General features: G+C 41.2%; 1 protein-coding gene across 1 annotated transcript; it reads left to right on the plus strand.

Annotated features, from left to right (window-relative positions):
* The first annotated feature begins 1,584 nt into the window (after window positions 1-1,584).
* Window positions 1,585-60,402, plus strand: OTOL1 (otolin 1). Its single transcript, XM_066603188.1, has 9 exons — window positions 1,585-1,639; window positions 4,162-4,740; window positions 6,448-7,336; window positions 19,011-19,109; window positions 22,432-22,631; window positions 38,407-38,772; window positions 45,920-46,009; window positions 54,237-54,308; window positions 59,501-60,402. The coding sequence occupies exons 1-9, from the start codon at window positions 1,588-1,590 to the stop codon at window positions 60,400-60,402; spliced, it is 3,249 nt and encodes a 1,082-aa protein (XP_066459285.1). The 5' UTR covers window positions 1,585-1,587.
* Window positions 60,403-72,089: the final 11,687 nt, after the last annotated feature.

Here is a 72,089-nt window from a genome sequence, read left to right on the forward strand (position 1 = left end):
ACATACTATAGGTTTTAAAAGACACAGGTCTATCAGGTTCAACCATTCTCAATTACATTATTAAAACAGTTAGTGCCATAAGACACAACTTGTTTCAGAATGTGCCTCACGCGTTGAAGAGCTAATCAGCCAGCAAGATCCTGCTCCCGAGCTTGACAATTTCCTGCAGCATGTATTGCAGGGGAACGGTACTACTATAGGTTGGTTGCTCAGATGAATAGCTGTCCTGTAATACATGGGTGCCAGAAAGTCTGCCAGAATGTCATCCACTCCTATGCCACCTGTACACGGCCGGATCATATTCTGCATGCCGGATCCCGCAGTAGAATCCGACCCTGTGCCCAGCTGGCGACTCCGCGTACCTATCCACAGTCTTCATATTCTGTGCTGCAGATGCGCAGTACAGATTATGCTGCGCCATTGCTAGGCGATGATGCAGCTCCCGCAACCTTTCTGCAATGATGATTGTGGAAGGATTGCGGAGTGGACTGCTTCCATTGGCTTCAATGGAAACCATCTGCACAGAAGGCACACAGAAACGCAGCATGCTATGATTTCTCCTCAGTGAGTGGAAAATTGCAATCGATTTCCACTTGTATCGCGTTTTGTCATAGCCTCCGGATTCTGAAATGCAAATCCGCCCGTGTGCAGGCGGCCTTACAAAGCAGCTCTCCGAGGCAGTCATAGATGGGTCCCAAGCAGGAGATTCTGATCTATGCTGTTCATATGCTTTAATAGCATGTGTGAATGGGATTTCCTTCTAGAAATAGCCCTTTTAATTGCTAGATTAATTTTAACTCTAAATGCCATTTGTTAATTGATAAGCATCTAGTATCTACCTGATTAAAAAACTCAGATTTCAACACCTTTCTAATATATATTCATTCCATTTTTGCTACTTCACTTATTTTAATACTTAAGAAGTTGCTAGTTAGAAGCCCTCACCAAGAATCCCTGCTGCTGGTTGGATGTCTGAGGTCCCTTATCATACGGCACATACTTGTTGCAGCTTTTTGGTGTGGATTTCACATCCCTGAAGTATCTCTTCATAAGTAGTGTCAGACATAGTCACCATTTTCAAACCTTACTACCTATTTATTTATTACATCTACACAAATAACAAATACAGACCTATATTATGGTAACATTTGAAAACACTATTTAAGTAGATGGACAAATAAATCCTTTTAGTTGCAAAAAAATAAATAAATTCTGCATTAGGACTAAAGAAACAATGTTCAGCATGCAAAGTTTCAGCAAAGTATATAGTCATTTAATACGGTTCTATAATTGATAGCTTGCAGATTACTTGTACAAGTTCCTGGAAAATTATATGCTTTCCTTTCAGTGTAACAGAGAGCATTTTCTCTACTAATGGAAGAGTATTAATAGTTCTGTAATATCAATTGTAATTACAGATCAAGGAATAGTAGCTGGGTTACATTAGGGCCTATAGGGATCCTTACATCAGAAGCCCTGTTAAGTATTATGATTATACTTATAATGTAGCAGGTAAAGGAGCAGCAATTTCACTGCTGACTACAAATGGCCTTTGTTCATCATCCTTATTTAATACCACTCAATCCTATGTGCACTTCCACTAAGGAGAGAGGAGCTTCAGAAGGTCAAACATTTACAGGTAAGGTAAATGATATTTGTGTAGAGGCTCAAAATATTTGCAGAAATGCAATGTAAAACAATAAAGAACATCAGCCGATATAATCAAAGAAATACAAGTGTATGTTGTATACTATGAATTTACCTATCTTGATTATTCTGTTGCTTATTAAACTGATTTCTGTACTGACTTCCCGGTATTTCATATGCTTATCATCATCACTCCTTTGACTACTCATCTCGGTATTATAGAGCAGCGTTGCTGATCACATCAGACTCTTGGCTCAGCTTGTTCTGCTGTGGTCAGTTCATTCTGTTTCTTGTCCAGAATGACTTTAACCAGCTGGAGCCGCGATGTCTGCTGCTCAAAATGACATAAAATGATAAAAATCTATGGTCCCACAGCTTTATGATAAATCAGTCAATCTTCAAGTGCTGTCAAGCTGGGTGAAACAAAAGTTTATTGTATTGATTTTCTCTTGCATTTATTTTGCATTCATTTCGAATTGTACCTTAATTGTTTCTCTTTAACTTTGTCCGGACTTTTCACCGGTATACCGTGTCGTGTTACTAGTATTTACAGTGCATGCTTTTTAAATTAAACACATATTACAGTATAATAGATACAGCCAGCTGCAGGCAATCCGATGCCAAACATCAAATGCTTGTTTGTCGAGTGATCACATCTTTTATATGGCAGCAAAAATCAGCAGCGGTAGGCTACTTATTAGACTCTGTGAAGCATCATTAGGGCACATACAGTAGTACTAATTGCTACATGTTAATGAAGGGAGCAAGCCCAGAGTGACTCGCTAAAACATCGATTTAGGCTCATTTCAGGTAGAAAATTCGGCAGTGTACAAGTGCCATAACACAACCTATCCCATTGAAATGGTTTAATATTATTGCACACAGTGATACATAGTGTGATTAGATGGCAATATGTACTAATAGCTGCTACTAATGTAGGTACAGTATTATAGTAATAGTGCAGCTTAATCTGAGTTCACACAGCATTTCTACCTGTACGGAGCCATTAGTAAAACGGAGACTAAAGGTTGAAGATTTGGCCCAGGTTTCCATTCCTTTCTAACATTTTTGCTTGCCAGCATAGGATAGTCGACTACACTATTGTGTCTGGCAAAAATTCTGCAAAGGAACAGAAACCTGGTCAAGTGGAGACCACAATGGTTTCTATCTCACTAATGTTGGTCTATGGGTCTATGCAAGGTTCTGTCAAACAGCCATTTTTGGCAATTCAGATTGAACCTTGGATCAGAAAGGCTGAGTGCACACAAATGCTGTGTGAAGCCGTCCTTAGGAATATTTTAATAGCAGATAGTTATTTTCAAATATACTGCCTATCTACATGGTTATTAAATAGCGCCTAGAGATCCAGTAGGTTTAGTAAGGTATTAGGCCATCTGAGTTGGACTTCGATAGGAGGTTTCATCACAGATCCAGCTGAAAATACCAGAAATAAAAGCACTGTATGTAGTGATTTTTCTTCCATCCAAAAGCTAAGCAGCTCAGCAGAAGGCAGAAGCACCCTATTATAGTCAATCTGGTCCGCCCGGCACTATTCAATTTTGTCCAGAGAGAGACGTTCAGCCGCAGGGATTCCCCTCTCCTGCTCCCCAAACTGTGCAAGAAAGCAAAATCCCCAATGCAGGGGTGAAACCACCCTTAAAGCAGTCAAAATTCCAACCATTTCACTTGATTTATCATAATGCACCCATAAACTGGACAATATATTACACCTGGTTGAATTGCTTTCATTGGATATAATAGGAATATTTCATCATAATATGGTTATATGTTTCCTACACTTGTAAACCCATCTGAAAATACGCAAAGAGGTAAACTTGTTACTAAGAAGAGAAATAAGATGCATTCCTCTACTTTAAGAAATATTTTAATTCACTCTTTGTACTTTTAAGACAAAGCATTTCACTAGTAAATTATTTCCTATGAAATGTATATTTGTCAGTCGAAAAATGGGTATAGAAGTGAACTTTTTGTGATTTAGAGGAGCTCCTCTTCTCCTGCCAGACACACATGATGGTACCACTAAAAGACCTGGACGTGTGTTCCTAGAAAATACTAAGTAAGGGACTCCAAAGCCCTGAATGCATCTATTCTTGCTGGTTTAATGAAGTGGGGAAGTTTATCTTACTATCTTGATGGTTTTTGTCTCTTTATCATAAAAATGTTGCACCTACACCCATTTTTTTCTACTGCCATATATAGCTCACTTTCATCTATCTTTGGGATGAGACGATCATAGGGTTGGCTGTGCCTGTTAAGAGGGAAGAGAAAAGACATGTGTATGTAGCTGCATGTATATATGTATACACATATGTTTGCATCTACATGTACATAAATGAGTTTTTACCCCAACTTATTAACCTGCTTGCCTCCTCTCAGAAGTTGCTCTTCTCTTCCTATGAAATGTGTCTTTAGTATTTTGCATCTATTAAACCTGCAATCATATGAATATAAATAGAAATGTGTTGTCCTTACTCTTATTTAACTCTTCCTTAGGTATGCTGTTGTTTGTAGCAATACAAGTATTAATATGGACTACTCGAACCTTTGCCATATTGAGCCTTACAGCTCGCCCAAGCTTTACAATGGAGTTACTGAATGGTACTGAAACCGAAGAGCCCAAACAAGCATTTACTGTTCCTCTTGACTTAGACCTTGAAACCGTTGAAACTGATCTAGTCACAGATGGTGGAACTCAAGTAAATTCCCAGAGTGCTATAATATCAACAGTGACCCCTGTTTTAAGCAATGTGACAGATGGAGGGGAGAACAATATTAAACTGCAGGAACTATCTGCAACGACTATTGATCCCAAGCAACCAATTACTTTGGATGTATTCAGCACGACCAGCACTGAAGATCCTGTTCTTGCAGTAGGTATTGCTTCTAAAGAGACTGGAGACAATAGCACCGTAATCCCATTACTAGACACTAACAAAGCCTATCCATTTCATGAACAGTTAGAATCTTCCTTGGAAATACCGATGGAAAATAGTACCGAAGGAAAACAGTGCTTTTGTAATATTCCTGGACCTGCAGGAGAAAAGGGAGATAAAGGGGACAGAGGGGATTCAGGTAATTTTACCTGTTAATGGAATCATGTGTCATGCTTCATTGGTCTATGAGAGATAAGTCATTTAACTCCTTAAGGACATGGCCTGTTTTGGCCAAGAGAACGCAACGTTTTGGGGGATTTTTATCCCCACATTTCAAAACCCATAACTTTTTTATTTTTGCCCTGACATGGCCATATCCAGACTTGTTGTTTGCATGTCAAACTGTAGTTTTTATTGGTAAATGTTTGGGGTTCATATAATGTATTGTAAAACTTTTATTCATTTGTTTGTAGGGCAAGAAGAAAAAACACATCAATTCTGCCATTGTTTTTTGGGCTTTTTTCCAGCGCTAATCATACAGCATAAATGACATGATAATTTTTTTTCTGTGGGTTGCTGCGATTACGACAATACTAAAATTATATTTAATATAATTAAATTATATATTTTTTAGGTTTTTCCACTTTGCACAATAGAAACCCTTTTTAAAAAGAAAATTTTTTTTTGCATTGCTGCAACCAAAGTTCAATAACTTTTTTTGATTTTTATATCAGTGGAGCTCTATGAGGGCTTGTTTTTTGTGTGACGAGCTATAGTTTTTATTGGTACCCTATTGGCATATATATGGCTTTTCTGATCACTTTTATTTGCATATATGAACAAAATAAGTATTGTGGCTTGTTTTTTTTTAATGCACAGTTTCTGCCATAGAGGATGCTCAATTTATTGTACATGTCATTACGCATATGATCATAACAAATATTTTTTTTATACAAAGAGGGGGAAGTAAACAGAAATGGAATTTTTCTTCTTACTATTTTTTTTACATGTGTTTTTTAAAAACTTTTATCATTTTTTTTCAACTTTTTATGTCTCTGTAGGGGACTTGAACCACAAAAGCTGTGATCACTATGACAGATAGCTCTTACAGTAGAGATCACAGGCCATGGCATGGACGGAAGCCATTGTCTGAAATCTGGTTACCATGGCATCCCATCAGTCCTTCATCATTACATATCGGAGGTCCGATGATCCGCTCCGTCTGTGAACTCTTTACATGCTGCGATCTACATTGATCATGGAATATAAGGGGTTAACAGTGGGTTTAGTATTCTCAACGAACACCTTTTTGCACCTGGAGGCCGACTGTCAGTCATAGCTGGCTCCTGCTGTGGGATGGCGCAAGCTCATTTTTGAGCCCATGCCATGCACAGGACGCAAGTTTACATCCTGATGAATTAGGTACCATGCGTCCAGGATATAAATTTATGTCCTGTGGCATAAAGGAGTTAATAACATTAGAATCTACCCTGTCAGTGGGACATTTTTGCTATACAATGGTTAAGTAGGTGTACGTTCATGTACTGTATTACAGACATTAAAATAAGCTTATTTGAACTGAGCTGTATGGCTTTTTTTAAATAATGCAGATGTAAAAGGGTTGGGTTTCACAAATGTCCTATAGAACTACATTGATTGTCATTTGGTGCAACTATGCAGGAAGTCTTCATTCTGTGGCTCTCCAGCTGTTGCAAAGCTACAACTCTCCATATGTCCCAAGAACTACAGCCTATAGCTTTCATGCGATACTGGGTCTTGCAGTTCTGCAACAGCTGGGGGTCTACTGTTTGGAGATCACTGTACCATACTCTATTGTATTGACTTGGTCATTTTATTGAATTACATGCTTATGAACCTGTTAATGACAAATTTCTACATCTTGCAGGTGAACCTGGGAAAGTTGGTAAAAGAGGACCTCAAGGACTTGAGGGTGTTAAGGGGAAAAAGGGGCCACCAGGTTTTAAAGGCGAAACTGGCATTAAAGGTGATAAAGGAAACACTGGGCCAAAAGGTGATCCAGGAAACAATTGTACTCTTTGTGAAAAAGGCGAAAGAGGAGAACAGGGAGCTCCAGGTAATGATGGCGTTGAAGGATTGAAAGGTACGAAAGGTGAACCAGGTTATGAAGGCATTAAAGGTGACAGTGGACCTAAAGGAGATCTTGGAGAAAAGGGAGTACAAGGTATAGATGGCATACCGGGAGTTCCTGGGGAAATTGGGCCAGAAGGTGCTATAGGACCTAGAGGCCCTGCTGGACTAAAAGGTGATCGAGGAATGCTGGGACCTATGGGACCAATAGGCTACCGTGGACTTGCAGGAAGCCCGGGGAGGAAGGGAGATAAAGGACAGAAAGGATCTCAGTCTGACCGCGAAAACATTGCATTTTCTGTGAGTTTCCGAGGACAAAGGAATGTTTTCTTACCAGGACAACCAATAAAATTTGAAAAGGTTTTCATTAATGAAAATCAACCCTATAGTGTAAACTCAGGTATATTTGTAGCCAACATTGAAGGTGTCTACTTTTTCACATATCATATAAGTTTATCGCATTCATCTTTTATGATTGGCCTGGCTCAAAACGGTAAGATTATTATACAGACACAAGCCAGGCAGTGTGAGCGTAATATTTGTCAAGCTTCTGGATCGGTTCTGCTTCATCTCAGAGAAGATGATGAGATTTGGCTTCAGGTTTTAACTAGTACCCAAAGTGAATTGATTTTTGATGAATCCGATTCACTCTTCACAGGATTTATGCTGTATTCTCTTGAAGAAGAGCTATAATTTTAGAGATTGAATGCTGTGCTTCAGCATTTTACATTTGAATGATTAAATAATGGAATACATTTCATCACTTTTGAACAGTACAGAAAGTAAAAACATTGTCAAGCCCATCATTTTATAAATCTTCAATGAGTTGCATATGGGACATCTTGACCCTCTCATCATCACATAAGTCACGGTTAGTTTTTTCAGATACTTAGCATGAAATCACCCAAAACGGTCCCAGTTCATCCATTCAATTATGCAATTTTCAGTGTAATTATGTTAAATATTGATATTCAAAATGCCAAAATGCTATAATTATATGATTAAAGTTTATAAATATAGGCATACTGTAATATAAACCTGTGACTAGGCAATTAAAACTGGTAATACTATTAAAGCTGTGAATTTCTATGTAATAAAACCTTTCTAGTATTTTTGAGTAGTACTCTGTCCACATAGTTGTGGAAACACAAACATGCCTTAAAGGTGTAGCATCCTAATCTTCAGCAAATATGATTTTTTGGTACACCAAAGTTGTTCTTTTTAACGTAACTACTCCTGAATTCCCTGGCTGGGAGAATATTGATTCTGTAAAGGAATTGTGCCAGCATTAAAGGTTATCCACTAGATAGGGGTAACATTAAAGGGGTTGTCCCGCGCCGAAACGGGTTTTTTTTTTTTTTAACCCCCCCCCCCGTTCGGCGCGAGACAACCCCGATGCAGGGGTTAAAAAAACAACCCGCACAGCGCTTACTTGAATCCCGGTGGTCCGGCGTCTTCATACTTACCTGCTGAAGATGGCCGCCGGGATCCTCTGTCTCCGTGGACCGCAGGGCTTCTGTGCGGTCCATTGCCGATTCCAGCCTCCTGATTGGCTGGAATCGGCACGTGACGGGGCGGAGCTACACGGAGCCGGCATTCTACACGAGCGGCCCCATAGAAGACTGCAGAAGACCCGGACTGCGCAAGCGCGGCTAATTTGGCCATCGGAGGGCGAAAATTAGTCGGCTCCATGGGAACGAGGATGCCAGCAACGGAGCAGGTAAGTATAAAACTTTTTATAACTTCTGTATGGCTCATAATTAATGCACAATGTACATTACAAAGTGCATTATTATGGCCATACAGAAGTGTATAGACCCACTTGCTGCCGCGGGACAACCCCTTTAAGATCAGTGAGGGTCCAATGATTGGGACCCCCAGCAATCCCAAGAATGGGGGTCACAAAAGTTTTTACATGAATTAAGTGGAAGAACCAGCACCTAAACTTGGTTATCTCTGGCAGTACCACTGAAATGAATGAAGTGGCAAAGCACATGCTCCACCACCGCTCCATTTATGTGGACCCCTATTCGATCAGTGGAGGTTCAAGCAATCAGACCCCAAATGATCTACAAGTTATCCCTTACACTACGACTAGGGGATAACTTTTAATCCTGGCGTAACCCTTTTGAGCCTACAATTTGAACATTGCTGATTTTTAAAGCAGATTCTGCACTGTAAATCTGCAAATTAATGTGTAATACATGTTAATGGGCTTTTCAAATGTAGTGGGGAAGAATGTGTGGAATTCAAGCTGTGGTATAGATTTACAATTTTCATTATATTGTGGAATACAAAGGGTGAATTCCCTGCAACATTTGCAGCATAACTCTTGACTATAGACTATATAGAGTCAATACTTTGGTTGTTAGGGATAAAAAATCCCAAATGACTACAGTTAAATCATCTCTTTGTTGCAAACAACTCCCCATATTTCAAGGTACCCCTCTACAGTAATGTCCCATTTAGACAGGACAAGAGTCGTCTAAATGGCTGCACAAGCACTGATGTCACCGCTAACGTCATTAGCGCTCGTGCAGAAAACATCGTTGGATCATGGTCTTCTCACTCAGCACTTCGCCTTCTACGTGAAGCGCTGAGCGGGGAGCATTTAGACTGAGCGAGAAGCCGCGATCCAGCGAATGTTTTTATCCTGAAAGTCAGCGATAATGAGAAGTGAATGAATAGTAAACATTTTTTCTTTTTTGCATTTACTACATTATCGCTTAATTTTGCTCATTTGAACAAATTTTAAGTGATAATCGTCCTGTGTAAATGGCCCTTAAGTCCTGAAGACAATGGGGGACTGGGTTATCCACAATCACCATTAATTTAAAATGATTGACTGGTGTTATGTAAATAACGTGTAATCATTCTATAAAGGAGAGTTCAGCAACCTTCTAATATACTTAATGTTTTAATTACTACTCATTTTCCAGACCTCTGTTCTCTCTTAGCTAATGGAAACATTTTTGTTTACATACAGAAGCTAAAAGCCCTTCTTGTTCTGTTCTTGTTCATGGCACTAATGGGCTTGTCCTAATTTATCAGACTAGGACAGGTTTTGCTTTAAGTGTTCCTTAATATTACATGATTTAAAGTATCAGTACTTACCTGAGTTATTTCCTCGATGCTATGTTCTCAAATGTTAACCTATAGAAGGTACTTGATGAGTACATCTGCCTGTACTAGGCAATCCTCTATGAGCCCAATGCAGTAGCAAATATTTCTCACGTTACTGACATTAGGCTTAGTGCATCTTAGTTACTGACTAGTGCATCAACTGTGAGGTCTATATGGTCTGTAGTCTCTAAATGTAATAAATAATGTTTCCATTTACTGAGACCATGCAGATATCTTGAATATGGAAAGGAATTGAAGCAGTACATAAAAAGCTGGAAGACTTTTTTTGCAACATTGAAGGGTTAATCCACCTTTAAAAGAGATGGCAGAATGCTAGGAAATGCCATCACAATATAATCATTAGATGTCTGACATATATGTCCACCACTATTCCTGAGAATTAAGGGTCCACAGCCCTGCGGCGCTGGAAAACTAAACCAGTACTGCAAGCCCTTCATACACTGGATTGGTGGGGAGTCCTAAAGACTGGAACCCACCTATCAAAATGTGGTGGCATGTCTTAGAGATATGCCCTCACTTTATGAGCTAGGAATAAATATTCACTCATTATTTACATGAGCCTGAACAGTCCATGAAAACTGATATATACTCATTATAACGCGTTACATATTGTTATTCTACAAGGTATAATATGGGTCAGTTTACACTGCTAGTTATTGCTAGGCATTATATTGCATGTTTCAAAAGGCAAAAAACAAATACAACATTTGAGAAATACAATTCTGCATGAACTGAGAAAATTCTGATGTATATAGTGATTATTGGGCAACGTGAATAAACTTCTCTCCAGAGTTAAGCACATATCATCTTCAGTATTGGATAGACAACCAATAAATAACATTTTCGTCTTATTGTAATGTTATTTTTTTATGCAGAGGTCACTCTCTGTTTATCTTGTATGTTCTTCTAAACAATTCTACTTGTGACCTCTATACACATGTTTTACTTTCTCTGAAACATTCAACGTCTTATTTACACAATAAAATGTAATAATGTTTCCTGTATTTATAAACCATAGAAAACACCAACAGATAATGTTCTTAAAGGCCATGGAAACCTTTGTGCATGAAAAATCATACATATCTTACAAAGTCCCTGCAGAAAAAAAGATGCCCTTTTCTGTTTTTTTGCATTAAGTTTTCCTTCTCATACATTTAGAAAGCTTCTTACTTGCTCTTTAGACCCTCCTAATTTCAAGTTTCTGGCTTGGGGGTGTTCCCATCAATAATCAGCTGGTCTCTCTCATAAGCATGCACAAGCTAAGCTCCCATTCCCCTCTCCTCTTTCAGAGACTGTGCAGCATAATTATGCCCACTCAATACTACACAGCTATCTCTCCATTATCTCATCCTCTGGCTGCCTTCACACAGGCATATTTAGACTGCGGGATCCAAAGTGGTGATCCCGCTGCAAATACTGCCCATAGCATGCTATGTAAAACCGTTTTCCCTGCCCACGAGCGGAAATCAACTGCAATTTTCCGCTCATGGAGGAAAAATCGCAGCATGTTCTATTTTGGTGCGGGCCATGCAAGGACAGCTTCCAATGATGTCAATGGAAGCCGTTTGTCCTGCAGCCCTTCTGCAGTGAGCAGTGCAGATAGGCTGTGGGCGCGTCACACTCTGTAATGCTCATGGGCACCAGCCCACACATCTGCAGTACAGAAGCAGCCTGCACACAAAGCCATCAGACAGGTATGCAGGGGTCACTGCCAGGGCACAGGGTTGGATTCCACTGCGAGATCTCACAGCCAGAATCCGACCCATTCGTGTGCAGGTAGCCTCTCCCTAAATAGCTGCTGGTCCCATTCACTCTCACTGCTGATAAGAGCAGAAAATCCATCTAGAGTGAAATAGAGCCCTCTGTAATAGTAACTTTCTCAGCTCTGTTCTCCGGATCTCCTCCACCATCCCCCAGCACAGTCATACTGCTCTCTATAATAGCTCAGTGGAAAGGCGGTGAGTGCATGTTCACAATGGAGCAACAGACTAGGGGAGGGACTGTCAGTTTACATGCGAATATGATCACTCAAAATTCATTCAAAAGATAGCTTGAATGACAGTTTGAGCGATCATTTTGCATAAACTACTAATAGGCCCATTATTAGCTTCTTAGCTTCATTTGTGTGCAAACGAACCTCTCTTATCTGTATGCAGATAACAGTGCGGGGGGGGGGGGGGGCTGTTATCTGCATACAGCTCCATTGTTCTCCCACAGGACAGCAGCTGAAAACAAGGTTATCAGCGCTCCTGTGGAGAATCACATGGTGTGGTCCGTGCTATCAGCTGGCTGGCTGAACAATGGTTTTTATACTGAACTAAAAATCATTGTTCGGCAGAAAAGCAAAAGGTGGTAACATACACACACAACAATTATTGCTCAAAAGACATCATTTGAACGAATTTTGAGCCATAATCGTTGCCTGTAAATGTAAAAAGTTTTCAGTCCTCCATTCTGCAGTGCCTTAGAAAACAATACAAGCATAGACTTCAAACAATCAAAAAGTTTCAGTGAAAAACGATTTCTAAAAGTTTTCATTTCCAGGAACATATGCATTAATAGGAAAAAAAAAAGAACGAGTTAAAAGGGAAAAAAGAGTGCAAAGGTGTACAGAGCCTTTAAATAAACCAGGCAACAAACATTTTCTGTTACTGTTTTGGTAACTTTTGCTGCTGGCTTTTAATATTTGGCATTAGTAATTCTGGATTTAGCAAATAAACACAGCAGATGGTAAGAAGGATGTAAAAAATATTTAGTTTTTTCTTTAATAAAGCAATTGAATGGACCTGGGCTGCTCTCAGATCCAAAATAGTTGGGCGTGGGATGTGATAAAAAACAGAAATTGGCCATTACTGTTAATTAGACAGCTTATGCATCATTGTGGCACAGTTCAAATCTTAATGAAGCACAGCAGAAAAAAAATGCGTGTTATGCCTCATACCCCTTAGGTGGCGGTGTATGACTCAGGGATGCAAGAAACACAGAGAATCACTCCCTAAGGCCCTGCAATCAACTATAACATGGTGTGTCAGTTATGCCCTTTTAAACCACAGTAGTAAATATCAATAGCATTTCTATAGTAAAATATATGTGTAATGTCATAGCCCAAAAATGGGATGGAAGTATACAAATTATTATATAGTATCATTTAGGTCTGTGAATTACCGTATGTTTACATCACTATAGAGGTGTATATGGACTACATGTGTTCAGACACACTCCCCTCCCCCCCCCCCCCCTTCCCCATATTTATAGCTCTAAGATCAACCTTCAGGGACTAATTTTAGGAAATGGATATAATAAAACATATAGTAGTCATACATTTGTTCTGTTATACGAATTTTCTTTACAGGAATACGGAACACACCCTTTAAATTAGGGAGCACTGGATAGGTGACAGAATGAATGAGATGACATTTTGCAATCTTTTCTAGTCATAAGGAGTTTTATGATATGAAATCTGTTAAAAACCACAGTTTTATAGTACTGAGCATACAGAGCTGCTCTTTTACGGTACACGATAATACATCATTTCCAAGGTTTTAGCTTGTCTCCAGCTGTGATATGGGGCAAGGGGATATTATACACATTTCTTCTCACAATTTGAATGCGGATAATATGTTGACACTTGGAGTGCAGAAGAATGATAAAGGTTACATGACCAAATAACTCAAATTTGGAACACACAAAACCTCCCAAATCATGAAATCGTTTGGCAGAAGCTTATTGCTGGCTAATCCAGTTCATGCCAAAGAACTTTAATATTGCCCTACTGTGCATGACTCACAATCATAAAATAGGCTGCTCTGAAATTATAGCTCACTTCTTCATCATAATCAAGAATCCCCTGAATAACTATGAAACATGCTGTTTTGTAAATGTCTTTGCTTATTATTTCACAATAGGTAAATAGTGACTACATTCTAGTGGTTACATTGCTCGGCTTCCTGAGGTTGTTATCTTTGTACAAAGCTAAAATTGCACGGTAAAGATCTTTATTTTTTAATGTCAGCAATTCATAATATAAAAATAGGAAAATTCTACATTTGTACTTGTGCGGATGAAGCAACTCTAACTCTGTACTCCCAAAAAAAGATAACCTTTTCCCAGGGATCACCAGTCTGAATGGATTAACGAATTCATGTACATAAATTGTCTTTACTGTGATATCATTTCAGGAGGCACCATAAACTTGCTTCTTGGCTCTTCGCTTCTGCAAATAATGGTTAAACTTGCATGTCACTAGAGAATGCGCCGCTCATCACGTCAGATCAAACACATTGCAGAGAACTTTTATGGAAATCTATAGTTAATAGGTTGTGTCTTGCTTCAGGACAAGTTAAAACTGGCATTCTGCTGACATGTCCGTGAAAGAATGAAGGAACAGTTGCAAAAAATGCTTTATATGTTTTATGCATAAAGTTCTGTTTTGTATAATTTAAGTAATAAAATGTAACCATCATCCTAGTTATTTATTTATAATCTGCTGTTACTGAATCTGTAGTAATATTGCACAATCCTAGCCTAAAAAGTATTGCATGGTAGCAAATTATACTTAGAAAACAACTTCTTAATTGATTTTCTGTGTTAAGGGAAGCAGGGAAACTTGGAGAATAGCAACGGAGTATATTTGTGCTTGAACAAGGTTTTGAGATGGCAATAATTAGGCTGGGGGCTCCTGCCGGTGAGCGTAATGTTTTAATGGTCCTGAGAGCGTGACGCAATTGTACTCTGAATGGAGCGCTATCGCTTCTCACGAGCAGACCAATCTTCTTACTGTACTTTTTTCCGCTGCCAGGCCAGTTCACGCTGGTGCGTGACTCACCCGTGCCATGGTTGAACAGGCAGGGCAGCCTAATTACTAGGCAGGGCAGCGTATTTAGAAATCCGAGCCAGCCTACTTAGTCTGATGTGTAATCGATCTTCTCTGCGAAATTATATGGTTCAGTGCATGATTTCATGTAGACGATTTTCTTCCAAATGGGGATATAAACATTAAATACACCATTGATACTGTAGCTTTCGGTTGAACAAGCTTGATTGACCTCAGCTATCTCTCCGAACTCCAGGGGCATGACTAAGCTACTCTGCGTTGGCCTGGATATTTAGGGCAGTGAAGTGTTTGCCCTGAGTGTATGAAGGCCTAGCTACAAATCTGTCTTACTCCCCCATGAACATGCATATTCTCCTGGGAGAGCAAATGAACAATAATATTCAACATTTGCGATCTTCGTTTCCTCCAATAGCAATCATGAGAAATTTGTCAAGCTGCCCTCATACACTTTAGATCATTGGGCTATCACACAAAAAATTGGTGGGATTGGTTGACTTTAAAGAGATATTCCCATATGGGTACAAGAGTATCAAACGACCTCCTGACAGCCAAATCGAAGGGCGATTACTCCCTTCTGATCCTCCTCGACCTCTCCACAGCATTCGACACTGTTGACCACAAACTCCTCCTCAGTATGCTTTGCTTCATCGGCCTAAAGGACACTGCTCTCTCCTGGTTTCCCTCCTACCTCTCTGACCACTCACTCAGCATCTCCTTTTGCTGGCTCCACCTCCCCTCCTCTTCCCCTTGCTCTTGGGATCCCCCAGGGTCCCCTCCTTTTCTCCATTTACACAGCCCCTATTGGAGAGACCATCAGGAGTTTTGGCCTCCAATACCACCTCTACGCTGATGACACCCAGCTATATACCTCTTCCCGTGACATCTCTACACCTTTCCTCCAAAACATCAACGACTGTCTGTCCGCTGTCTGTAACACTATGCTCTCTCTCTACCTAAAACGAAACCTCTCTAAAACTGACCTACTGGCATTTCCACCCTCCACTAACTGACCTCATCCTGACATCTCCATCTCAGTGTGTGGCGCCACCATAACTCTCAGACAGCATGCCCGCTGCCTTGGGGTCATATTCGACTCCAATCTCTCATTTACCCCCTACATCCAATCTCTTGCCTGAACATGTCAGCTGCACCTCAAGAATATCGCAAGAATCCGCTCTTTTCTCACTATGGACACGCTAAAAACGCTTATTATTGCCCTCATTCACTCTCGGCTCGATTATTGCAACTAATTGCTGATCGACCTCCCCGCGCCAGACTCTACCCTCTCCAATCCATCCTGAATGCGGCAGCCAGGCTCATCTTCCTGTCCAGCCGCTACTTAGACGCCTCTGTCCTGTGCCAGTCACTGCACTGGCTGCCCGTTAAATACAGAATTCAATTTAAACTCACTACCTTCATCCACAAAGCCCTCCACAGTGCAGCATGACCCTACATTGCCTCCCTCATCTCAATCCATTACCCAGCCCGGGCTCTCCGCTCTGCTAATGAAACTAGACTGCGCGCCCCTCTAATTCAAACTTCTCATTCCCGCCTCCAAGACTTCTCCAGAGCAGCACCAGTCCTCTGGAACTCACTACCAAAGGATATCTGGGCAATCCATGACTCACAGAACTTCAGGCATGCTCTAAAACGCACCTCCTCAGGGAGGCATACCGCATTCCCTAAACAAACCCCTCTGTACGCCGCCTGATAACATGCTCTGTGACCTACTGACTGCAATCCCTGCTAGCCACAATCAACTGCCCTTGTAGTCATACCAATTCTGCCATCACATGGCTAAATGTCTGACTATTGTCTATGTGTATAACATCCCTCACACTCCACCTCGCCATACCGTGCACATCTCCAGCCCCTTTACCTTTACTTGTTGTATGTAAGCTCATTGGAGCAGGACCCTCACCCCTATTGTTTCCATCAACTGATTACTATGTAACCGTGGTTCTGTAATTTTTGTATTTTCTGTCTTTCTGTATCCCCCCTGTCTATGTAAGCGCTGCAGAATATGTTGGCGCTATACAAATGAAGATTATTATTAAAGATTATTATTATATGGACCTCCAAGGCTGTAATGCCTCACGCCTTCACTGAACGTGGCATGTAAGCAGTTGAAGGTGGATTAGTTTTACTTGCTATTTCAGCAAGTTATTTCTGCAACTCGTTATCTGCTTTACACAAATCCCTTGTATTTCTATTGGAGCTAGGGAAGTAGTGTCCCTCTAATCTAAAGTGCATGACTAACTTACTTAAAGGGGTTGTCGGGTCTGAACTATTGATAACTTATCCCCAAGATAGTAAAAAACACATGCTTCAGCACTCATACACACCTAAGGCTGGGTTCACACAGGGCGGATTTGCTGCGGTTCTGCAGCGGTTTGCCATTGCATATCCGCACTGCGGCAAAACCGCTGCGTTTGCAGTGTAATGCAGTGCAAATGTGTTTGGGCAAAAAGCTGTTCTCACAGGACGGATTTTTTCAACACTGCCGCAGTACAGAAATGCAGCTGCGGTGCGGTTTTTCAAGACGCAGCATGTCAATTATTTTGACTTTTCCGCAGCGCTTTTTGGTCCATAGACCTCTATGGACGCAGCAAAATCCGCACCAAAATACGCTGCAAAAAGTAAAAAAGCGGTTTTGACGCTGAAGCAGTTCTTCTGCGGCAAAACCGTAATGGAAAAACCGCAGCAAAACCGCAACAAATCTGCCCTGTGTGAACCCAGCCTTATATCTGCAAAAAAGCGCTCAACTGTTGTTCATACTAATTGCATAAAAAATGCAAGGTTTTTATCGCAGAACTTGATCAAATTAGCGTATGCCCAATGCCCATCCACTACGTCAAGTTGAACTTTAATTAAAGATCTGTAGACACCTCTCTTTGGGCTAAAAAGCCTCCACATGAATGGTAAAGCATGATACCAAGCTATATACTAAACTTAACCACTTGGGACAGATGGGAGAATGGAGTGTGTAACACAAAAAACAAGAGTCTGCACATCCAAGAGATAAATAAAGTGTGAAGGTGCACAGTAAGCTATGGCTGCAACACATATAGTAACAAATATATGCTTCAGCACTTGTATACATGTAATTTCTGCATAAAAATGCACAGCTATTGATTATACTAGCCACATAAAAAATGCAAGGTTCTTGGAGTACTATTTGAACAAATTAGTGTGTGCCCATCTGCCGCATAAGGCAATACCAACCCAGACCACTGCCATGTGTATGGAGCTGTCAGCTTCTAGCTCCATATACACTGATAGCTGTCCAGATAACAACAGGTTCCCCGGGGTCCTTAGTATCAGGCTATTGCCAATCAACTATTGATGATCCATGATGAGGAAAGATCATCAATAGTTCAGACCCAGCCAACCTCTTTAACCTCCTTCCTCAGTTTTTAGTCAATAGAAAGGCTTAGGCTGGGCTCACATGAACGGATTGGATTCCGTGAGTGTATATCCGCAGCAGAAGACCTGCCGAAGTGAATTGGGTATGGTCATGTATGCATACCCGGATGTACATCATATGACAGTGTATCATCCGCTCAGAAGGACGAACATAAGCAGGGAATGACATGAGAAAGTTACCCAATCCCTTGGAAACACCTTGCTATTGCTTAGGCCACTGCCCAGGCATCATTCTCTTGTGCTGTCGTGGTGAGAGCTGTTATGAGAGCCTTAAGAACGGGATACTGCTTTCCAGGCTTGGCTGGTTTATACTACTTATTTTAGAAGTAGTATAAATCATTTAAAAAAACCTTATTCTTCTGTGGGAAGAGCCTGGAAGAACAAGCGGAAGTTGCAGACAGCAGGCTGGATGGTGTGCTGCTCCCCAGAATCTGTCCTGCATTGTCTGCCGACAAATTCTTGCTTTCTTTATAGCATTTGTATCTGGTCTCCTACCAACTTGCGTACAAATCCGCATTCATATGCAACATAATTGCATATTCACTGTGGATCAAACGCATCCATAGAGATAAATGGAGCTCATACACGTGGAATCTGCGGTAAAATAGAGCATACTGTGATTTTTTTTTTTTTCTGCTTGCGGAAACCGCAATTCCTGCCTGCAAGTGTGAGCAAAATGGCGAAAGTCAATGCAATTGATTGACCGCGTATTACTGCATGTCATACATGAGGATGGTGATTGCAGAATCCGCGATTCAAATCTGTTCATGTGAGACCAGCCTTACTTACAGTATATGACTTTTAAAACTTTTTAGTAGCTTTGTTCATATGAGTGAAAAAAAATCAACAGTTGATATATTTGTTTTGCCTAAGGCTGACACAGGGTCTGAGCCTTGAGAAGGGGGAATGGTCAGGTTATTGCATAAAGATAATGGAGATATATTTCTTCACTTCAGCTTCTACGAGGAGGTAAGTTCCAGAGTGGACCAAGGAAAGTCATTGGATCTTGTGTATCTGGACTTTTCCAAAGCGTTTGATATTGTGCGACATAAAAGGTTGGTATATAAATGAGAATGCTTGGTTTGGGTGAGAATGTGGGTACGTAATTGGCTCAGCGATAGAAAGCAGAGAGGGGTTATAAATGGTACATACTCTGATTGGATCACCGTTACTAGTGAGGTACCATAGAGGGCAGTATTGTCCCCTATTCTTTTTAACATGTTTATTAATGACCTGGTAGAAGGATTGCACTAAAATATCAATATTTGCAGATTATACAAAACTTTGTAAAGTAATTAACACAAAAAAGGACAGACTGCATTTACAAGAGGATCTGCATTAGTTGGAGGCTTGGGCAGAAAAGTGGCAAATGAGGTTTAACACTATAGATGAGCGAGTATACTCGCTAAAGGCAATTGCTCGAGCGAGCATTGCCCTTAGCGAGTATCTCCCCCGCTCGAGACCGAAGGTTCGGGTGACGGCAGCGGGCACGGAGCTGCGGGGGAGAGCGGGGCGGAACGGAGGGGAGATCTCTCTCTCCCTCTCTCCCCCTCTCCCCCCCGCTCCCTCCTGCTGACAGCCGCTACTCACCGCTCCTCCGCGCCGGCACCTGAACCTTTTGTCTCGAGCGGGGGAGATACTCGCTCGAGCAATTGCCTTTAGCGAGTATACTCGCTCATCTCTATTTAACACTGATTAATGTAAGATTATGCACATGGGCAGGGAAATACATGTCACCATTACACACTATATAGGAAACTATTGGGTAACAATAACTTTTTTTCCCCTTTCCTCTGGATCAACATTGGGGGGAAATAGGTTGAACTACATGGACATATGTCTGTGTTATTATGTGTGGCTGGCTGTTAGGATGGCCTTACATGGCCATATGCATAATCTGCTTGCGGAGGCCCACAGTGGATTCCAACTGCAAGCTTCACTGTCACCATGCGGACAGACGCATAATTTACTGCACATGAACGTGTACTGATCACAGGTGGTCATGCGCGGTATAACTTTTAAAAAAATCTCCAGCGCTGTTGCTTAACGTTGCCACTGGTACCCACAGCCCATACGCAATATAATTGCCTATGGGCTGCTGGCATATACATGACCATAGAGCACAATGGGCTCTATGTCCCGAATTCAGCTGTAAAATAGAACATGCTGCATTCTATTTTCAGTGAGCGGATTTTGCATTTCCGACCTGCTAATGTGAGTGGAACTGCGTAATCCAGTGCATTTGATTGATCCGCATATTACTGTAGATCAATTGCTTACAAGACTCCGCAATTACTGCAGCTCAGACTTGTCTGTCTCCTGCTATTTGTGGCAGATGTGGGCCTCGTTCTGATTTCCCTGTAACTTGAATTGCTGCATACTTCTCTCCAGCACTTCAATAGTTACCTGCTCCTAGCTCAGCTGTAGGGCATTGGTAATTACATCTGTATTTAGTTGAGCTGGGAACTCTCTCTCTTTGCCTCAGTGTTGTTGTGTTTATGCCTCTGACACCCAGCATAGGTCGCTGGATGTCAGAGGCATAAACATGTCGTGGCTGTCTTCTTATCTGTGTTTATCCTGTATTTTATCAGTGTTCATTTGTTTGCTGCTTCCAGTCTTTGTATGCCTCCTGTCTTGTATTCCGTTGCCTGTTCCTCAGCCTTGTCTGTATACACTTCTCCTTTTGCCTTCCCATCCCTGCACTATTTCCATTACTGTTCTCTGTTTTTGGTGTATACAGTCATGTGTTCTGTGTCCCATCAGGGTTAGTCAGAGCTGAGAGGAAGACTGAGGGGCCGTTCTTATCAGGGCGCCTACCCTGCTTCTAGGCAGGGTTGCCTCTCATCTTCCTGACTAGTGAAGGGCAAGATTTCCCATCTATTTTGCTTCTCAATGGTCCATTTCTCATCGCCTCTGATCGCCAATGGTCAGCTGCTATCCTTTTCTGAATTAGTTCTACGCCAAAACTGGTAGGTTGACTCAGTGGATCCACACGGCCGGTCTCTAACACGCTCGTGTGAGACCAGCCTTAGGATGGTCCAAAACTTATGCCTGCTGTGGGGCATTGAATTGTCCTCTACTGCTAGCCCGACACCATAAACTACAGTGAATTTGCTTAGACTTCATTTTTACAGGGACCTATTACTTGTTCGTAGCGCTGGTTTAATGTTTTAGCCATCACTAAGGGGTCGCTATGTTTTATGACAGAGAAATCCCTTCCAGTTAGAAATTAATTCCGCATACATTTATATCTGGCTGACAGCAGAGATCATGAGCTTCTGATTGTAAATTTGTTGACAATAAATTTTTAATAAACTCAGTAAAATTAACCATTGCAGCCAAGTAGCGTAACTGTTTATGGGCTATAGACTGCTCTTCTATACTGCCTTAGGGCCTCAGAAATCATATCTGGGAAGAATATTAGTATTAAAGGGATTCTCTTGATTCTAGCAAACACATTTTAATAGACAGCATTCATAAAGAATAGAAACCATATTATGTTTATTGTACTCTAATCCTTCATCTTTTTCACTACTTTATGCTTTGGCGGCTGTAAAGTAGCAATGTAGTTGGCTGGCATCACAGAGAGCTCCGTGCATGTCCATGGACAAATGTAGATTGTTTTGTCCTGCATATCTCTTCTCTCCTGGCTCTTGTTATGTATCTTGCACTAATGTCTTGCTGGGAGATCATGGCACATAGCCATCAGCATTGTACAACACAATCTATTATACAAACAGACAGATCTACTTATCTGTGAAAGTTCTGTTGTTGACAGTTTAAACCCTCTTGTGAACATTAGTCTGCTATCTTTAGGTTGGTTTTAGACTTGCTGGTCTATAATTCCCCTTCAGCCATGTCTAGTTCTGTTTGGTTAGACTTTATTGTTTATCAGTAGTGACATGGCTTCAAGGTTCTATTGGAAAATGTTTACACGGACCTCCTACCCAACACTTTAAAGGGTATGCTCACAGGTAGCGTAAATGCAGAATTTCTGTATAGAAAATCTACAGCATTTACAGTACAAGGTTTGTAGATGAGGTTTTAACAAATCTCATCCACGTGATGCAAAAAAAATCTGTAGCATGCCAATTTATGCAAATGAGGAGATGAAATCTATGTCTATATCTGCATCAAAGTCCAAGTCGAAAACTGCATGTAAGAAATGTGCCTTTTCACACAGATGCACAGCCAATTGTTGCTGCACAAAATGCCCTATATGTGAATATAGCCTTAGGCTACGATCACAAGGTGGAATCATTGTCGGATTTCTTTTACGCAGATTCTGCTGGAAAATCTGTGGCTAAGCTGCAAACTTCTGCGGTGCATTGCACTTTAGACTCCTAGAAACTCCTAAGTACTGATTAACCCTGTCAGGACTGATCACCAGGAGGCCAGGAGGTTGGGTAACACTACGCTGTCTGCAGAACCAAGGAGTGAGCAAGTTCGGGAACAGGCTGGAAGTATTGAGCAAACTGAAGACCAAGCACTAACTGCAAACACAGGAGCAAAAGGAGCAGCTGCAACACGTGCATATATGAGGGCTCATACACCAACACTGCAGCAGGAGCTGTCAGGTCTGAGGCCTCTATGTAGTGGTGAAGAGATGACCAACAATCTGCAGCTAGGTGGGAGAGGCAGAACCAATTTAACCATGACAGTTCTGGAAAAAAGGCAGTCACAGACTCAGAGAGCGACGCCCATGTCTGCCAGACCTAACAGTTAGCACTGTTGCCTTGCAGTGGTGGGGCCCTAGGTTCAAATCTGACTAAGGGCAACATCTGCATGGAGTCTATATGTTCTCCCAGAGTTTGTATAAATTTCTTCACACACTCCAAAAACCTACTAGAAGGTGAGCATAGATTGTGAGCCCCAATGGGAACAGAAAATATCAAGTGATGTGAAGTACTGTGTAATATGCATGAGCTGTATAAGTAAAGGTGATTATAATAAAACATAGGGAGAACATACAAACTACATGCAGATCTTATCAATTTTGATCTCAGGACCTCAGCACTGTAGGACAACAGTGCTAACTGCTGAGCCACAGGAGAAGAAAAAGCTCATCCTCTTTGGTTTGGGTTCACTGCAAACCAAACATTCAGCAAAGTTAAAACACAACACAAGGTTCAACTGGTTCGGTTAGCTTAACATTACTCACAATGTTTACATGATCTCATTTCACTACATATACATGTAGGCAAAGCATGTCTCTTAAGTGGTTTTTCCCACCATTGAATATTATGGTATAGGACTAGGATAGGGAATAGTTTTTTGATCATGTGGGTCCAAATTAATTGGGTTGTGCTACAGTTCTTTGCACCATGGGCAGCCAGTAGCACTACTGTTTGGGGAAAAACTGTCCGCATAGAAGTGCTATTGGCCCAAGAGATCACAGGCTGAGGCCTTAGTCAGACGGGCGTTTTTTCGCGCGATTTGCGCATCGCATGTCGCATGCGCATGCGCAAATCGCGTGACCGGCGGCGAAAAATCGCGGTAAAAATCTGCACCTAGCCGCGTTAATCGTCGCAGCAAAACGCCCGTCTGACCGGAGAAAAATCGCCGTGCGCATCAAAATGTACATGAAACTTAGACTGACCGGCGAAAAAAATGATTTTGGTGCGCACATAAAACGCCGAACGCAGATAGGCGCGATTTGCGAATCGTCGTGTCCTATAATTTATCGCATATCCGCATAAAAAGTGGACATGTGACCGATACCATAGCGAACCATTGGTTCTATATATGCGCGAATCGCATGCGCATGCGCAAATCGAGCGAAAAAACGCCCGTCTGACTAAGGCCTAACTCAAAGCCCCTTTATTCTTATGATCAGGGGCGGTCTTGGCAGTCAGAGACGCCCACAGTCCTAAAGTGATGGCATATTCTAGTGCTATACTGTCAGTTTCTATGACGGAAAAGCTCTTCACGAATAAATGTCCTTATATTGTCATTTTTTGTGAAAAGGTTTGTGCAGTTCAAGAATATACGTTGGGGTCTGAATGTTTTTCTTGAAAGATTTAATAGCCAGTTATGTGTAATAGATTGCTGGAGATGGGTCATTCATCTATTGATTCACTCTGACCACCATATACAGAGTGCCACAAAAAATGTACACACATTTTAAAGGGAGCCTTCATTGGACCATTCAGTTTTGCTACTGTGACTGGTGCCATTTACTTGCACTTGCTACAGCAATCTGTCATGCCACATATTCAAGAGGACTTTGAGGGTAAGGAGGTTTATTTATAACAAGTTGGAGCACCCCTGCACTACCATCATGATGTAAGGGCCTACATTGATGACAATCTGCCAAACAGATGAATTGGATGAAGAGGTTCAGCAGAGACCTCCACTCCACTTAACTTTTTGGGGGGGAATACGTAAAAGATTACGTTTATGGAAAAAAATCTGCAACAGTCAACAAGTTGAGGGCAGCCATGTGCACAAATACCAAATGAAAAGATTTACGATTCCATTGTCTTGTGTTGTGTACAATGCTTGGACTCGTTTCAAAACAGTTGTGGACAAAAACAATTAGATAAAAAGAATTATTCATTTCTGTATCAACGAATGAACTGTATGTTAATAAACACTGATTTTATAATCATTCGAAGGGTGTATATATTTTTTGGGACACCCTGTAACCCTTTTTACCTTATAGCTTTTCAAATGACCAATAACACCATCCCAGACAAGTCATAATGATGAACATTGTATCCTGTCTAATCCCCATACGCAACTCCTGGACTTTGAGCTAAAACATAATTAAATTATCAATGTCTTGTCTCTGAAATAAATAACTTATGGCTTCATCCCATTTGTCCCTTTATGGTGACCTTGCATGTCTACATCCCGGCATTCCATTGCAGAGAAAAATGCAAATACAGCATATTTATGCATTAAGAATATGTAGGTGGGTTCTTGAAAATTCATTGATTTATTATGGTGTTTTTTAGCTGCTAACAATTTAAGATATATTATGCTTTTATCAGCTATTAGAATAATTTTCTATGTCTACATGAAAGACTGACATCCCAATTTCATGTTGAAGTGTTAGGCTCATTGGAGAAATTAAGTTATAAACCTTATCCCTGAATTTTTGGATGACTGGACACAACCGCATACTGTGCCATAAACCAGCATTGATCAAATTACATTTAAATGTAGTCAGGAAGAACATTTTCTTTTAGTTTGCCCCTGGATTAACACTGTAACAATAAGGCAGGGGTGCACAACTCCAGTCCTCAGGAACCCCAACAGGTCATGTTTTCAGGATTTCCTCAGTGTTGCACAGGTGATGTAACTATTGTCGGTGCCTCAGACATTGTCACAGGTGTTCTTACTATAGGATATCCTGAAAACATGACCTGTTGGTGGTCCCTGAGGGCTGGAGTTGTACAGCCTTGCAATAGAGGTTCAATTTAATCTTTAGTCTTTTTTCGGCCTCAATGTTTTTACGTTTTCTATGAATATTTTAAACTTTTTATGCACATTTTTACATGATGATTTTTCAGTTTTCTACAATAACAGTAACACTTGCTATTCACATTAATGTCCATCTCCAGTGGCTATGAGTGTAGTAAACCCAGTAAACTCTAGCTTTTTTTTTTAAGCAGGTCGAGGAGGTAGAGTAATGAATAGTAGGGTGGGGAGGAGCATTGCCTCAGATTTCATCGTAATTTGTATTACCTTTAAAAGACTTGTCCAATCATTGGGTGTAGATTTCTTCAACTCTCCATTCTATTGGTTTAAATACATATGAGGGAAACAATTAAATAGAATGCTTCTTAGTAAAGTCCATAATGGATATTCCAATGTTCCTTTCAAGAACTGTATTCATGTTAAAAAGCAAAGGCATAAGGTACCGTAAGACATGTTGATGCACAGTGCTTATTTTATATGTAGTTTTCTAGTTTCTATGCAGTTGGCTGATTTGCATTATGTGAACAATAGTTTAGCATTGTAATGGGGAATGCTCATTTTACATAGCACAATCTGTGACCTGCTAGTCTGAGCACACTATTCAGTAAGAGCGCTCAGACCTTGACTATAGGGCTAGGGGCATGTGAGCACATCACAGCTTCCAACCCTGAAAAGGACACTCATTCTTGTGTGTAAGAAGCTATAGTCCTATTATATGTGCCAGTGACAATAGAATCCTTCTGTCTTTTTTGCTATTACATTGATATGCTATGTTCTCTGGAGATTTTGTTTAAATGCCCACTTCTGGAATCAGAAAGATCTCACTTGTCTATGTTCTGCCTTATTCTTATTTTATCTATTCCATCTCTATCTCTTCTAATTACACTGTTTGTCCAACGTGAATGATAATAAGAGGTTATGATAATAATTGTTTCCTTTTCATGAGATATAACAATATATTGCAGGGATGTTAATACTTGTATAACTTAGTAAGGCAATTAGACGGATTTGGCCAAATTTGAAGACTGAAGCTCTATGTAAACATCCCTTAGGTCCCTAATAGACTATGAGAATACAATTTCTGATCCTCCACATCCTGCTAGGGTAAATTGTACAACAATCTTAGTGGCTTTGAGTCAGACTCTACTATATGTGGTAGACTAGGAACTCATACACGCTCTTATTTATTATTTACGGTGTGATAAATAAATGCTGTGTAGCTGAAAAATATGTATAAAACAAACTTTGTAAAGTTAATGTTTACCAGCTTTATTACAAATATCCTGATACGGTTGTGATGTATTTGAGGAGCGCTCCTTATTTATTATTATTTGAGGCTCACATATTTACAATAAAACAATATACCTTGATCAACAATAGCATCAAACCACTGACAAGTGAAATGACTATTGACTATTTTGAACATTGACTATTGTGTGATAACAGTTTCGGTCCAGGGGTGTGATATATTAGACAGCAAGTAAACAGCCAATTCTTGAAGTTGCCTTGTGTGGTGCAGAGTGCTAAGGCAGCAGAAATACAGTTCTAAGCTCTCGCTCATGACCTGAAGGTTGCGAGTTCAATCCATGCATGGTTCAGGTAGCTGGCTCAAGGTCGATAAAATGCATCCTTCCAAGGTTGGTAAAATGAGCACCCAGCTTGGTGGGGGGTAATTACTTGAAAACACTGCAGAATCAGTTGGTGCTATACAAATGATAAATTTATTTTATTTTTTTAAGTTAATGTGTTTGAAACAGGAAAATCGGCAAGAGTAAGGGTCTGAGCAACTTTCAGAAGGACTAAAGTGTTATGACAAGATGAGTGGGTTAAAACATCAAAAACAGCAGGTTTTGTGGGTATTCCTAGTATGCAGTGCTTAGTACCAACCAAAAATGGTCAAGGAAGAACAACAGGGTCATAAGCACCCAAGACTCACTGATAGAGAGTGAAGGCTAGCTCATTCTGATCCAACAGAAGTTGCCACAAATTGCTTAAAAAGTTAATGCCAGCAATGATAGAAAAGTGTTTGAATTCATTGCACTGCACTGGGGTTACGTAGCTGGGTGGTATACAATATTAGGCAGGTGGTTTCAATGTTGTGGCTGATTGGTGTACTATTGCAGTACATCTGCAGTTTCCAACACAAGCCCCTCTTTCATTTTTAGCTGGAATGTGTCTAGTGTTTTGGTAATGGACCCACTGTGACCAGCTTTTAAACTGATACTCAGTCCTATTAAGTCTCAGAGTCCATAACCTTGGTAATTACCTGAGAAGCACATTATTTACAATGACAGGGATTGTTCGCAAGCATTCAGGGAGTTGGAAGAAAAAAAAGGAAGTAACTTGTAAGAGAGAAAAGTCAATGGGACAGATTTCATTTGTGATCCATCTGGGTCTTTAGCTCTTAGAGAATGATACTCCACTGAACAGTTCTGAGATCTTGCCTGACTTCTGAGTCACCCTGATCTCTGGAGAACATACTGGCAGAGGCTTATCACAGCATGTTCACCACTGTAATATTGATCCTGAACACTACACTCATTTGTTCATGTAAATTAAGCAACACAGTGTATCTTAGAAAGGACTGACTTTCAAGAGTCTGTCATGCCCAATGAATATCTATTGGGAGGCAAATAAAGTTTTGAAGCTTTAATCATTGTTTTATAAGCAGCAAAATACTTAATGATCATTTTTAATCACCAAAGATAAGGCAAGTATGTATGGAATTAAAATAAAATATAGTGTAGGAAATATGAAACATAGTATTTACTAAAATAATCTCTATTGTTACAGATGGATATCTTTTTTTATCTAAACAACCATGTAGGGTTAAATATGCGAACCCCAAATTTGCTATAAAAATGGAATAAAAGGGCCAGTATTACTCTATGAGTGCCCCTTTTTTGATCTTTTCATCAGTGCTGTCCTTGCGACCAGTAATAACAACATATTTGAGAAAAAGTAACAAACTAATATAATTATTAAAAGAAAGAAATGTCTCAAGAGTACATATATAGGATGAACTTCATGATGTAAAAGGCCCTTATACTTCTCTTTATTTTACATTAGAACAAGTATTCGGATATTTAGCATTTACTTTTTGTTGCTAAAAAACAAAAATATTTGGTACTGTGTTAGTCAGTAGAAGAAAATGTTCTTACTCTCAGTAAGAGAAGCAAAATAATCTTATATATATGATGCTCTTTAAGGCCGGTGACCCTGCCTACCTTATTTTCCTGTATTGCGGATGACCGCGGCGGCTCGTTGTCGATCATGCGCAGTACAGTTTTTGTTTGTCCAATATTTGTATTTCCTGCGATGATGTGAGTACCCGCAGCCCATATGCAATGTTAACTGCATGTAGGCTGCAGGTAGGATGGCCTCCATTGACTTCGATGGAGGTCGTCCGTGTGGAGTCTGCGGCTAAATAGAGCATGCTGCGATTCTTTTTCTTCCGTTTGCAGAATATGCAATTCATATCTCCGACTGTGAACAAAAAAGCGAAAGTACATGCTGTTCATTGCCTGCAGTGGCCGCGGATCCTCCGCGTGGATGCCGATTGCGGATTCTGCAATTGGAATCCGCCCGTGTGAACTCGGCCTAATATCTTACAAAAAGAAACAAGGTTGCAGCAAGCTATTGAGGCTACTAAGGCCTCTTCATCAGGACAATATAACAAAATGTCTAAAGAAAAAGGCACACCTATAAATGCATCCACTAGAGAGCATAGGTATAAATCATCTTTTCGGTTGCTTCTATACCATAGCACCAGTATATCCTGCAGCTGTGTACACAAATCATACTCTTCATTTTCTGTTGGGCTCATAATGTAACTATTTTCATGTCAAACACACATAAAGTTGTTAGAAAAAATTCAGAACTTATCAGTATGTGTGGAAACCCACGCAACCATATGGAGAGCACATGAACTCCACGCAGATATTGCACCTACCGTGTTTCTCTGATAATAAGCCCTACCCTAATTTTCAAAGGTGGGGCTGTGGGGGGAGGGTATGGCCTTGGAATAAGCCTGCTGTGTCCTCCGGCACGCCGAAGAAGCAGTTATTGCTGGTAGCGGAGCTTGAATACCTCACTTCTAGCAAGGTAATGCTCTGATTGGTTAATCAAGTGCTGCATCAGCCAATAAAAGCCAGCGCTCGATTAACCAATCACAACCATTCCATGGTGTCATTCAATGAATGGCTGTGATTGGTTAATTGAGCGCCGACTCTCATTGGCTGACGTGGCACTCTATTAACCAATCAGAGCAATAGCTTGCAGGAGGCGGGGTATTCAAGCCCTGCTACCAGGAATAACTGCTCTGTCGGCATGCAGGAAAACCCGGCAGCAGCCACGGAGACCAGCACGAGGGACCCGAACACTGGCTGTTAAGTGAGTATTATAAGACACCCCCCAAAAATAAGTCACTGTGCCACTTTTGAGGCAAAAATTAATATAAGACAGTGTCTTTTTTTCAGTGAAATATGGTAGTAGGAGTGAATAGGTTAGACTCATAATACAGATTTAATATACAGATAGAAATCCAAGAAGTGCTCCATTTAAATTTCAGCAGTTATTTACTACTTATACGGTGCAACATTAGTTAGTCTAAAACAGGTCTTAGGACTCTTTCTTAGGCCGCCTGTAGATGGCCGGGTCGGATCCCCTGTGAGTATTCTCGCAGAGGGATCCAACCCGTGTTCTTGCAGGGACCAGTGCGGCTTTCACCTGCTCCTGCAGCTCCGGCCCTGTGATGTACTGGCTGCCGTCCCGCCGGCGCATGCGCATAGTGGAGCCGGCGCGCCGGGAGTGACATTTCTGTGGAGGCCTCTGCGAGATTGCATTGTAATGCAATCCTTTGCAGGCGGGCACGGGTGGAAATTCTGTGGGTCAGACCTCATCTGGAATACTGTGTTCAGTTCTGGGCACCCCACTTTAAAAAAGACATAGACAAACTGGAGCAAGTTCAGAGAAGAGTTACCAAGATGGTGAGCGGTCTGCAAATCATGTCCTATGAGGAACGGTTAAAAGAGGAGACATAATAGCTGTCTATAAATATCTGAAGGGCTGTCACAGTGCAGAGCGATCAGCTCTATTCTCATTTGTACAAGGAAAGACTAGAAGCAATGGGATGAAACCTAAAGGAAGGAGACACAGATTAGATATTGGACAGTGAGGGTGATCAATGAGTGGAACAGGTTACCACGGGAGGTGGTGAGTTCTCCTTCAATGGAAGTGTTCAAACAAAGGTTGAACAAATATCTGTGTGGAATGATTTAGTGATCTTGCACTGAGCAGGGGGATGGAACCAATGACCCTGGAGGTCCTTTCCACCTCTACCATTCTATGACTGAAAATGTTTTCCACTTATGTGTTTGGATTGTCCAAGTCATCTAAAAATAAAAGAAACTGCATTGCAACCTGGTAGAATTCAAACTCAGTATGGAGAAAAGGTGTTTTATACTGTACATCAATACAGGAAAGTAATCAAAGAAATGAACCGCCCTACCCCAAAAGATAGAAATGGCAGATACAATGACATTACAAAAGGATTAGATGCTCATCTTAAATAGACACTGCTTTTTGAACAAACTCATGCTAATGTGATAGCCAATCTGCTAGCATGCAACAGTGCTAATTATTTTCTTTACCTAGTATGATGTTTTGGTTCTGAAAAATCACTCTAAAGTGCTGACCACTAGGTGTCTCCCTTCCTTCCAATTTGCTGCCCATTGCTTATTCTCATGTGAAGTCCATCTCCGATAACAGAGATATCAAGATGGATTACAGGAAGTGAGGATGGGCATTGTGACATTCGCCCATAGATGTCTATGGAGAGGTAAGAGAAGAGAAATGAGCCACTAGAGGGATATGGAGGCAGAGAAACACACAAACATGTGGGTTGCAACTTCTAGTAATTGATTTATTGCACTTTAGCACTGAAATCTCATCTACACCGCTTGGTACAGCTGCATAATGTCCTCCATGCTGCTGTTACTTATAAGGATGTGCTACAGAGAAATGGAGAAAAAGAGACCATATATGTGCAGTATATGAAGACATCATAATAGCTAGTCTATACCCAGCAGCTTAGGGAAGACTGAGACTTAGACATACAGAATGCCTGGAAGAAACTGGGCAAATTGACATATACAAGTCATATAGTGGCGAGGCGTATTGTTACGTCTCATGGCAGCTTATTCTGAAAAGTCATATGAAAATGTGTGTAAGCTTTAAGAGAAAGGGTTCTAAGTAGTTTATCACAAATGATATATCAGTGAGAAAGGTTAAACTTCATGGATGTTTCTTTTTTCAACCATAATAACATTATAACAATGTCTAACCACCTATCTATTATTCAATATACCCTACTGGGTTTTACATGTTTAGAAAAATGGGCACAGGGCTCCTTTAACTGATCTTCACTTAATGGAAACATTGTGTCTTGTATTGTTGGATGCTTATGAATTTTTTAGAATCTGATAGGACAGGAAATCAAAGTGAAAATTATGAGAAAGAAAAGGGGAAAAATGATTGATGCTGCTATGTAAAATGAGAGGAGACATTTGCTGAAGGCAGGAATTACTAGAACATAATGCACTGATACTGAAACATGCAGTGTTTCACCCATGGTTCTCATATGAAGCTCATATATTTCAATTTTGATATGCGAAATAGAATGATTATTTCTGCTCCCATTGGAATGAATTCTGCATTTCAAAGCTGCTCTAGGAAGGGTCACCGCATTCGCCTTTGTATTTTTGTTTTATTGTGAGCATCACTCCATCTGGTTTCCATTTGCCATATATAGATTAAGCATCTCACGTTATTTGAACTATATTCTTAATAAATGAATCATGTATGATGCGTGACCCAAGTGTGGAAGATAAAAATTCTATTGCACGATACATTCTGCATAAGAACCTGCAAGAAGGCAGATGATATAGCAAGTGCTAATTTCGGGATGAACACAGAGGAACAAATGTGTTTGGATGGTTATAAAAATGAAATGAGCAGCCATGGAGCGACACCAGGGCTATAAATAAGTGGGATGTCATCCTCACGAATTCGTCTTTTGGAAAGTTCAGTATGTATAATGTAAAAATGAATCATTTGTGTCAAATAATATAGGATACTGCATGATGAAGAGTTTGTACATCGTGAAAAAAGTATTCATACAAATGTCACATTTATACTTGTGTGCGTAATGCATGTAAGGTCAATGAATGAATAATCATTTCAAATGCTGAAAACTATTTTACACTTTTCATATAGAATGAATCTACATTAAAGGGATTGTCCAGTTGTAAACTATTAATGGTCCATCTTTAAGTAGGCCATCAGAAGTAGATCAGCAGTGGTTTGCTGCCCAGGATCTCCACTAATCAGCTGTTCACCAGGCTCCTGCTCGGAGCTGATTTCTGCAGGAAGCGCACAACTCTGTTTATCTGCAGTGGCCAGGCTTGGTATTGCAGGCTGTGTCTCTTTCACTTCAATGGGAACGTTGCCTGTTAGGGCTTAAATACATGGGTGTGTTTTAGTCCTGTTATGCGGCCATGAAAATAACAGCCACATAATGGGCTATGATTTCTATAGCTTTGTTTCCACTATCAGGATTATCACATGTTAACACTACACAAGAGAAAACATAGAGCTTGCGCTATCTTTCTCTTGCAAGAAAAATAGGGAAGGACCTATCTTCCCACTTTTTTTTTTTCAAACTTGCACACAACAGCGCTGAGTATGAATAGTCAAAAGAAAAAAACCCGGTTCATGTGCTAATATGCTCCATAGCGGCGAGCGATTAGCGCATGCGCCCATCTGTTTTTGCCTTCATACTAAGCCTGGCCATTGGAATAGAAATCAGCTCCAATACATGAACACACTGACTTAGAGAATGACTGATCGGTGGCGATTCTGGGCTGCAGATCCCCGCTGATCTACTATTAATGGCCTACCATGCGGATAGGTACTCCATAGTTTACAACTGGACAACGCCTTTAATGATTGACACTTTACTTTGCATTACTTATCTCTTAGGGGTAATTCACATGGACACGTTTTGTTTCTTACTGTGTTTTTAACTGAGTAAAGTTGGACAGAATTTGGATCCTTTAAATGTAATGAGGCTACTCAAACCAGCAAATATGTTTCATAAAACGGTGCTCTGTGTATAAAAATCACAGTATGACCTATTCTGCTCTGACTGACAGACTAGAATTGGACATGTAATGTCCATTGCAAGGGTGTATCATACAGCATACGGACCTGTGTCCAAGTATTGTCGAATGTAAGTTGTGCCCGATAAATTATGGCTCATCTTGCACATGGCCATCTGAATACGGCCTTACTGATCCTGAGGTAGACCCATAGTTATAGTCCAGAGCTGCCTTAACAATGCTGCAGTTATCAGAGCTGAAATCACCCAACTTTCTGTGCTCACTCAATGTCTGCACAGCGCTTACTCTTTTAATGTCCATCATATGAAGAAGTGCATTCATGTTTTTACACCTCTACTGTATAATGATCTGTAGAAAAAGTAACTGACCCCATGAATTATCGGATTTTAACTAATCTGTCAGCAATGTGTCTGCTGACAAGCTTTCAAATCTGTAGTAATTGCCTGCCCAAAATGTCTTAAGGCTGATTAAGCTGCCTTTTGAGCGATAATCGTTGTATGTAACTGCACTGACATCGTGCAGTTTTCATCAATCAGTCGCTGATCATTTTCTTTCAGCATGCTGAAAGAGAACGATGAGCCTTATCAGGAGTTCACAGTGGGATACAGCTGATACTATTGTTTTAGCTGTATCCCGTTCTGTGAACATAGCCGGGGTATGAAGAACACGGTGATCCAGCTGTGTTCTGCATACCCCACACAGAGCGCACAGCTGTGTACCAGCTGAGGACTCCATGAACAGCCGGGGTATGAAGAACACAGTGGTCCAGCTGTGTTCTGCATACCCCACTCGGAGCGCTCAGCTGTATAATAGCTGAGCACTCTGGACAGAGAACAGCTGGGTGCAGAAGACAAGCGTCCCCGCCTGTCTTCTGCTTCCCCTGCTCGGAGCGCTCAGCTGTATAATAGCCGGGCGCTCCGAGCAGAGAACAGCTGGATGCAGAAGACAAGCAGCCCCGCTTGTCTTCTACATCCCCCAGGCAGAGCGCAAGGTGATCGCTCAACGTTTGAGCGATCACCTTGCCTGTAAATGCACACGATTATCACTCAAAAGACATCTTTTGAGTAATAATCCTTGTGTCTAAACCAGGCTTTAGACAATACATACTCCAGCCAACAGATCCACAAACCCCGTTATGGAAATGATTGTTAACAAATTTACTATTCAAGGGCCTCCATGGAAACAACTTGTGAGGGAAGGTTTGAAAATTAAAGCTAATGAGAATGTATCTTTCACCCCTATGGAGAAAAAAAGACAGAAGAAAAGACTACGCTATCGTGTTCTCCAAAATAGACGGAAACAAATGAAAAGCAGATCAAATGAAGTTTGCCTCATTAAAGTGAATGGTTCCTTTGTGTGTTCTGTCTGAATATCATTTTTGGGTATCCAAGCATAACCCTCTGCCAGAAAGCTCAACAGAGAGTTAAAACCCAATGCAATTTACTATATTCCCATATGATATAAACATTGAAGAGTGCGGTCTTAGTTAAAAATGTAATGTTACTGCATAATGTTGTACATGCGATGCTGTTAGGTACATTTATATTATAGAGTCAGGTACTCCGTATCCTTACACATGAGGAAGGGGGCATGTCTGTCTGAAGCATCGCATGATGAGATTCCTGCGTTGGGGTACATTACACGTAACGCAATTGGTGCTGATTTTCTGCAGTAGAAAATATGCACCAAAAACTGTCTTAAATTTCTTGTCAAATTTTGACAAATTTGGCAACTGTTTCCAATAGCAACCAGCAGAATAATGAATGCAGGCTCAGGATAATAGCATATTCTTGCAAGTAGGTCTCCCTCACACAGGCGCTTTTTACCACGATTAGCATGGCACTTTCAGCACCGCGCTAATCGCTGTATAATGCTCCCATTGTTTTCAATGGGAGCCGCACAGACAGCACTTTTTTAGCGCCGTGATTTTCTAGGGGAGCTGTTCTGTGTTTGAGTGTTTAGCGTTCCTCATCATTGATGTGCTAAATCGCGGCACTTACTGCACCGCATGTATGAGGGAGGCTTAAAAGCACTAAATGAGAGGTGCAGGAGTCTGGAACTAGGATCATTTCTATTTGTACAGAAAGAATTCTAGTTACTCAGATACCAATAGGAGCATATATGTCATTTCTCACTCTGGACATGCGCTGAAAGTATGTTTGGAGCTGCAGTGACAAGATGGATGAGATTAGCTCTGTGCAGTTAGCGGATTTGACCATGTAAAGTTATTGCCTTCCCTGGTGATAAAAAACAAGTAGGCAGTGGCACAACATAGTAGTTGAACAGGCAAACAAAACTTTAAAGGGATTGTCTGGATGCTATACTATTTTTTAAACATAGACCAAATGTGGGAAAACAATAAAAGTAGCAGCAGCTACCTATGCCCAGGCATGGCGATCCAGCGCAGCAGCCCCAAGGTCCTCCAAGTCATTGTTTGGGAACCAAACCACCTGACCACTTCAGCAGTAAGATGCCGTTCTCCAGGCCAGGTAGCTGCTATTCCCAAACAAAGGCTGAGAGGACTGCGGAGCTGTAGTGCTGGATTGCTGGGGCTGGGGAGGAGTAGGCATCACTACTTCTATTGTTTTTCCACATTTGGATCTATATTTAAAAAATAGTATAGCTTCTGAACAATCCCTTTAATTTACCTTAAATTCTGAATGTATGAGACATTATTGCTCTCATTGGAATAACTTTTAAAAAAAAGGATTTAGTCAAGCTACTGTGGTGGTGGGAAGGGGGGGGGGGGAGAACAATCTATTCTCCTAGGATAGTGAATGGTATTTGGATCACTTCAAAAATGAAGGCAATCCCTGCACTGACCAGTTATGCTACTGTATCCAAGATCTCTAGTCAGTAGTAATCATGGTGATTCCCCCGATGAAGCTTGGGTAGTAAAATGCATTGGAACTGTTGCATTATTGTTACTTATTTTTGGCAAATACTATATAAGCTATATGTCAGGATCAGTGGATGAACGGGCTTTAGCTTTGGACCAAATCCTGAGGCGACACCTAAAGTACGCAGGTCTTCATCCTTTAACCCCACTAGTTGGGATGTGGGCTTTGCTGTGGGGTCCACAGTCTGTTACTCAGGAATTTATCCCAGTACTGTGGCAGCTAACACTACTAGAGACCATGGCGTGGTACCTGCGAACACCAGCATAGTCAGACAGTCTGGGTCAGCGCAGGTGGCAAACTTCAGCACAATGCTCAAGGCCAGATGTTGGGACACAAAGAATAGGTTCAGTATGGATAGACAGGCTAGAGATCAGGGCAGGCAGTGAACAGAAGTGTAGTCAGTATAAGAAGCCGAGGACAGGAGCGGAGATGAGAACGTAGTCAGGGGTAGCCAATGTCAGGAAACATGAGAGTCAGAATGTACTTGATAGCACCTTCAGCAGACCAAAAAAACCATAACCTTCAGGCACCCTACACAATGGGAGGATGCCTGATATATCCAGGTGTGAAAAATATTTGGACACACTAGCCCTTTAAGAGTGCAGTCAGATGCACACACACACTCCGGCTGCTGTCACGACCCGTGCAGATGCCAAAACCTGGCATCTGCCAAAAAGGTGGGCTGAGTGCCATGGGAGAGGCAAATTGGCGGCTGCATACTGTAACACTATCCGCTTTATTTCAGGTAAGTTTTAATGGATTCTAACTTCAAATTGCAGCTGCTTGCTCTTTGTAACTTTTTGGGGATTTTGAAAAAAAAGAGGTAGCTCTGCCTCTATGATGTTATCATGTATTGACTCTGAGGATTATAGGTTTTGTAAATCGTGAGGCACTGAAGTTAGGTTCAACAGAATACTTTAATGGCAGACAAGGTCATAAGGAATTATCATCTTTATGGCAACCTTCGTCTACGTCTGAGGGAAGAAATGTCAAGTTACTGTAAGAAATATGGTCAATTCTAAGTAGGTTATTATCCAGCCTAGTGGATCAGTAAGGAGTCAGACAGCTAGTATTACGTTTCATAACTGCAGAATAGAACTGCCAGGGGGTGACGTCAAAGTCACATATACTCCGAGGCGATACCGGTAATCATCAGTCTTCATCAACATGACACGGGGGCATCAATTCTTGTATGGGGCACTAGCTGACATTATATTACATCATTTATGGTCCTAGGGTTAAGAGCCCTTAAGAATCCTGATATGGTCACTGAGGCTGTTTTAGGGAAAATGGACCTTCTACTCTTTCCCATTACTATCCACAGCACAGTGCCGTGTTATGTATCATCTCAGCCGAAAAGGAAAAATAATGTTCTTTTTCCGGTCGAGTACCTTGATGTTAAAATTTCCCATTCTGATATATACTGTATATCTATAATGTATACACATTCAGCACAGTTTAGATATTATTGCTTACTATACTTTTATACTCTGGTGAGATTTTCATTCCCTGCTATGTAGTTTTCATTTCCTGTGTGTAGATTTAGAAGCAGTCTTTCAGACCATTCAGTTTGATGGTAGGATTGGGTACATTTTCAGCATTACTATAATTCTAAATCGACACATTTGTCTACATCGGCCTAGCTTCTCAGCACCATAAATCCTGCATTACAATAAGCGGCCTAGTTGGAAGTGTCAGGCTGGGGATCACAGACAGGATTGGCACAAAGACCTTGCATATCGTATACACATTTTAAATTTAGCTTCCATAATACCATATTGTTAAAAGAAACCCAGTGTAGTATAGAAGCCTGCTATGAATAATGCATTTGTCTCTTTCTTTGACAGATACAAAAATGGGAAGTTTATCTTGGTCCACGGCTACTTTTATAACTGTTGTCGCTACTATTTATATGGAAGCAAAAACGACTGCGCCAATCAAGTACACTAAAAAAGTGTATAATATGGAGATTGCCAATGCTTTTGAGACTTCTCTTGCGCCGCCAACAGAAGAGACTGTTTTCACAGAATTACCTGAGACAAGCGATACCACTACTGAGCTGGCCACTGTCAACCCTGATTTTAGAACTGCCACAACTTTGTACCCTTTTGACAATTTTACTCTTGAAACAGCGGATTTCTTTTTTAACTGTTGTGACTGCTGTACATCCATGTCTGGACCAAAGGGGGAACCCGGACCCGCAGGACTTCCAGGTAAAACAGTTTATATGAAACTATGAATCAAGTATATACCACATTAAATCAGCACGTCCGGTACATATGAGAACGGGTCTTAAAAAAAAAGGTGCTGAAACCCATAACCATTAATACCAGTTCAAGACACTAAAATCAAATGGCTTATAGCCAATTTAAAGAGGATTTGTTGCGGCTCATGACTTATCTATTTTAGTGGATACTTCTATTGCCCATGAGATAATAATTTTAGAACATATTTTTCTTAAGCCGCCTGCACACAACAGGGTCGGATTCCCGATACGGGATCCCACACCTGTGGCTGGCCGGTGACCCGGCGTATCTGTTATTTCTTGTTGTGTGCAGGCAGCCTTCTGTAATGCGGATGGTCCGGCCGGCAAGCCATCGGACATGTGCAGTAAAGATTTCACTGCACCGTCACTAGGCAATGATGTGAGTCCTGTGACCTTTCCGCAGTGTCAATTGTGGAAGGGAAGCGGGTCGCATGGCTTCCATTGACTTTAATGGAAGTTGTCCCTGTGGAGCCTGCATGAAGATGGAGCATGGTGCAATTTTTACTCCGCTAGCGGAAAATGTGTGAGCGGACACACAGATACTCTATGGGTTTGAATTGAGGGAGACGATCGCAGATTTCGCAATTCAAACCCGGTCGTGTGCAACTGGCCTTAGACCTCTGCACTGTGCTGCTCCTCTGTCATTCCTCCTGGAAATTTATGAATAAACTGACAATTTTGCTTTACCATTTGGAAGTGCCTCTGTACACAGTCCGGCACTGTCAACACTGATTGGACAATGCCAGACTGTGTAGGGACCACCCCTCCCCCCCCCCCCCACCTTCCCAAACTGATAAAGTCCAGTTGCCACATTCTTCATAAATTTCTAGGAGAAATAAAAGAGGAACAATACAACATAGAGTCATAAGAAAAGATGCTGCAGGATAGTTATACCAGGGAGAATGCAAATTAAATAATAAGTAAATAGTCACCACAGTGAATTTATTTTCCATTCATTATGTTACTATTCCCCAGTTTATATATGTCAGCCAGTATTAACTTAACTAGTTATTCCTTTCTATCTAAAGCTCCTTGAGTCCTTCTCCTCATGTGGGTCATGTGATCTCATTCTGACAACTGGAGACTTATTTGGGTTTATACTCTCTCAAACTATTCACTATCTCAATCAGCATAATTCCTATGTGATGATATTATATGAACCCTACCACACAAGCTCCTTAGAAGGGAATACAGGAACACAGTTACTGCTGATAATTACAGGCTCCTGTCACAGTTATAATGAAGGAGATGATAGTTCATCCTCCTGGCTGTATAATTATGGTCTGCAGCTTATTTAGGTGAATGTAGAATACAGATGGTACTACTAGTTCTAGCTTGTCATGCGATGCTGTACTGATGCATCATGGGAGTATTAGCTTAGCGAAAGTGAGCAGGGAGAAATCTTAGCAGGAAGATAGTACCTAATAAGTATGAGACAGGAGGCTGCACTGCATTGAAGTGACTGCAATATACACTGGAGACCTCTGGAGTGTGACAGGCAATAGGGTAACCCCCTTACTCTAGAGGTCTCCAAAGCAGGGTTGGAAAAATGTGTTTTCATCAGAGTGTCCCTTTAATAAAACATACAAAGCAAGAGAGGTGACAGATCCGGTTTAAGCCAAAAGGTGACTTCATGCATTATAGTTTGTTGGTAAATTGCTTGAATTTTGGCATAATCCTCTAGCATATTAATGACATTACGTTCCTCATGTTAGGCCTCTTACAAAAGGTGTTAAGGTGCCATGTTCTATAAAGCTCTAATCCGACACGTATAATGCATTTTGCCTTACTTTACCTCCATATGCTTTTGATTTCTTACTTACGGAATACATGTCATGCACGATAACACTCCATATCTGACATATAGCACTGGAAGGCGCATTGTACGCAGATCTTACAATACAGTAGCAAGGGAACTCTGCGTGCCACTTTAAAGCCTCCTGCATGTTGGAGAAGGTAGGATTCTTTTGGTCTAGTTTTTGGGCTATATTTTACACCAGCCTGTTGGTGGCATGTAAAAGTAACTTTGCAGGAGACTTTTTAAAAAGTTACATTTAAATGTACCCTTGCCCTTAACCACATCCACTTCTTGCCATCTATACATGCATTTCCTAATATGTTCTCTTTTTTTCCTGCGTTTAGTACATGAAATTCCTTTATGTGCTTCTCCTTGTAGTGATGAACGCTAATATTAAAGTTCAATCGATTATTGCAAACATGATGCCTTGACGTGGTGAAATACTCTACGGATTCCCCATGTTGTATAACTATTGTGCACATTTTCTATGGCTTATTGACTGATAATTCAGATTCTGTTTTGCTTTCTGTTATTACAGCCGTTCTGAAACAATGAGGGAAAAATACTGATATATTTTTATTGGATCCACAAATCATTTGCAGAGAACCAGCTTTCGAAACATAGTGTTCTCAAGCCAAGCAAGATTTGGAGTCTTCTATATCATAAACTATAGGCCATTGTAATAAAAGGAAAGAGTCTGTTCTTCCAGTTTATAGAAGATTACAAGTCTCTAATTTGTTTTTCTTTCCAACATTTTTATAGGGTGTTACATGTTATAGTAATATTAAAACCATTTTAATTGTTTTTACACTATATGGCAGGTTATAGGATCACACTCATATACTGACTAGCTCTGTAAAATGACAATATAGTACAGTATTCGATAGGTTTATTATTGGGCTTATTAGTATTGGAATAGCCTGAGTTCATTCTATTCTTGGAATTCCAAAAATAGTGCATAGGCCTCTGTGTAATAGTTTTTACTGGGAAAAAAAGCTTAAAGGGAACCTGTCAGGTACTGCATGCTGTGCGCTTCGAGACCAGCATGTAGTTGGGTATGCTGGTCTCTTATGTAACTATAGCCAATATTATACCGGGGTTCCCTTTCCCTTTGTGGCAATGTATATATGTATGACTATTTATCAGTCATACATATAGCATGTGATTTCCATTTATATGGCTAGGTGAATGGCAATAAGTAGATAGCGATCTGTATGAATCAGCATCTGGTTTACAGCGTTAATCATTCAGTGAGCTCTGCATCATTACATCACCCCTTATTCCTGATGATTGGGTATAAAAAGCCCATGGCTAGAGTAGGGTGCGCATTTCAATGGCTAAGCGAAATGAGGAAGGAGAAACTGTGAAGGCTGGGAGAAGTGACTCCATGCCGCAGTCTCAGCACCAAGGCTGTGGGACTACTAAAATGACATTCAACATTGTGTGCACATAAGAAGCAGTTGGCAAGTGAACACAAGTGATCTCAAGTCATTTCCTATGTAAGAAGTACAATATTAGGCCTTAGTCACACGGGCGTTTTTTCACGCGATTTGCGGATCGCATGACAGATGCGCATCCGCAAATCGCGTGACCGGTGCGCGCAAGTCGCCCGCAAATCGCCCGAAAATCTGCTCCTAGCCGCGTTTCATTAGAAACGGGCCGGAGCTGTCCAGCGCATTGCATTCAATGGAGACGGCAATAGAGCCGGCTCCATTTAAAGCAATGCGCTGCGGGCGAGCCCGGGATGAATTGTCGGGAAGGGCTTAAATACATAAGCCCTTCCCTGCAATTCATCCTAAAATGTGTAAAAATAAAAAATATATATATACTCACCTTCTCCCGGCAGCTGGAGCTCCGCGCGGCCGTCCTGCAGTGGGTGTGAAGGGGGTGTGAGTCAGACCTGCCCCCTGATTGGCTCAGCGCTGAGCCAATCAGAGGCATGTCTCACTCACACCCATTCATGAATTCATGAATGGATGTGAGTCAGACCTGCCCCTGATTGGCTCAGCGCTGAGAGGCAGCAGTCACTCACCCATTCATGAATTCATGAATGGGTGTGTGAGTGAAACCTGCCTCTGATTGGTCAGGGCTGTGACCAATCAGAGGCAGATCATTCAGCAGGCCGGGATTTTAAAGCCCCGCCGGCTGAATAGTGCCGAGAAGCAGTTCAGGAGAACTGACAGCGGCCGCGGCTGGACTCCGCCTGCAGCGGAAAGGTGAGTATACAATTTTTTTTTATTTTAACACATTTTAGGATGAATTGCAGGGAAGGGCTTATATATTTAACCCCTTCCCGACAATTCACCCCGCACACACCGGCAGCCCATTGCTTTCAACGGAGCGGCTGTATTGTCGACTCCATTGAATTCAATGGCCAAACATCGTTCTTCTCTGTCACAGCTGTTACAGCTGTGGCAGAGAAGAATGATTTGTCTTCTATATGTTCTCAATGGGGTCGGCGCTGCTGCCGCCGGCCCCATTGAGCGCATATAGAGAAGAGAACAGGAATCGCAGATCGCAGATAGGTGCGATCTGCGATTTCTGTTCTATAATTTATCGGACGAGCGCATAAAAAGCGCTCATGTGTCCGATACCATTGCAAAGCAATGGTTTTATAAAATCGCCGGCCGCATGCGCAAATCGCGGCTAAAAACGCCCGTCTGACTAAGGCCTCATACTGCAGGGGCTGATTCTGCAGCATGTTCAGAGATTTCTGCAAACCATATTCAGATGAAAGGGAATTAGAGATGAGCGAGCACCAAAATGCTCAGGTGCTCGTTGCTCGAGTCGAACTTTCCGCGATGCTCGAGAGTTCGTTTCGAGTAACGAACCCCATTGAAGTCAATGGGGGACTCGAGCATTTTTGTATGGGACGATGCTCCGCATAGCTGATGACTTGTCAAGCACCAGAAAACATCAGAAAGTCATGGAAACACCACAGAAACGGATAGGGAAGGGCAGGGGCAGCATGCATGGCTGCATCTGAGGCTCCTAGGTCCCACTATTAAGCCAAAATGGGGGCAAGACTCTGGCGTCACCCCCCTAACAATTTACTTGGGACAAACCCTCATTAGCAAGGCACATGCGCTAGCATATCTTAGCCAAGCACCACACTACCTGCAACCAAGGACAATCACTGCTTGCGGGTGACACCGCTGCCTCTTTTCCTGGGTTACATCCTGGCATAGATCTCAAGTCGTTTCCTATGTAAGAAGTACAGTATTGCCCGTCAGATTCTGATGCCGATGTTGCTCTCAGACATTATATATAAAACTTCAGAAGAGATAACGAGTTATAGTTTCCTCTTTTTCTCTCATGTGATTGACTTTAAAGAATTGCACAAAACTCTGAAGGAAATTATAGGTTATTTGTTTAAAAATATGATTACAGGGATCCATCCTATGGTAGGATTTATGTGTAAAATCATCTTGGAATCTTCCATTTACTTTAAATAGACCATATAATACCAAGCAGTATAAGGTTGCCTTTTAATAGATCCATATGAGACTGCACTACTGGGATCAATTATAACTGAGGAAAGGGGGTTTGAAACCTTTAATACCAAGAGTACTAGTAGATAATTGTTATAAGGTTAGTTATTAAAAGACACCCTCTCTGCACTGAACTATAGATTGGCGATATCGAGGTCACTGGTAAATTATAACATTAATCATTTTAGGGCTTCGTTATTAGTAAAATATATCAACTAGGTTGCTCTGTGATTTCGGAGTAGTTACTGGTATTCAAAGTCAGAGAAAAGACCTTAGGTTAGCTGTATACCAGTTTCCATTTATCTGTGTTCCATTAAAAGAAATAACAAATTGAACATTCAATGTCAATAGAAAGTTGTGAATTGTAGAAGAAACTGATTCTCATTAACTTTTCCTCCGGTAAAATTACTATTCTGGTAAAAGAAAATAAAATGTGTGTCATATTCCTCAACCTGCTATTTATCACATGGCAATCCGTTTACAGTGTGTAGGCTAATTTATGGTTATAGTGTCCTAGGGTCAAAATCACACTTTAAACTTAGAAACTTAGCACTTCCGAAATTGAATTTCATAGCACACTATGCCGTTACTGTAGCGTGCCTACACAATTTGTGTAGCCCCACAGTAATTATATGTCAATGGCTATGCAAATTGCATAACACCCACACTATCATTCAGTAGGTAGTCTGGTGATAGTCACGAGCTGTTGGCTCCCCTACCCTATTGCTTTGCATAGGAAGAAAACTGTCAATCAGTGGCTGGAGGGTGGGGAGAGCTACTATACAGTAGCTATATTTATAGTTGTTTTTAAGCTACCCCCATTAGAATTACAGTATAAAAGAAAGGTTTTTGCAGTTTTTAGAGTCTTCTGTAGGTATTTTGATGTTACCCTTTGGTTCTTTCTCACCTCTTTCTCGACTGCTTGTTGTGTTCTTGAGGTGATCTTAACAAGATGCCCACTCCTAGGGAGAGAGCAACAGTCCTGAATTTTCTCTGTTTTTGAATAATTTGTCTAACTGTGGATTGATGAACACCCAGGTCTTTAGCGATGCTTTTGTTGCCTTCTCCAGCTTCAGACATTTCTATAAGACATATTCTGAGATCTTCTGGAAGTTGTTTGCATTGAGGAATGGTTTACACTAGTCAATCTTACTTGAAGTTTTTAGCAACCAGGCATTGTATGCCTTTATTTAATAGGCAAAGCATTTGTAAAACTCACTCTTCTATTCTCATTTCTTTAATTGAAACACCAATTTTTACCATTTGTCTCTTTTTAAAATTCATGAACACAGAGGTTGACTTACTTTTTCTCTCTCCAGTGCGGATGTCTTTTGTGTGTTCAATAAAAGACCTAAACCGTTCAACTGTTTGTGTATTATTAGTTTAGTTACATTTTGTTGGTCTGTAATTGTGGTCTCATAAGAATCAGACTACATTTTATCAATCAACACAGAAATTCAGGTAATTCCAAGCGTTCTCTTACTTTTTCTTGCATCTGTACCTTTTCATATTGAATGCCTAACCATGTACGTGTTCTGAGAGCAGGGTTCTTCAAGGTGACTGCTGTTTCTTTCTAGGTCTTGCCTTTTGAACGTGATTTTGATTATCTATTTATTTGATTCTTCTGATCAAATGACATTAATACTGCCTGTCAACTGTCAGATGATTTCCCATCACTGAAATCCAATATGTTAATTTTGATCCAAGCAAGGCTATTTAATCATTGATGCTGTTAACAAAATAAACTGTGCTTTCTTTAATGAAAAAAAGAGTACAATCAATATGTTTAACAAGATATTTTGCAGGTCTCAAAGGAGATACTGGGGACATGGGCTTGCCAGGAACACATGGAACTACTGGTCCCATGGGCCCAAAGGGCTACAAAGGAGACAAAGGTGTGTAAGCATGGCATTGTATTGATTTAGTTCCAATGTAATTGAAGTAGAAAATAAGGCAAAATATATCTAGCAAAATTAGCTTTAAAATGTAGCATGATATATGCCTGTAGAATTAGAGTTCTTAGAACATAATGATAGGCAACCACAAAAACACAGTCATCTTCCAAACCTCATCAGTGTTTAAATTGTACCTCCAAAAACATATATACACTTCCCAGTGCTCTTCAACCTCTATGTGTAGTTAGGGCCTGTTTACATCACGCTCAGGCCTCAGTCTCCGGTTCTGTTACGTGGCTTAGTCTGGATTGCCAAATACGACACCCAGATGGAAACCTGGATGTCACTATAAGATTCCATTACTCAAACAGGGACCAATAGGCTCATCATTTTTGCTTCATTAAATAATACAGTCTTATTGGTCTCTGTCTGAGTAATGGAAACCTAGGATTATGTCCAGGTTTCCATCTGATCACCAAAACCAGCATTAAGATCCTGTGATGAAACCTGGGAAAGGAGGCCTGAATGTGATGTGATTCTAAGCATTGTGCAGAATTATTAATCATGACTTATATTTAGAAGACGTAAATTTAGATCAAGCAGTCTGAAAATTAGTCATATTCATCACAGTTTGTTTCTTGAACCAAAAGCCTATGCAGACAAATTGCTCAAGCACAAAAAAAAAACCGCTTTGTACTCTCTAACACATATGTTCCTATACATCTATAATTAAGGGAATTTCATGTCGGTTCTATCACCATTTTATCATAGTTTGATAAATTTGGTGCATCTTTAGACACTTTTGCCTAGTTTTATGCCACCTATTGGTTGGCTTAGGCCTTAGTCAGACGGGCGTTTTTTCGCGCGATTTGCGCATCGCATGTCGCATGCGCATGCGCAAATCGCGTGACCGGCGGCGAAAAATCGCGGGAAAAATCTGCACCTAGCCGCGTTAATCGTCGCAGCAAAACGCCCATCTGACCGGAGAAAAATCGCCGTGCGCATCAAAATGCGCATGAAACTTAGACTGGCCGTCGGAAAAAATGATTTTGGTGCGCACATAAAACGCCAAACGCAGATAGGCGCGATTTGCGAATTGTCGTGTCCTATAATTTATCGCATATCCGCATAAAAAGCGGACATGTGACCGATACCATAGCGAACCATTGGTTCTATATATGCGCGAATCACATGCGCATGCGCAAATCGCGCGAAAAAACGCCCGTCTGACTAAGGCCTTAGTCTGATCCACAATTTTGTCACAATTTTTGCACACGTTCTCCCCTCTCAGGCTATGCCTACTACCTAGCAAAGCTGTGCCATCTGCCCTTAAAGTTACACATTTGTTAAGCAAAAAGCAAAGCATGTTAAAAACACATAATAAATGAGGTGAAAGATATGAATGCCTTTTTGGGGGTCAGAATTCTTCTGCATTTAGGTTAGCAAATTTCTCTCTAGCGCCAAACTTTGTTAGTCAGCAAACCTCGAATCTACTTTGTCCACATTAGTAGAACATATTAGGACCCAGCCCAGTGAACCCAGAAATTTTTCCACATATCTTCCAAAAATCCCAAAATGTGGGAAACATTTGGCTAAGCACCACCCTTTTGAGGAACCGTTTTACTGGAAAATGTTGCAAAAATGGTATAGTTGCCCGGCATGTGTGCATAGAGCCTACAAGTACATCTGTATGTAATTACCCCTGCACTTACCTCCAACTCTGTCTTTGCCACTCAACCACTGTTAAGCTGTCAATACACATAAGACTATCATAAGATAAAATGGCTATTTTTGCCAAATACAGCTTCAAAAGAAAAAAAAAGCAAGTCATGCCGATGAACGTTTGTGATATAGCAAGACTATATTGTGGCATTGTAGTAAAAATGTGATCCATCAGGTTGAAAACACTCAGCTGATCATTTGCTACTTTACGTAAGCCAACTGTCTTTGTTAGCTATGTTTATTAAGATTTCATGCTTTAGTTACAATTGCAAACATAACAACCAGAGCAAGTGTAAATAACTATAGAGGAGTATAAAATAAGACTAGGGTGGTCTTACATCTGTGTTGGGGGCTTTTGGGTTTCTGCTCTGTTCAGGGGAGGGGCAGGGCAGGGAAATCCCCTGCTCGAACGGTTCCATCTTATGATGGAACTGAATAGTGCCGAACAGACCCCATTGAGTATATTTTGATATTTAATGCTGGATCTGTGATGGAACCACTGACCCACCTGAAGTACAGAACAAATTAGCTCCATTGCAGCCAATTAATGTCCTTGTGTGTGGGCATCTCTAGGTTACAATCACATGCAGCGCATTTAGTCCACATTTCCATGACTCAAAATCTGCTACATACATGTGAATGGGGCTGGTTCAGAGATCTCTGCAAACCATATTCCAATAAACGGGCAAATCACTAAAGTTTCTGCAACATGAATATAATTTTTAGACAACATTCCTCCTACTTTTCTCACTGTGTAGATACTATAGTAATTGAATTGAAGCTATGTACTGTATATACCCTCAAAACTCAGGGATGCAAGCGATCTCAAGTAAAACCTCAATATAAATGTCCATAATCATCACAATCCTTATGGCTATTCAACCACATTTTAATTTCTACTTTAAGAAACTGAAACTACGAGGCAGATTTAGTAATATTGCCTAAAATAAAAACACCATAAAACTAGAGGCGATAGGTGCTGCAGGTTGTAGGAGACGACACAGTCTACCAAAATAAATCTGTGGCATCATATACCATGCAACATGTCACTCCCATAAAAGTCTTTAAAAGAGTGAAGCTCCTTGCTGGATTGAAGAATAGGAATGGATCTAGACATCAAGCAATTAGAATAGTATTCGACGGTGAGTTTCTAGAACGGTCCCTTAATGCTTAATTTAAACACTGAAGCTGAATAGAAAAATGAAGAATAAAACATTGAATCAGGTAATAAGACTGAGTAATATGAAATAGGTGAAGAACAGCACTCCTGTGGCTTGAAGTGCCAAGGAAGTGTGAACCATTATTGATGCAACATTTTGAACTCAAGGTCCTTCATCAGACTTATCGTAGTGGAGAATCTGCAGGGACATAGTTGACACTGACATGTATGAAATTAATAAATGAAAGACTTTGAAATGGAAAAGTTCTGAATCAGCAGGGAATCAGAAAAAAATCTATAGTAATGAGTTAGTAGTCTTAGCTCTCTTTTCAGTTAGATGTCCACTGGTTTGTATGGTGATAATGTAGCTAAAAGTTACTTCGTATGCCTAGTGGTATATGTTAGTCTATAAACTTGAATCTTTAATTGTTGAATACAGAACTCAACCAGAGTGAAGAGCACTCACACGAGCATTAAAATATCAAGTAGCAGTAATCACACCTGGTCAAACACAGAGACAGAACTAAATCAGATATGGTTATTGTAGTCAATCAGAAGTGTAGCAATAAGAGGAGCTGATGCTGCAGTGGCACATGGTTCCTAGTGTCTGGTGGGGCCCAAATACTGCTATGGAACATAAAAAGACATCAGTATTATTAATGGCACATGGTACTTTGGGGGCCCTCTTTCAGATTTCCCATTGAAGCCTAGGAGCTTCAAGGCTTGGAATTTAGATTTTCAAGGATCTAACGTCAAAAGTCAAAACGTCAGACACTAAGGGCTTATACCGACGTACGTATATCGGCTGGGTTTTCACGCCCGGCCGATATAGGCTGTCCCTCTCTGCAGGGAGGAGGAGGCGGGCTGAGAGCAATGCACTGGGTTCCCGCCCCCTGTCCACCCTCTCTCCACTCCTTGACACTATTTGCAATAGGAGAAGGGCGGGATGGGGGCGGAACATAGCTCTGCCTCTACTACTCCCATTGCAAACATAGGCAAGGGGTGGAGAGGGCGGGAGCTCAGTGCTCTGCTCCCGGCCCGGTCCGCCTCCTCCCCCTGCAGAGAGGGACAGCGTAAATTGCCAATATACGCATGTCGGAATAGGCCCTTAAGATGGATTCGTATCTAGAGTCATTTCCAGAACTTTAAAGATCTGTGGAAATTTACACCATGTATTTCTAAGGAGATAAAAAAAATCATGAAAAGTTTTTCCATAATGGATTTTTTTTTACTGTAGAAATACTTTTCGCAATGTTTTTTTAAATATATTTTATGGCTTTTGAATGTGGAATTTCATCATAGACTTCAGTGTTTTGTGAAATTCCACATTGACGTCTGCAACACAATTCTGCAGCAAAAATGCAACAATATTCACAGCTGTGGATTTTGTGGTGTATTTTGCTGCAAATAAATCCATTCTTAGATAACTAAGCAAAAATAGGGTAGCTTCCGAGGGTGGGAAGGACTCCAGCAAGTAGACTTGGATGATGAAAACAAATAACAGGTTTTTTTGAGAGAGTAATTTTCTTAGTAGCAGTTGTACACACTTGAATTGCATTTACTGTAAATTGGAGCAAATCATGACAGACAGTATTGAAACACAAGCTCCACGAGCATCATTCACTATTGACTTAATTAGCTGGTTCGGACAGGCAAAGGTTAACTGGTTACTAGCTTGCTTCTGTACACTGACTTTTGTCTCTTCTCCCTGAACCTTTATCTTCTCTCTCTCTCTCTGTTTCTCTTCTCTGCTGACACTTCAGAGTGGATTTGCTTAGGGTACTCACACTTTAGATGTCCTAGCTTCCCACTGCCATGGCTTTTGAAGCTGAAGCTTAGCTCTGCACTTGAAAGACTCTTTCCCTATCTGGACTAGAGCCTTGGAAAAGACCACAGGGTTAGACCCCTGGGTCAGGCTCTGAGAAAGGACCCTGAGGAAAGACCATAGGCAAGACCACTAACTCCACCCACTCTCTTCCTTTTATACTACTAAGCTAGCTAAACCTGTGATCAGGATCCAAACTACCAATTGCAGGCCCTCTATTCTAGCTAAGCTTGGCTAAACACTCCCCTGACTGTTGCTAAGTGACCTGTACACACTAGAGCCTGGAGAACATTGCCAGAACATACACTACAATGGAGAAATGTGAACAATAACATAATAACTGTACACACTTATCCAACATAACCTCAAGACCTGATTGCAAGGATATACTGGGCACAGAACATGCTGGAGTACGCAACTCTGGGGTACTACATTTATACCTGCATTAAGTGAACAACAAAGGAAAAGTAAACAATTATTGTTTGTCATTCGGTCATTGGCTTGCATTTAGAACAAACAATTATCATTCACATTCGCTCATTCAAATGATTTTTTTGAACAATAATTGTTCCCTCTAATACAGGGGTCCCCAACTCCAGTCCTCAGGGACCACCAACAGGTCATGCTTTCAGTATATCCTATGGTAAGAACACCTGTGGCAATGTCTGAGGCACCGACAATAATTACATCACCTGTGCAATACTGAGGAAATCCTGAAAACATGACCTGTTGGGGGTCCCTGAGGACTGGAGTTGGGGAACCCTGCTCTAATAGCACCTTAATACTGCTGGTTGAGCAGGGAGCATGGGAAGATAATTGTCAGACAAAAGAACTACAAATATCTCATGTATATTACTGCGTGAGTTGTGCTCTATCACTGCCATTATCTTTGTAGCCAAGTCCCCTTTAAATATAGCCGTTACTAATTTGATTAGCTACATAGGCAGGGTGGACAGTACATATGCCTTCCAGTATCCTGTTCTGCTGTGTCTTAGCATACCGTCTGGAGGAGCTAACAAGCCTTAGGTAATTTTTGCATTAGGCTACTCAAGGTACAGTATTAATGAAAGCAATGATGGATCTTTACAAAGGTGCCCTTGCCAAGAGCTCATCATGGAAGAAAACTATAAAGCTTCCATTTTATTTATGTTAAAAGTAAAAAACATGTTTTGTAATCAGACAGCTCAAAAGTTCCATCATTGCATTTTCTTCATTGTGTCATTCATCTTGGGAACAGATGTTACCTCACAAGCTGGGATCTTTGGAAGCAGTCCAAGAATAGAAGCTTGGAACCATTCAATAATCTGTGCTTATTTATGCTGTTATATAGTACCTGAGAGATCTAGCCCACAATTCTCCATCTGAAAAGCTATGTTGTACATGTAATAAAATAACTACTGGCACTATGAGGGTATATATATATGTCCAAACAGTCGAATAGCTATCGATCGATCATGTCCAATCCATATGAAAATATAGCATGTGCCGGTTTCTATACAATTTTTACTTCAAAATATTGGTCCTTCTGAAAAAGGATCTTAAAGTGACGCTCTAATTTTGGGACAAAAGTATATCTCAAGACCAAAGGTCAAGAAGGGTATTTTTTCTGCAGTTGTTCTCTGCCAGCCCTCCAATCTGCTATTTCTGGGTCCTGTTGTGTAAAATGGCCAATGCAATCTTCAGACTATCTAATCCCCACAGTTAGACTACACCTACCAAAACGTACTACACCTGCTTTGTGATTGGCCAGGGCTGCTCAAGTGGTCAGAGCTTGTCAATCAGAAATCAGTGTGCATTAGATAGTTAGAAAATTGCAGTTGACATCTGGGAAAGTTGAAAAAGAGAACTGGAGCTAGTGGATTGGAGGGACAGCAGGTAATATATCCCCTCCCCTACAAAAAAAAAATTGTCTTGAAACCAGAAGATCACTTTAAGGGCTCATTCACACAGGGGAATTCACGCAACTAACTTACATGCGCAAAAAAATGTGATTATTAGAACCAGTGGTTTCCTATGGTAACATTCAGATAAAAGAGTTTCAGCCGAGCAAAAAAAAAAAAAAAAAATCACACCTAAAAAGATAGGACATAAACGACTGAAATTCCCTGCCACGTGAAAAGATAGGACCTGACTAGGGATGAGCGAGTATACTCACTAAAGCACTACTAGCTCGAGTAATGAGCCTTAGCCGAGTATCTCCCCGCTCGTCCCTGAAGATTCGGGAGCCGCTGCAGCTGACAGGTGAGTCGCGGCGGGGAGCAGGGGAGAGCGGGCGGGAGAGAGAGATCTTCCCTCCATTCCACCTCGCTCTCCCCCGCAGCTCCCCGCCCGGCACCAGCCCCGAATCTTCCGGGACGAGCAGGAAGATACTCGGCTAAGGCACATTACTCGAGCGAGTAGTGCTTTAGCGAGTATACTCGCTCATCTCTAGACCTGACCCATCTTTGGTGCGCAAAGCGCAGAAGTCTCCATGGGCTCCTATCCCTCCATCTTCCCTGCTGGGGAACCTCTGACATCGTGTTGCTGGGGAATCCCTGGGGGAACCCCCTTCATCTCTGCAGCGGTACTTCCCTTCACTGGAGAGAGAGAGATGAAGGGGGTTCACCCAGGATCTCCTTCTCCAGCAGCACATTTTTTCGGTCAGTTTCAGCCGTGTGAATGGCCCTGACTCTCACAACTAGTGCTGCAGAAAATCATCCATCCAGATGATATTATGCAGCGCTAGCTGCGATTTGTTTTTTTGCGCAGCTAAACGCTACGTGAATTCCATGCTCGTGTAAATGAGCCCTAAAGCCTACACAAATAACAATCCATCTCATGCATAAAAACTGCTTTGGAAAGTGTTGGTGTTCCCTAATGTAGTAATGTTGCAACCAATTAGATTCCAACCTTCATCTTTCTAGAGGTGATCTCAATGATTGTTATGGGTACTACTTGCTCTTTTTCCTAGAGCAGAATTTCTTATCCATGAGGCTCAAAGCTACTGAATTTTTCAAATTTTTGATGTGAATTCTTCTTTAATAACTGGAAATGGGTAGAAATATGTAAGTAAATAGAAATGTGCTGCTAATTAGCCTAGACTAAGAGGGCTATTATACAAGCGCTAGCAGTTGGCGCACTGGCGTAACTATAGGGGATGCGGTTGCACCCGAGCCCAGGAGCCTTAGGGGGCCCATAAGGCCTCTCTTCTCCATATAGGGAGCCCAGTACTATGAATAAAGCATTATAGTTGGGGGTCCAGTTACAGGTTTTGCTCTGGGGCCCGGGAGCTTCAAGTTACGCCTCTTAGTTGGCGCTAGTGCTAACAGATAATTGCCAGTAATTGTGCTCCCTGACAAATACCTCTCGGTCACCAGCAGCGTTGTGTAACAGTATCGGTCTTACTTCATTGCAAGTGTGAGGCTTCTTTAAAAGTATCTGTATTTTTAAGAAGCGTTTTAGTCATTTACAACCTTTTGGGCATCTTTGGGGGATAATGATTTTTACAGTGCGACAATGTTGATACAGATGTTTATCTGCAGGTGAAAAAGGTGAACACGGTGACCAAGGAGCTGGTGGGATTCCCGGATTCCCAGGAAAGCCAGGAGAAGCAGGTAATAATAATGAATGATGCAGAATTATGTTTGTCTGTTTCTCATTCTCCATCTCTTGTAATGAAACTCCGCTCTGATGACCTCTGTTTAAATTGATTCTGCTGAAGGAGAAACAATGTCCTCAGAGATCTGTCAGATACATACCTACTGCAGGTAGCAGACAGCCATACATTCCTAGTCGCCTGTGTGACTGGAGAGCAAACATGTGCTTCTGCTTAAGAAATGCTGTTTAAATAATTGATTTAACCCATTAGCTGCCACGGGGAAGGCCCTAAACAGATTGTTACACTTGTTCCCTCTGGCAAAGAATTCGGTATGTGTTCTTGATAACTGTATAGCAATTATAGAAACACAGATGCTGTTCGAGTCTGGTGCTAAATTTTGTGGTATTTAAATACATTTTAATTACTGCAGTCGTACAGAATGTGTACACTCATCACTGGAGGAACAGGACACACTTAATAACATATACGCTTCACTGCCAAGTGGAACATTCTAATTTGGGAAAGTTATGGAGAATTAATGGAATAAATTCTTGTTTAACTTTTGCTAGGCAGAATAGTTCCTAATTCCTACATAACCGTGGGCAGAAGAGGTGGGCTACATGTGAGTGCGTCTTAGAAGAAAATATTAGTTTTTTTAATGCGGATGACATCACACAAATGTCACCCCCCAAATTGATACACTTTAACCATGAGACAATAATTTATGCCTGATGTGTCTTGGATTTTGGTACCTTCCTACAACTATAAGTCATTGTAAGTGAACTTATATTTTTTGGTAACATTGCTTAAAGAGCCACTCCGCTTTGTTAATTAATTATGTAGCTAGTCCCAAAGTATAGAAGTGAGCTAGTGTTACCTTGGTTAGTTATTCCTTACTAAGGGCTGAGGCTGCATTTCCACGAACGTATATCGGCTCGGTTTTCACGTCGAGCAGATATACGTCGTCCTCATCTGCAGGGGGGAGGATGGAAGAGCCAGGAGCAGGAACTGAGCTCCCGCCCCCTCTCTGCCTCCTCTCCGCCCCTCTGCACTATTTGCAATGAAAGGAGGCGGGATGGGGGCAGGGCTGAGTTCTGAGAATTAGCCCCGCCCCCGTCCCGCCTCTCCCCATTGCAAATAGTGCAGAGGGGTGGAGAGGAGGCAGAGAGGGGGCGGGAGCTCAGTTCCTGCTCCTGGCTCTTCCATCCTCCCCCCCCCCTGCAGATGAGGACGACGTATATCGGCTCGGCGTGAAAACCGAGCCGATATACGTTCGTGTGAATGCAGCCCACAACAGACGAACTTCTTTGCGTGTGTTTTTGCGCACGTGAGACTCATGCCAGTAAAACGTGACAAGACGAACCCATTGATTTCAATGGGTTTGTGCTCATGAGCGTGTTTCTCACGCACAATTCCTGCGCGCAAGATAGGTCCTGCACAATCTTTCAGCGTTTTACATAGAATGCTACCATAGAAGTCTATGGCAGGTTAAAAAAAAAACAAGGGGAAGGATGTGACCCAGCGTAGAACGCAGGGAGAAGAAGTCAGCTGGCCCTAAATAGGCTTTATATAGCCATTCTATTCCACGGAAAGGGGGTAACATGTGCCAGTGTGAACTGGCATTGTGAGCACAAAAATTACATTACTATGCACTGTCCGGTGCGTATCAGCCAGATTATTGCCATCTCCAAACCTTGCTTATGCACAAATATGTTCCATTGCGGCAGCATATTTGCGCATACGTTAGGCTGTCGAAACCCAAAGTGTGTGTGTGAAACCAGCCTAAGGCCCCACTTACATGGGCCGTTTTATACAGCAAACACTCACACTGAACACTGTACAAAGCAGCTCTGCCATAGTAAAAACATTGCGTTTAGAAATGCAGCGTATTTACTATTGCTTATGTTAGAGCGGCCTACGGATGCTTTCACATGGGTGGAATTTGGCTATAAGATGCACTGCAACGCATGGAAAATTCTGCATGCTTTTGTGTGGATTTTGATGCGGAATTGAAAATGGCTTAATTCTACCCATAATTCCACATAAAAATAACAGCATGCCTTATTTTCATTCCTTATCGCAGATGAGAATAACATATGCAATGTCCAGTGCCCTAGGGACGGAACAGTACACGGACCTGCATGCATGCGCTGTCCGATGCAGGTGCCGCCCAAGCATTTTGGGTGCAACTCGTATAGGCCTATGTAAATAAGCCCTCAGTCTCGAATGGAGTAAATTTTGGACATGCACTTCCATTTCTCCATTCAATCTATGCCTGTGAAGTGGCCGCTGCCTCGCCTGCTGGAGCGGAGCTCAGAGACCAAGGTTCTCTGGAGTCTCCAGAGGTGGGGATGTACATCTTTAAATACCTTGTAATCTTGCCACAGTGGAAGAATTATTATTTTTGGCTATGTGTTAAACACATCTTCTCGAAGTCTTTGTAACATTATAATTTAGGTATTTTTATCTTAAATTGCTGTATCAGTCCCACAACTTGTGGGGACCAGAATTGTTGCACTTTGCTCTTAGCTGTTAATACAGTTCAGAAACCGCTAATTACATATGTTCAATAAAGGCATTTAGTACTTAAAACCTTCTAATGATATACTTAACTCAGTGCACCTCCTGTGAATTTTCATTATTTTCTTTGCAATGGTAACATTCTACAACATTTTTGCAACTTTTTGAGATATTTTCAAGACATGCTAATTGCTATAATTGAAACTCCTTCCTTTAGCACCTTAAAACAGCACAGCATTATTTAAAGTTAAGCAACTTCTAAAGAACTATTACAGGAGAAGATTCTCATTTGCAAGTTACTGTCGTTTTTTTTCCTGCCAAGATGCAAATTTTATATATTTTTTATATATATTTTATTCACATCTCTCTCGTGGTATCCATTACAGACACAAACCAGAATTCAGTACTGAATCCATCAAATGATAGTTCCATCATGGTGTCTGTTGTTTTCATTGGAAGAATGGAGCTACATGTTTTGCTATTCTTCCTGTCAAATATGATAGAATTTGTGATGAAGGCTCCTGATGGAGTCTCCAGTGCAGATATGACCAATGCCTACATTTGAAGTGGTGAAAGATTTGCAGACATAATTCTATTGATGATACGATCATAAGTGGCTACCCATAGTGAGCTTTCTAGTGTCCTGTGATTAGATGAACAGTTTTGCCACTTGCGGCCCTAAAGGTGCTCTCAGAGCTGTGCCACCACCCGTGAGTTGCTGAACAGAGCAGTGTGGAGGTGCACACAAGAGCTCAGAATCTAAGATGGCACCTGTTCCCTGTGCTGGCATCACCCACTCTGCCAAGCACCGTCTGCGTTATCCTTCTGCCTCCAGACCTCATGATGGGCCACATAAAATGACATGGAATGCTGGTTTTGGCCCACGGGACTTTTTGACACATATGATGTAGAGGCTTAGTTACAGCAAATGTGGACTGATATGCCACAGGATACCATACAGAACCAGTATGCCTCCATGCCTGCCCTTATCAAATTTTGTATCCAAGCTAGAGACGGCACAACAGGGTAGCAGAGTCTCCATGCCCACCCATATCACATCTTGTATCCAAGCTAAAGGCAGTACAACAGGGTACTAAAGCCTCCATGCCTGCTCGTATCAAAACTTGTATCCAAGCTAGAGGCGGTATAACAGGGTACTAGAGCCTCCATGCCCACCCGCATCACATATTGTATCCAAGCTAGAGACGGTATAACAGGGTAATAGAGCCTCCATGCCCCCCCGTTTCACATCTTGTATCCAAACTAGAGGCAGTACTACAGGCTACTAGAGCCTCCATGCCCTCCCGTATCACATTTTGCATCCAAGCTAGAAGGGGTACAACAGTATACTAGAGCCTCCATGCCCGCCTGTATCACATTTTGTATCCAAGCTAGAGGCGGTACAACAGGATACTAGAGTCTCCATTCAAGTGTTCAGTTTTCTGCAATGAATGATCCTTTTGCTCTGATATTATAATCCTTTATATCAATGTTACAATCACACACAGAAAGTTTCATTCAATTCCGACATCTCTTTCTAGGCGCTTGGTTTTATGAAACTATGAGTATATATAATACAGCATTACCAAAAAGTGAAACCGCTACCGAATAGCATCAGAAAAATAGTATCTGTCAACATGTATATCTTGATATTTATGGGCCTTCATTGCTACCTCTAAGTGATGTGCCCAAATGTACAAGTAGTTATTATAATATTAGGATGTACAGGATTAGGATGTTTCTAAATAAGGAAATATTGTATCTCAGTGGTTAGCATTGTTGCCTTGCAGTACTGGAGTCCTTGATTCAAATTTGACCAAATCACATCTCTGCTTAGGTTTTCTTCCACACCCCAAAAATATACTGATAGGATAACTTGCAATTAGTGACTAATCTCTGTACAGCACCACATAATATGTTGAATTATATAAATGAATAAAACAGATTCTGAAATTTATAATTCTTTATAAACAACTACCGTATATACCGGCGTATAAGGCGACGGGGCGTATAAGACGACCCCCCAACTGTCACCTTATACGCCGGTATACAGTGGAGAAAAAAAAAATTCATTACTCACCTCCCCCGGCGTTCTGTCGCGCTCCGGCAGGATGTCGCTCGCTCCTCGTCCCCGGCGCAGCATTGCTTTCTGAATGCGGGGCTTGAAATCCCTGCTTCCAGAAAGCTAATACACACGCCGGCAGCCATGACATCATTGAATGGCTGTGATTGGCTAAAACACACGTGGCTTCAGCCAATCACACTATTCAATGACATCATTGAATGGCTGTGATTGGCTAAAACACACGTGGCTTCAGCCAATCACACTATTCAATGACATCATTGAATGGGTGTGATTGCTAACACGTGCGCCTTCAGCCAATCCCAGCCATTCAATGCTGTCATGGCTGCCGGCGTGTGTACTAGCTTTCTGGAAGCAGGGATTTCAAGCCCCGCATTCAGAAAGCAATGCTGCGCCGGGGACGAGGTGCGAGCGACATCCTGCAGGAGCGCGACAGAACGCTGGGGGAGGTGAGTAATGAAATTTTTTTTTTTTACACTTTTTTTTTTTTGTATTACCGGAGCATAAGACGACCCCCGACTTCAGACCCGATTTTTCGGGGTTCAAAAGTCGTCTTATACGCCGGTATATACGGTAATATTGACTTTTTATATTTACTCTTCTAGGTGAGATTGGACCCAAAGGTGAAAAAGGAAATCTGGGACTTGCTGGTATAAAAGGACAAAAAGGAAACAAAGGCGATATATGTGAAAATGGCACAAAAGGGGACAGAGGTGAAAAAGGAGACCAAGGATTAATTGGCATCGATGGGGAAAAAGGAGACAAGGGTGAAAAGGGGGATTTAGGAGACAAAGGTAATTGTGGTGATACTGGAGAAAAAGGAAATCTAGGAGAATCTGGAGAAAGGGGATTGAAGGGGGACAAAGGTATTAAGGGTGATGCAGGGCTGAATGGTTTGAATGGCCCTCAAGGGGAATATGGAGAAAAAGGAGAACCAGGACCGAAAGGGGATAAGGGTGAGATTGGGCCTTCTGGTTTAATAGGTCCACCTGGCCCAAAGGGAACCTTTGGCATAAAAGGAATTAGAGGCCTTCCAGGGAAAAAGGGTTCCAGAGGCCTCAAAGGATCTAAAGGGGATAATCACAAGCCCATGAAGTCTGCTTTCACTGTGGGTCTATCAAAACCTTTTCCTGCCCCTAATGCTCCAGTAAAGTTTGATAGAATATTGTACAATGAACAAGATGAGTACAACCCTACAACAGGCAAATTTAACTGTACAATTTCGGGAACTTACGTGTTTGCATTCCATGTGACAGTCAGGGGGCGCCCAGCTAGGATTAGTATCGTTGCTCAAAATAAAAAGGTATTTAAGAGCCGCGAAACTTTGTATGGCCAAGAGATAGACCAGGCGTCAGCAATGCTTGTCCTAAGGTTAAGTGCTGGGGACCAGGTTTGGTTAGAGGTTTCACGGGACTGGAATGGTATTTATGTGAGTAATGATGATGACAGCATATTTACAGGATTTCTATTATATCCTGATGATTCTGTTGAAACACAATTCACATAATAAGAATATAAAATGTAATTAAACTCATGTTTTGGCTGAACTCTAGTTTCATTTAATTTAAACAGAATTTCCTAATATGTAAAATTAACAATGATTTGTTATGACCCAATAATTAATGGTGAGATTTCTGAAAACATTCACCTCAGTGTACTGAAGATGTGACCCTCAAGAATCCATAGAATCTAATATACAATACACCTTATACAGTATGCAGTGTATTTTCAGTTTTATCTCTCCAATCAAGTCTTTCGGCTGTGAATAGAACAAATGTATAGCTGTAAATATATTTCCAGGATTACTTAATTCTATGTGCAACTGAAACATTGGAACAATAAACATTTGAAAAAGTAAATCTGTCATTTTGTATCAATTATATTGTTAATAAATCCTTTTCACTTTCTATCAAATAGTGTAGCATCTGTGTACTATATACTACCACATTGCCATTTAAGCTATCCTACAAGTAGAATGGATCATGTCTTATTAGTATGTCACATGTCCTAAACCATTCTACATAAGATGCAGACCCTTGGGGGTGTCAGCCATAGTTTGTGATGAGAACTGCACACTATTGGATATACAGGTTATGCTGCTGCACACAAGCCGGCCATCATAAAGTGCAATGCTTCGGACCTTCTACAGTGGTGCAAGGAATGTTTCATGGTATAGTTGAGTAATGAAAGAATGTTCTATGGAGGATGCTTGGGGAACGCCTTTTGCCTGAGTGCGTTGTGCCAACAGTTAAGTATGACGGAGGTTCTGTTATGCTCTGGGGATGTTTTAAGTGGCATGGTCTTGGTCCTTTGGTTGTAGTTGCAAGAACCATGGACATGGAGGTGTACTTTGACATTCTAGACAATAATGTGCTGCCAACAATGTTGCAATACTCTGGGAATGGTCAGCAATACTTCCAACAAAAGGATATAGATGTTGCATGATTGGACTAGCTGCACAGAGTCCCGACCCAAGCCCTACTGAACATCTTTGGGATGAACTGGAACATCAGGTCAGGAAATATGCACATTGTCCATCTTCTTTGAAAGAGCTTACCAAATGATTGCAGAATGAATGGAGAGAAATACCAGCTGAAGTGTGTCAGATGTTAGTAGAAAGCATGCTAAAGAGAGTATCTGATGTCATTAGGGCCACAGGAGGTAGCCCTAATGACATCAATAATTGTAAATAAATACTACTTTTGATTCTTGTTCAGGTGTCCAACTACCTTTGATAGGATAGAATATATATGAGGAGATTTTGATACTACTAAATTACAAGGTACCTGTGCTGTCTAAGCCTCATAGTAATCCCACTTTGGACATTTAGGATATATCCATGAGATATGCCAAAAATGTCTGATAGGTGCGAGTCTCAGTACTGGCACTTGAACCTAGCTCCAGAATGGGGATCTCCTGGTCACATAGCACACTGCTGGAATGAAGAACTACCACAGCAGTGAAAGGGTAATATGTTGAAAATTGCTGTGATAAAATGGGGGGCTATTAAAATAATAAGAAAAAGGTCTAATCTGACAACCCCTTTAAGTAATGACCTAGAATAGTCAAAACAAAAAAATGTATTCTTCAGCATTTGTCATGACCATATTATATAGAAAATATATCTATACCCATAGCTTACATATATATGAAATCTTATGCATGCATGCCTTTCCAGTATGACATGTTACAAGGAAGAGAAAGCTTGTATAATGTAGGTGAGTTTGTGTAACATGATGAATTTCACTATTCTTGCTAAGCAGAACTTTTACTAGGGGAATGCAATGAATATTATCAAATCTTTGACAATGGAAGTCACAAAGTCCCTAAATGACCTGTCTTCTGGAGAGCCCTGCTTAATGGGAAAATAGGAAGACATGATTTATGTGTTCTAAAGATATTTTTGTAGACTGGAGATTCTTATGAATTTTTCTGCAATGGCTCTTAATTAGCCGGACAGAATAAAACCTTCTGTAGAGAACTGTGCCCAGTATTTCATTAAGTAATGCTAGATGTGAACATTTGTGCCAATCTGTACAATCCATCCAGAGAGGGATGTGTTTTTCTTCATTTTTTTTAAAGACTGCACTGGGCTTGTATTTGAGAAGAATGTATATATATTCACAATCATGTATAGTTCATATATATTTATAGTCCGCACTGTTACAGTCCTAAAATCCTGTATGTTAGGTGCACTTAAATTGATTCATTGCCTAATCGAAGAGTATTCTTCATACAACATTGATTCATTGCAGTAATACTTTTTACTGGCAAAGGTTAGCACTGAGGCCACATTCAAAGGGTGATCTCAGTGGTAGGAAAGATAATTTTAGACAGTAGTCATTAATAAATATTCTGTTGCAAAACTTAGATATCATAATCTACAAAGAACACACAGAAAATGTTGGTAAGGCCGTTAATAAAATGGTATATGACAAAATGTACCTTGAAAATAAGTTGCTGACAGAGTACAGTATTAGCAAAAGGATACTGGAAGGTAATAAATTACCAGTACAATGACAATGACCATGAGCATCATTGACTAATTGCTGCGGAAATCATTTACTTTTACTGGAAATCAAAAGGAAGATCTTCTGATGATCATTTAGATCCAGACAGCTTTACACACCTACATGTTTTGGACAGGTAATGTCTTTGATGGAATGGTCTGGTGTATTTGATCAGGTTAGCTCTATCTTACTATTACACTATAAGTGATGTTCATACTTCTGTATAGGTACTGCATACATAGCAAATCTGAGATAGGAATCAGAGCTAGGGCAAAGAGCTGAACCATTTCCTTAGGTGAAGGAAAGCCTACCTACGGCTCTAATCACCCAAATTGGAATTCTGTTGATGAGACTACTGGGGTCATTAAGCACAAGATCTTTCTTGCACTTAATGGAATATGTGATAGTAAGACCCAGCACCAAGTTGGTGACAGATTTTAATATTCCCATGAGCCCACTTCACTGCCCCTTAATTTAGTCCCTGATTTTGGCTCAAAACTTTTAGGCTTACACCCCATTTAAAGGGCCTCTCTGGTGAAAAAAACCCCATAGTTTTTAATTCCTGCACCCCTCAACTGGAGGACCCCTCTATTCCATTTCCATGCTGTACCACTCTCTGTCTGATGCTTATCAGGCACTACCTTAAAGGGGTTGTCCCGCGGCAGCAAGTGGGTCTATACACTTCTGTATGGCCATAATAATGCACTTTGTAATGTACATTGTGCATTAATTATGAGCCATACAGAAGTTATCAAAAGTTTTATACTTACCTGCTCCGTTGCTGGCGTCCTCGTCTCCATGGTGCCGACTAATTTTCGGCCTCCGATGGCCAAATTAGCCGCGCTTGCGCAGTCCGGGTCTTCTGCTGTCTTCAATGGGGCCGCTCGTGCAGAATGCCGGCTCCGTGTAGCTCCGCCCCGTCACGTGCCGATTCCAGCCAATCAGGAGGCTGGAATCGGCAATGGACCGCACAGAAGAGCTGCGGTCCACGGAGGGAGCAGACCCCGGCGGCCATCTTCAGCAGGTGAGTATGAAGACGCCGGACCGCCGGGATTCAGGTAAGCACTCTCCGGTTTGTTTTTTTAACCCCTGCATCGGGGTTGTCTTGCGCCGAACGGGGGGGGGGGGGGGGGGGTTAAAAAAAACAAAAACGTTTCGGCGCGGGACAACCCCTTTAAGGGCTAATGCCTATGGATGGAGTCTCGCTGCAGAATGCAAGGCCTGCCGCCCGCCGTGAATTTCGCAGTAATGACCATCCATAGACATGCTATAGTCAACAATTTTCCCCTGCCCACGAACGAAAATCAACTGTAATTTTCCGCTCACGGGGGAAAATCCAAGCATGTTCTAAATTGTGCGGAAAATCGCACGGACGGCTTCCATTGCAGTCAATGTAAGCCTTCTATCCCGTGATATTCCATGTTGTTGGCACTGCAGAGAATCAGTGTCACAGTCGAGCGCCAGTGCATCATCTGCTGCACTGCACATGCACACCAGCTCACTGGACGAGACACTCGCGGTGGATACAGACAGATGAGTATGGGGTCTCTGGGGGGTGCTGGGTCTGATTCGGCTGCGAGATTTCGCAGTCGCAATCTGACCCAGCCATGGGCATGAGCCCTAATGGTGAGATTTTTTGGGTTTAAAGATACATTATTTCTGTCTGTTGGGGAAGGGGGGGGGGGCTTTAATTATTATTACCTTCTATATTTACCTAAATAGCTACAGATCATAAATATGCATTCAGGGTGAATTTTGATTTTGTTATGTTCGTGTGGGCAAACAAACACTAGGCCCACACGAACATGCCCAAACAGGGGTTGGGGACCACAAATAAGGGAATCTACTGACAGAAACACCAACGGGGCAGAGCACTATATACTGCGGACTGGAATAATGGACAGACACAACATAGGGACTGACAAATGACCAAAACACTCCCAGATAATAAAGCTATAAAAATATGAGGTATTGGTTCATACATTGGCCAATAATCTTAAGCCGCAAAGCCATGACAAGGCTCCTCGTTGTCTTGCGGTCCCTACACTAGCAAGACAACATGTACCAGAGGACCCAAGGGCCACCTTAGCCCAGATATGGCAAATAAACTCAGCAGGACAAAGCAGAGACAAACTGACATAAAACTGACAGAAAATAAATGTAAGAACGAACATGAACCAACAAGATACCAAGCATACTACAAGCTGCAACCGACAGGGATACATGACCGCTCACCCTGGACACCAAACAGACACTGAGAGGAGCTGAGTATATGTGAGCAAAGACCCAGGGGATTGGCTAGCAGGAGATCACCACACCAAGCCAGCTCAATTATTCCACACCTGTGGGGCTGTGCTGCTAGAAACCATAGTACCACAGGTCCCAGCAGCACAACCTAACAGGTCTCCTCTATAGTAGCTGTATGACAGGAGCTGTGATAAGAGTGCTTATGCCTCCTCTTAGCAGTTTCTGTTGTAGGGTCCATATGACAGCATCACACAGACTGAAAAATTGCCTAGTTTCAGACAGCATGACCCCAAGCATATCTGAGCTGGTCAGAACTGAGATCACATGATTATCTCAGAAGAAAGAGATTGGGAGTTTCAGATAGAATGGAGTATCTAACCAAGGTAACACTAGTTCACTTATATATACAGATGCAGCGCCAAATACGATGCTCATACTTACGGCAGTAAACCTGATATCTAGTAAATTAACATTCTGTGCTTTGCCATTTTCTTCCAGCAAACTGTATCACTTTGAATAGAGCATCTTATATGCCTCCTTAAGCTGACCATACATATTAGAATAAAGTTGGTACGTTTGTGGGAGAATATAGACAAGACTGCAGTCAACTTAGTTTTCACTAATGCCTTTCTAATGATGGACAGCTCATTATATTTAATAGGATCAAATAGGTGTTGTCTTGTGCCAAATAAGGGAGATGGAATAAAACCATTTGAGTCTCCTCACTTAGCTTATAGTATAGTTGCTCTCCCTAAGGAGAAAAGATAGCGTTTCTGACCCCCATCACAGGCCTCTCACTAGCAAAGCCAGACTCCTACTGTACACTGATGAAGGGCAAAAACCCTGAAACAGCAGTATGTACATGGGGTCTGGCTTTGCTTGTAATTCCCAGTCATTGTAACAAGGCTTGTATAAAAAGTCTGACTTTGGCTTGAAGGAATGCTGCCTTTCAATAGGTGGCTCTGTGGAGGATTTATTCCATCTCCCTTATTTGCATATTACCCAGAGGAGCGTGCGTGGCCATTTGAGTCTCCTCACTTAGTTTATGGTATAGTTGCTCTCCCTAAGGAGAAAAGATAGCGTTTCTGACCCCCTTGTGCCAAATGTGGCACTAAAGTCATTTTTATTATTAGGCTCCTAAGATGGAGTTGAACAATGAAAAGTACAAGTATAGTATGGTTGCCTAGTGGAACCAAGAGGTGATATAAGTCAATTAGTCTTCACAGTAAATTCAACAATGAAGGAGATTAAACAGGTGCTTAGGCTGTTTTCCACTTACTAGATTGACCCGATGTTCGCTACATGAACATAAAATGTTTGGAAAAATGATTGTAAATGCCAATCCTGTCCATGGATCCCAGAGTTTAAACTTCGGTATGGCGTGATGTTGACTTACTGAAGTCAAGCATTTGCTTGCGATTATCGTCTCTATGTTGTCGAGCAGAGGATTCGACTTTAACTGTTTGCCATCCACGGCTTGGTCTTCTTGGTTTTGGGGACATGGCAACAGTCAAACTGGTAAGTACTATTCTTTAAATCAACCTGACATGAATGTTGCTAAAGCACAACAGCGCCGCTAAACTTAACATAGGAACTTTGCCGTGGCCTGATAGTCACTCAATGTATCAAACTCAAATTTTATGATTTTACGGCAGTGGTGAGGATGTCACAAATCTAATGACACCAAAATCATCCACCAAACGTCATGCAAAGGGATCAATATGTGGTGCAAGAAAAAGCCTGTAGACTTTTTTATATTAGATTTCATGTATTCTAACAAAAGCCATGACATATGATGATGAATCTGTTATTATCCATCTAAACAAACTCCATTGGGTCTCTGGTTTACATTATTCTCTGTTAAACTAAACTATTCAGGCCATCAGAAAGCAACAGAAAATTGACAGAAGTGTGAACCGAGCATCACACATGTAGATGGAGACTCGGAGGATCTGTTGGCTAAGTCTAGAGAATCCGACTGTTCACTTTCACTACAAGATTAGATTATTGGAGAGAATATATTTATATGTACAGTTTGAATCCCAGGCATAAAACCGGTTTGTCAGCTTTGTGAAAATCAACTAATACCCAGGACGGATTTGTTAGATACATCTAGAAATAAGTCATGTTCGGTCTTCATATTATTTCAGCCACTGAAACATATGATGAGCATTTTTTTGTTTCTTCCTCTCTCCGGTGTATAGATTTAATGTGTGAATGTTGTTTCTGGATGTCTTATCTGTGAAAGGCTTCAGGTTAATGTAAGTTTCTCTCATCATAGCTATTTATTTCGGGGTTAACCACTATTAGACACATTTTTATCAGTCAGCCAGCATATTGTAAAGAGAAAATAATACAAAACCGAACATTGCAATAGTAAAAAGCACCCACTGATGTGAAAGTGTTTCATCACCACATTCATATGTATGGTAAGCTGAACTCATGTCATCATTTTGTTCTTTTCTCAATGTGTTACTAATTTCTGCCTAAACTTGGCAAAAAAAGAGCATTATTCAGTTTTGGGTGCAGAGAGAGAAAAAGCTGTATCGTGTAGAAGGGATTATGTGCAGCTGTAAACAGGGATTAAAGAGATATAATGCTTTCTACAAAATGCTTTTATTATAGGAGTGTGATAAAAGAGCAGAAGAATCTGGGATATAGCTTTATCCAATATTTAAAAAGTTTACTGCAAAAATTGTAAATGTAAAAATCTATAAAATTCTAAAAGTAAAATTCCCAAAACCATCATTGATGTCTATCTGCCCTATGAGGGTATATAGAAAGAGCTTGCCTGAGTCAGACAAACCATTTAATTATCCCCTTATGTACTTGCAAAATGGTTTCCCTTTAATACATAACTGCTTCCTGCCATAGGATGTATATGTACATCCTGGCTGGGAAAGGGTTTGAATGAAATGACAGACATTTATGTCATACGGATGATGTGGGTTGTTGAGGAGCTGAACCTGCGTCATCTGCAGCGAGGTCCAGTAGAGACTTATAGCCATCCTCATGCTGCAATGGTGAGTAACGTTAAGAACACTGATCCCTGCTGTTAACGCCTTACATGCTGCAATCAATATTGATCAAGGCACATATGGAGTTAATAGAGGAAGGGCACATGAAATTGCAGAGGGCTGATGGGTTGCCATAACTTCCAGTGTAAATCAAAAGTGATAATACACTGCTGTACAAAATAACTGCAGTGTGTTATCTGAATGAACACAGGCTCAAATCCCCTAAGGGCTCAGTCAGACGTACAAAGGCACATAAAAAAGTGAAAAAAAATTGTAGAAAAAATTCACAAAGAATATTTTTATAAAACCTTTTCTTCCATACTTTTCTCCTTTTGTTTTATTCATTACAAAAGTCAAATGTTTTGTATTGTCGCATCTATAACAACCTGAACAATAAATTGAAAACCCTTTTTATTCTCCCTAGTAAACTATATAAAAAAGCAAAAATAAAAAAAACAACACACCAAAATTCATTTTGCCTTAAAAAAAACTAAGTTCCCTAAGGTATTATCAATAAAAACTGCAGATTGGAATGCAAAAAAACAAGCCCTTCCCTGAAAATCATGGCCAGCTGTTAAAAAAAGGAATATATATATATATATATATATATATATATATATATATATATACTCACCTAGAAGAGCCCTCCGGCTCTTCCCTCCTGCCCCGGCAGTTGTCTTCTGTGTTCTGGAGGCTGGGGATTGAAAAATCCCCACCTCCAAAAAGCGCTGGTCTCATTGGCTGAGTGTTCAGTCAATCACAGGCAGCCCTCAGCCATTCAATGACAGCTTAGGGCTCAGCCAATCATAGGCTAAATCAATGAATGGGTGAGTGCTGCCTGTGATTGGCTGAGTGCTGTGTATTTAAAGCCCTTCTCCAAAAATCCCTGCAGGGCTTGCCTGCACCCCATTGCTTTCAATGGGACTGCTGAAGCACTGACTCCCATTGAAAGCAATGGGATTCTTTACTCTCTGCAGGGAATATTTACTCAGCAGCGGCAGAGAGCTGAGTATATATATATATATATATATATATATATATATATTTATTTATTTTATTTATTATTATTTTAACACAAACCATGGCTGATTTTCAAGGAACAGCTTATATTTCAAGGCCTTCCCTGAAAATCACTGCAGGGATTGCCGGCATCCTATTGCTTTCAATGCGTCTACCAGCAGCAGCCGCAGCCCCATTGAAAGCGATGCTGAACGGACCTGCATTCACGCATGTTTGTGCATGTACATGGGTACACGGTTTTGTGTGCACAAATGCACGCTCATGTGAATGCAACATAAGGGCACTTTTGCACGTCAGTTTTTAGGTTCAGTCAAAGCCAGAAGTGGAGAGAAAGTATAATGGAAAGATTTGCATGTATTCTGTATTTTGGCTCACAAAAAACTGAACTTAAAAACTACCATGTGAAAGTGCTCTGAGGGCTCTTACCCACTGGCGATAGGTTTTCTAGCAATGCGAGAGTGAGTGAAAACACATGATTATGAAACCAATAATTTTCAATGGTTTCATTCTCATTTGCGATGTTTCCATTTAAGCCGCGCTGCAATAAAAAAAAAGTGATATCTCTTATTGTTTTCAATGGGGCCCGGGCCCCATTGAAATCGATGGGAGGAGATTGTGAAACAGCCTTGGAATCCCCTATAGCGAAGAGAGAGAGGGGGGGGGGGGTAGACCAACAGGGGATCTCCTACATCTCTCCCCATATTTGGAGAGATAGGGGGTGGGGCTAGAGGGCTTTTTCAGGGCTTCCCTGAGAGCAGGGTCAGGTAAGCCCTGCTAGCCCTGCCCCCTCTCTGCTAGAGAAGAATCAATATGAGAATCCCTCTAGCCTTGCCCCCTCTCTAGCCCCACCCTCACAGTTGGGGAAGTCCTGGGAAAGACCTCTAGCCCCGCCCCATCTCTCCAAATATGGGGAGATATGTAGAAGATCCCCTGCAGCTCTGCCCACCTCTCTCCTCGCTATGGGGGATTCCAAGGCTGTTTCGCGATCTTCTCCCAATGATCTCAATGGGGCCCTCGGTCCAATTGAAAACGATGGACGATATCGCAGATTTTTTTCATCACAGTGAGGCTTGAGTGAACACATTGCAAATGAGAAGGAAACCATTGAAAATTATTGGTTTCATAATCATGCATTTCCTCTCACTCTTGTATCGCTAGAAACCTATCGGCAGTGTGCAAGAGCCCTTAGGTTCAGAATAGGCTGCGTTCTTAAGGTGTTAAAGTGGTTTTCTGACTTCTAAGAATTGTTTCCTACAGTCTTATTATATTAAAAAAATTAAATTTACAACATCAAAAGTTCAACGCCACTTCTTAAGACTCCCCAACATCCATTCGGACACCATGTCGCATTAACGCTCATCTACAACAACTAGAATTGTCAGTAACTGGAAGCATGGGAAGGACACTATATTTTAAGCATACGTATGGTATAATATAACGTAACTTTGCATAACATATTGTGTCTGTACTGATCTTTACTTACATGCTAGAAATATCTATGTTTTTTTATGGATTTGATCAATTGGACACTTTTTTTTAAGAGTTCATTGCTAAAGAAGGGAGCGCTACTTTTGACACTTTGCTTTGAATGGTATTACATTTTGGGTATTACTACCTTGAAGTTTCACATTTGAGTTATGATTAGGCTTAAGGCCATGTTCACACTTCACACGAGCATATTTGCGTAGTGTATTACGTGCATAATTTTTACACGTATAATATGCAGTGCATAGAACCCATTGATCGCAGTGGGTTAGTTCACATGTGCATATTTTTCACACAATGTTTGGTCTCATTAAAAAAAATGCATATTACACACCAAAATAGGCCATTAAAGTGAATTGTCCAGCGCAAATATGCTGTGAAAAGGAAAGCTGTGTATTCACTGCCTTATTTGGCAGCAAGTCAGTGTGCCCTTCTGTTTTTGTCTTTCGTCCATGAGTACGCAGCATATTTATGCGCACATAGAAGTAAAAAGAGCAGTGGTCACACATACGCCCCACAATTCCAATCCCAGCAATCACACATTTCTCTGTGGGGAAAATCCCTTTAAAGTGATTACATTATATTACTAAACTACTATACTGCAGTTCTATTGGAATTCCCTCCTGTTGAATTGATCAAACAGTTGAGCACGAAGTCTTTAGTCAACTCTAAAGCCACTTAAACATGAGTGTGTTTTATCAATTTTTTAGCATTATTTTCAATCCAAAAAAAAGTGGATAATGATGAGCAATTAGTGGAAATCAGTTTGTCTCGGGACAATATCATGAAAATCATCGTGAATTGGGGGCCCTGCCATGAGAGGAACACATGTGGCTGCAGAATTTCCTGAACATATCGCTTAGCTGTCATTGTCCCTCAGACCACTACTAGGGGTGACAGCCTGTCGTATGCAATTACCCACCAGACCATCACACCAGCAGTGGGGGCAGTGAGCTGCTCTACAGCAAAGGCAGGATTGACGCGCTGACCCCAAGGTCTCCAGACACAAACCCAGCTGTCATCAGTGCCCAAACTAATGACAACCTGATTCCACTCCATAGCAGTCCAGTTTTGTCATTCACAACACCACTGAAAATGGAGGCGGGTGGGTGTCATGTAATGGGAGACATTTGCCCAAATGTCCTTCAGCCAAGCATCTTGAAATGGTTACAACAGACAGAGAAGACGGAAATGATGGTGGCACCTGTCTCTGGGTGGTGGACAACGAAACAGTTGCAGCTGCTCATGCTTGTCAGATGAACAGATGTTTCTCTCTATTGGGTGTCTGTTGAAGGCATACTGAGCCCAGTCTCCTTGTGTGGGTGCTTTTACGCATCCACTGGTCCCAATACCTCCTAACAGTAATGCGCCGCCTTTCAAACTAGCCATAGAGGCGTCTAGTGGTCAACAAGCTC

The sequence above is a fragment of the Eleutherodactylus coqui genome, chromosome 1 (genome assembly GCF_035609145.1).
Source record: "Eleutherodactylus coqui strain aEleCoq1 chromosome 1, aEleCoq1.hap1, whole genome shotgun sequence".
Classification (NCBI taxonomy): domain Eukaryota; kingdom Metazoa; phylum Chordata; class Amphibia; order Anura; family Eleutherodactylidae; genus Eleutherodactylus; species Eleutherodactylus coqui.

Coding starts and splice junctions, on each gene's coding strand:
- OTOL1 (XM_066603188.1), top strand. CDS start 1,588: ATGTGCACTTCCACTAAGGAGAGAGGAGCTTCAGAAGGTCAAACATTT. Junction 22,632..38,406: donor ACTGCAGCAGGAGCTGTCAG/GTCTGAGGCCTC, acceptor TTTCTTTGACAG/ATACAAAAATGGGAAGTTTA. Junction 38,773..45,919: donor CGGACCCGCAGGACTTCCAG/GTAAAACAGTTT, acceptor GATATTTTGCAG/GTCTCAAAGGAGATACTGGG.